This window comes from Humulus lupulus, chromosome 3, assembly GCF_963169125.1.
Source record: "Humulus lupulus chromosome 3, drHumLupu1.1, whole genome shotgun sequence".
NCBI lineage: Eukaryota > Viridiplantae > Streptophyta > Magnoliopsida > Rosales > Cannabaceae > Humulus > Humulus lupulus.
In genome coordinates, this window is record NC_084795.1 from 16,900,464 (window position 1) to 16,972,552 (window position 72,089).

The 72,089-nt window shown below is 37.1% G+C and overlaps 2 protein-coding genes across 2 annotated transcripts; both read left to right on the forward strand.

Moving 5' to 3' along the window:
- Positions 1 to 21,791: 21,791 nt before the first annotated feature.
- On the forward strand, positions 21,792 to 24,428 carry LOC133820959 (glycosyl hydrolase 5 family protein-like). Its single transcript, XM_062253514.1, has 4 exons — positions 21,792 to 22,249; positions 22,345 to 22,595; positions 23,109 to 23,629; positions 23,783 to 24,428. The coding sequence occupies exons 1-4, from the start codon at positions 21,827 to 21,829 to the stop codon at positions 24,229 to 24,231; spliced, it is 1,644 nt and encodes a 547-aa protein (XP_062109498.1). The 5' UTR covers positions 21,792 to 21,826; the 3' UTR covers positions 24,232 to 24,428.
- An 18,134-nt stretch (positions 24,429 to 42,562) lies between these two features.
- Positions 42,563 to 47,575, forward strand: LOC133822228 (glycosyl hydrolase 5 family protein-like). Its single transcript, XM_062254496.1, has 4 exons — positions 42,563 to 43,240; positions 43,312 to 43,559; positions 45,196 to 45,716; positions 46,876 to 47,575. The coding sequence occupies exons 1-4, from the start codon at positions 42,818 to 42,820 to the stop codon at positions 47,361 to 47,363; spliced, it is 1,680 nt and encodes a 559-aa protein (XP_062110480.1). The 5' UTR covers positions 42,563 to 42,817; the 3' UTR covers positions 47,364 to 47,575.
- The last annotated feature ends 24,514 nt before the right edge of the window (positions 47,576 to 72,089 follow it).

Consider the following 72,089-nt stretch of genomic DNA (forward strand, 5'->3'; position numbering starts at 1 on the left):
TCATAAAAATGAGGATTATTCTTTAGAGGAAATCCAAAAGCATATTTGAATCGAGGATGAATCGATATGTAGAGATAAACTTGTGGAGGAGTATAATGGAGAGACTTCCAAAGCAAATGCGGTGCCACAACCAAAACATCCCCAAAACAAAGGGAAATGCAAGAAGGGTAACGAGACATCCTTGGGTCCAAGAAAGCAAGAAGACTGATTGTTATATCAGATGAGAGCACTGTGAGTGCTTAGTTCTGTCTTGAGGATTTGATAAATGTCCCAGTTGTTTTGATGGATCAGATGAACAGGATATTCAAGGATTATCTGAATTGGATTTGTGAATGTCTTGATCAATGGTATTGTGGTATATTCTCGGTTGGAGATTTGTCAAGGTCAAGGAACACCTCAGAGGGCAGGAGTTTCTTTGGATGGGCATGATATTATATGTGTGATTTGTTGAAGAGTTATGAGTCTTCTTACAGACCAGAACCATTTTGTAGGTTGTTATGACACCTCAGTGTCAGGGAAAAGTGATTGCCCAAGCAACATGTTAGTTGAAGGATGTGACCGGAACTAGAGTAAAGTTACTGGTGGGCTAGGTGGCCAACATTATGTTTGAGTTACTCTTTTAGAGAGGATTAAAGGAAAACAGTTAAGTGAACCCATAGATGGGAAGAATTGAGGGGAATGTCTTAGCTGGATTAGCTAAAGATTATGCAGTGTCAAGTATAAGTTTATTATGGTATAGGGATCGAACTAGGAATCCGATGGACACTGAGATTAAAGGAGGGATTCTGGATGAATCTCATATTACCCCTTATTCACTTCATCCAGGTATCATGAAGATGTAACAGGATTTGAAAGCTTTATATTGGTGACCTGAGATGGAGAGGGACGTAATAGAATATGTGGTAAAGTTCTTAACTTGTTAGTAGGTCAAGACAGAGTATCAGAAACCAGTAGGGCCATTGCAGCCTTTATGTATTTCATAGTGGAAGTAAGGAAACATCGCGATAGGTTTCGTGGTGGGGCTGCCCAAGATAGTGGGTTAGCATGATTTGATTCAAGTCATTATGGACCAATATACAAAGTCATGACTAATATTGTTGATCAATATGCAGATCTCTATGTGAGAGAGATAGTACGCCTTCATGGAATTCGAGGTCTATCTTATCAAATGAGGACTCTGTTTTTACTTCCAAGTCTTGATAAAGATTGCAGAAGGATATAAGTATATAGTTGGAGTTTAATACAGTTCATTATCCTCAGACTGATGGTAAATCAGAGATAGAGTTACCCAGTTATTGGAATGACACTTTATGAGATGTTGTATGGGTGAGATGTTATATTTGGATCCTGTGGTAGATTCTAGGATCATAGAGACTTTCGGAAAGGTTAGAGCTTGGATGCTCGCTTCTCAGAGTAAATGGAAAAGTTATGTTAATATGAAATGCATGAACATGGAGTTCCAAGTGGAAGATTCTATCTTCTTTAGAATATCACCATGGAAAGGGCTGAGGAAATTAGGGCAAGTTGAACCCTAGATTAGTAGGACTATTGGAAATCCTATATAGGATCAGTCAGGTTGCATTTGGATTGGCCTTAGTTTTGACATTGTCGGTCGTATACAGTGTATTTCATATTTCCATGTTGAGGAAACATGTGTTAGATGAGACTCGTGTGTTGAGTTATGTGAATCTAGAATTAGAGGTTAAGTTATCCTATAAAGGGTAGCCAGTTCAGATATGAGATAGAAAGAACAAGGTTATGAGAGACAAAGTTATATCTTGGATTAAGGTATCATAAGAAAACAGTAGGGTCGAGGGAGCGACCTGGAAACTGGAATCAGATATGCGGGATTGATATTCTGGGCTACTCAGATAAAATTTCGAGGATGAAATTTCTGTAAGGAGGGGATAGTTGTAACGACCCAAATTTCCTAATAAGGCTTACGGCCTTGATTAGGGGGCCATGATGGAGAATTTTAAAATTTTATGATTATGTGATATTTATGTGTATCATTATGTGAATAACATATAATATGACTAAATATGCATGTTTAGGTGTATTAAATATGCATGTGGGCCCATTTCTGTTTAATTGGGTAATTGTCATATTTTGGCCATTTTGGGTATATTTGGCATATATGTGGTATGTGTGTGTGTAATGACCCAACTACTCTAGACTTTGGACCATTACTAATTTCTATACTAATCTTACGAAAACATATATTTGAAATAACATATCTTTATTTCAAAACTGTAAGGTAAAGGTTTAAAACTATATAAAATTCATAAGTAGGACATTGCGATCCCATTGTTTGAAACAAAATATAACTTTGACATAATGAAAACTCAATTAAAACTTATTACAACCAATTGCGGAAAAATACATAGAAAACCATAATTAAAGAGACTTCATCCTCGAATCAAACTCTCGGTCTATTGATTCCATCCCGCCTCAATACACATCCCCAAGCTTCCAAGAACCTTTTTCGCCACCAAAGCTATTTTCTTGCACATATACACATAAAGGAATGAGCCTAATGCCCAACAAGAAAAATCTAACACATAAATCATATGCATAATATTCATATCAACATATACTAAAACATATCATAACATATGTCACATATACTATAATGGCCATTATTACTTGGGGTCCCGTAAACTAAACAAGTCATATGCCCATTAGATTTGTGGGGCTTGCTAGCTAAGCAAGTCATATGCCCATAAATTTATTGGGGCTTGTTAGTTATACAGGTCATATGCCCAAGTCTACAAACATACATAATATAACATATAACAAATACATAACACTTAAATCATAAGATAACACATAACATAACATATAAAATCCTATCCTATTTTCCTTACCAAAAGTACCGGGATATGAGAACAGGTTTGAGACTTTGGAACACTCCTAAAAACCATCAATGAAAGGGTGAGTATACTGAAGAAAAAGGAATGTAAAGAATGGACGAACTATACCATCAAGAATATACTTACCAAAAACCTTATGTTGAAGATCTTAGATTTCCTATCCAAAAATAAAGAATAAAGTTAGGGTGCTGAGTAGAAAACTATAAGAACTTAAGAAAAACAATACCAAAAATGAACTAGAGTTTGGAATACCTTGAATGCTTCTATGACCAATCTAAACCTCAAACCGAAATATGATATAAACCTTACTTCCCAAGTGTTTGGTAAGCTTATAATCCCCAACCCAAGTGTTTACACTCTAAAAAATAACCTAGCAGCTTGCAGCCTCTTAACTTAGCTTGATGAATGAATATATGGCTGGGTACTAGGTCCTATTTATAGAGTTCAAGAATGAAAAGATCTTCATTTACTTGAATAAAATAATGGCTTTTTAATTGAGAAATATTTGAATTATCGTTCAGCAGAGGCTGAAGACTCGGTCAGAAAGATGCTGGACTTATCAAGAGGTTAAAGATTAAAATGAGAACGTTTTAAAAAACATTAAAAAATATACCAAAGGAGCCGATATATCGCCCCTTGTAGGCGATATATCGCCTGGGCCAGTATCCCCGAGGCTCGTCGAGGTGATCGTGCGAAGTTACGTGTTTTTCGTATCCCCGTATTGCGATATATCGCCCCCTATAGCTGCGATATATCGGCATACGCTGAATATTTAAACATGAAATTGCACATTTTCAACTTAATTTGAATTGAGTAAACAGCTTTGACTAAGTCCTCTAACGATTTCAAAGCTGTTGACAGACCCTAGGATATTCAAATATTTATCTTAATAAACTTATTCCTCAAAAATACTTAATTTTCATTAAACATACATATGACAAGTGTTACTATCTTATTGGGTCTATCTAAACCTTATAATATAATAAATAGCACCATCAATATTAGTCATATTAATCAAACCTTAGGTTAAAATTAATCTTCTTAAACTATAGGTTAAACTTAGAAAATCTACAAGTGTTACTACGAGTGTCCAATTAAATCCCGGTCTGAACCAAGATCCACAGTCATAAAAATACTACTACTATTACTATTATTACTACTAGCTAACTAGCTAAGTAAAGTTCTTGGACTCTACAGTGTGGCGCTTCATTATTATTTGGTTATGCTTGGGTTACTCAGCACGAGGCGATCCTAGGGGGCAAGCTAGTGGGAAAGTCACAACGGGATCCATACTTGATTCGGAGTGAGTCAAGGAGTATATAACACATTACCTGGATATTGGGTAATGAGAATAAATATTTGATGATAAATTGGGAGTTAGTGAGATCAGGGAGAAATTCTGGGAATTTTGACTATTTTATCCCCGGGGGCGTTTTCGAGACCTCGAGCATTAGGATTTGCTTGAGGTTACTTAAGCTTGAAGTAACCTATCAGAATAATAAAAGAACGTTCAGAACGTTCTCACTCTCCCTCCCGTTCTTTTTTCGATACCTGATCACATTTTCGAAGGAAACTTGAGTTTTAGGACTCGGATTCAAGCAAGGATTGAGACATAGTGATTCCAGGGAAGATTAGAAGCTCATTCGCCGGAGGATTTAGTTGGGAAACGACTTAATTGGAGGTAATCCAAGCTTTATGTTCTAAGTTTTTAAATTTTTTAAGCTTTGATTGGATTTTATGTTTTGATGAGTTTTTGGATGAATTAAAGCTTGGGTTTTATTGGTGTTGGATAATTAGGATGTTTGAGAACTTTGATTTTGGGATTTGGATATGTTTGGGTATGTTTTTGGAAGGTTTTAAGTGGGAAAATTTGAAGGATATGGTTGGTTTCGTGGTCAAGTCGCGACCTTGTTCTTGCAAGTTGCGACTTGGATGAAGCCAGAAGCCAAGAGGAGGAAGCCTGGGGGGCGCACTGTGACCTAAGAAGGGTCAAGTTGTGGCCCGCCCTAGTGCCCAGGCAAGGGGGCTCTTTGACTTGGAGCAAGTTGCGACTCACTAGGCCAAGTTGCGACCGGTTTGGGCATTTTTGCCTAGATTTGGTTTTTAATTGTGGGAACTTAACTTTAAGGGCCTAGGATCGATCCTACTACCTAGTTGAGTAGGATTCGACGTCCCAGAGGCATGGGTTGGGTCTGGAAGTATTTATTTACTCATTTTTTTTATGAGGATTTTATATTACGGTTGTGACTAGGTTATTGCTAGGGCCTTGGAAACAGGATCATGCTTGTGGCTCATTTATTGGTAATTTGTGCCTGGATCAAAGGTAAGAAAACTGCACCCAGTATGTGACATGCATGATTATTAGTGAGGCATGTTAAGTGCTCTATATATGGACATTGATTGCATTGAAAATGCATAACAGCACATGTGATTAGGGCATGACATGAATATTGAATATGGAATTGATCAGAGTTTGAGTCTCTGTAAAAGTGCATGATCATAATTATGCTAGTGATTGTTGAATAGCATGCTGAACGCCCTGTATTTGGATATTTGACATATGATATATGCCTGGTTGCATTGCTTACTTGTGAATGGTACTGACTTATTAGTCAGCAATGACAATGGTGTCAGTATTGATTGTGAAGTTGTGACTTATTAGTCAAGTTTGGCAGTGGTACTGGGCACTGGTAGTATGGTATTGGCTTATGAGTCAAGAACGGTATTAGCGTGTTTAACGCAAGATGAAAAGATTAGATCTAATCGACATAAGCATTATCAACAAAAGCATGAAATGCTTGACTGACCTCAAGTTCGATGAAAATAAAAGTCCTTGTCTAGTCTAAAGGCTAGTTACTTAGAGCCAGAGCCAAAATGCTCAGGTGATCGTAATGTCACATGGCTTAGGGTGCAACGCCCAAGTTTGTGACTCATTAGTCACTTATCTGATTGGACTGCAAGCCCTAGCATGATTACTAGAATCATTATTGATATTCACTTATCTGATTGGGCTGCAAGCCCCATCATGATTACCAGAGTCATTATTGATATTTACTTATCTGATTGGGCTGCAAGCCCTAGCATGATTACCAGAATCATTATTGATATTCACTTAGGATGGACTTGATAGTCATCCATATAAGAGGGCAAGGCCCATAATAATTTATTTGGACATACTTGCATGCATGAATAGGGCTATTATTGCTAGGCATGCTTATTATGATTCAGTGACATGTTATTACCTGTTCATGAGCATATTGAGTTTTCTTGCTGAGCCTCGGCTCACGGGTGCTATGTGGTGTAGGAAAAGGCAAAAGAAAGCTGAACCATCCTTGAGTTGGAGAGCTTAGGTGACGATGTGTACATATTCGGCTGCTTGACTACCACGGTCGAGGGTTTAAAGAGGAACTAGGGTTCAACCCAATTTTTCTGCTTAGGTCGGCTGGTTGTAAATCTTTTATTGTACTTAACCTTTAAAATATATTTTGGGATCCCAATGTGTACGATAAACATTTTAGTGAAACGTTGTATCTTTAACCAAAATTTTTAACCCTAAACCATTAATCACATTTAGTTAAACAATTATGGACAAATGACTCCGTTAGTGAGTTTAGCATTGTTTAAAATGCACAATGTAATGGTCCCTGGGTAGTAGGGCGTTACACTTAGGTTATCTCAAGAAAACCAAAGGGCTAAGCCTTCACTACTCCAAATTTCCTTCAATCTTAGAAGGATATACAGATGCAAGTTGGATATCCAATCTTGGGGACAACTTATCGAAAAATGGTTGGGTATTTACACTTGGTGGGGGTGCAATTTCTTGGGGTTCCAAGAAAAAAACCTGTATATCTCATTCCACTATGGAAGTAGAGTTTATAGCTCAAGCTGATACCGGCAAAGAGGCCGAATGGTTAAGGGATTTATTGATAGAGATACCCCTAATCAAAGAGAATGTATCCACTATATCGATACATTGTGATAGCCAAGCAACATTGGCTAGAGCACACAGCGGAGTGTATAATGGGAAGTCTAGACACATTAGTCTAAGACATGGATATGTAAGAGAATTGATTCAAAGATGAGTCATATCAATATCCTATGTGAGAACAAGTGAAAACTTGACATATCCTTTCACTAAGCCACTAACGAGAGATTTAGTGGCTACATCATCTCGAGGGATGGGACTTAAACTCCCTAAAGAGATTCACGATTGATGGTAACCTATCTTAACACTAGTTATTTAACTAATGTTAGGTAACAACAAGTCAGTCAAGTGAATATTAGTTGTACTTAAAACAAGTCCCATCTGAGATGTTGAGTACTTGTAAGTTACCAAGTTGAGGGTTAAAGCCAAGAGGGTTTTTAATAGAATTCAGTCTTGTGAAGACAAGTATTTTTTGATAACAAAATACTGTAAGAGTTCTACCTATATGGACCTAGGGGTGGTGCCGCCTCTCACGAGAATTGGGAGTATTCTCAAGAACGTCCATGAATGGAAGATGCACATGGCCATTAACGGTGCAAAGTGAGACATAGAGGTCTCAAGTAAACATGGCAAAGGTGTGTGTGTTATCACCGATTTGTTATCATGGAAAGATGGTTCAATGCCTAATGCAACTAAATTTTCAACAAATTTTGTGATAATTACACTATAGTAAAGTTCAAGTTGAAAAACACTTTACTTTATGCTCCAATGCAATGACTCTTATAAGAGAGAGGTATTATTTAATTAAGTAGGAGATATATTATATTTTAAAAATATAATGTTGATTGATTAAATAAGTGTTACAATAGATAACTATTTAGTCTAGTGGGGGAATGTTATATTATTTTATAATATAATGTTTTAGATTAAATAAATGTGACAAAGAGTGTCACATATTGTAACATATAGAGAGTTACAATATTTAGATATGTGTGAATATCTAAATATGTAATATATTTGGTATTACAAATTCACTCACAAATTTGTAACTTCCAAATATTGCCCATTATTGTGTAGATTTGATGTTACACAATATTGAGATAAATTTCTTAAAGCCATATATGAAATGGTTGTTAGAGATAATATTTTAACCCCAATAATGTGTTTTGGGGGTTACAAAATAAATCGGGAGTATATTGGAATCGTTTGGAAAAACAACACATTTTTGTGTGCTGAAATTGGTCAGTGGCCGTGGCCACAAGATGTTGGTGGCCGCGGCCTGGGGAACAGAGGCCAGTGGTCGCGGCCACTGATGTTCCTGGGCACAACCACAGGTGATTTACTGACCAACTATTTTCAGTTTTTTCCAACCTTTTTGAACGGCTCCAAAGACCCAAATAACTCACAAATCTCATTTTTAATTCCATAAACATCCAATTAATCATTGGTAACAGTCATGGTGGTTGGTGGAATTTGAAATTCAAAAGGTGTCTCTAAACTCTATAAATATGAGCCTATTGCTCACTTGTAAGACACAATTTTTTTATCCACTAGAGCACTTGGCTAGAAAACACCTAGATGCTTGATTATTCCAGAAAGCATTTCCAAAATTTGTGAGAGATCCCTTAGTGCTTGAGTTAGGAGAAAATAAGCTTTTGGACAAAGGTTTCAAACATTGTTCAAGTTGGTGATCTCCAACACTCTTCACTTTGGTTGTGTGAGTGAGAGTTTCTTGGTTTTTGTTCTTGTTCTTACCTTTTCTTCTATTGCTTTTCTTATCATTATTCTTGTTCTATTACTTGTATTTTTGTTTAGAGATGTAATCCTTTTATTTCTTTTGTTTCAAACACTTTATTTGTATCATTTTGCTTAGAGTTGTATTTCTTCATTCTCTTCTTCTAATTCATCTATGGTTTATTTGTATTTTTAGTCATAGAGTTGTAACACCATTTAATCAATAATTATATATTTGTAATATTTTTTCAAGAGTTGTAATTTGCTTACCAATTTCATTGAGGAAAGTTACATTTTTCATAACAATTTTCACCTACCATATTTAATACGACACACTTTTGCTGGCACAGTTCACCTAACACGCCGGCAAAAGTCCCATTGGTAACACTTTTTCTTGCGTGTTAGGTGAAACACGTTGGCAAAAGTATTTTCCCAAGCGTATTTTAAAATGGGAAAGGTAGGAATTTTCCTGCTCCACTTTTTCCAGCGCGTTTCAGCAAATGTACCGAGAAAAGTACTTATGACGGTGGAAGTTTGCACCAGCAATTTTTTTCCTTTTTCTCATTTAATTATTATAATTATTTCAATTATCCGCACACAATAATAGAAACATTTTATTGTCTAAACAACAAAATAATAGTTCAAATGCTTAACGTAGTACTAATTTCAGGTGTTATAGCGAAGGAGATTGAAATAGGCATGCACTACCGACAAACTACATAATTATCAGTATTGCTTAACATTTACAATATTTTAACACTTACGGTTTAAACGAACTATTTATAATGTCCATAACTATTAAAACATACTAAATATATCTAAAAATTTATATGCTTAATGTACTTTTCAGGCGTTATATCGAACGCGATCGAAATAGGCACTACCAACGAACTAGGTTAATTAGCAGTACTGCTTAACATTTCAAATATTTTAACACTTAGGGTTTAATCGACTATTTATAATTTTCATAATTAATAATAAAAATATAAAAAAATTGATGAAATTTGATGACATACAACAATATTTATATATCATAAGAGTTTATCTACTTACACATTCAATACAATTACTATTAATTCTTGTTAATGATAATAAAAGATCAGTGGTATGATCGATTATTTCTTTGTTCCTCAAAAAATGAATAATTATTTAACGTTTCAAGAAATTATCAATAATGAAACGTACATATATATATTAACAAAATAACAATACTCAATCATATGATCAGTAACATTAATAATGTTGAGTAAGATCAAGATTGTATATATTCATAAACTTGTGTGTAATACAACAATTTATTAGACCTACGATAGCAATTTTTAAAAATAAATGATAATCGTATGGTTAGATAAACATAATCGACAATGATCACAACAATCTTAGTTCTTAATTACAAAGTTAATTAATATTATTGTTGATCTTAGATCAATCTAACAAGTTTATACTCTTGATTGGACGTTAAATAATTATTAATTAATGAATGATACTATATAAAACTATAATCACTTATAAACATTTTAAAAAATTGTGTATTTCTATTCTTTAATACTTTTACCGGTGCAATTTTATCTTTTCTCGACGCGTTTATGACTATTACCAGCGCAACATCGTAATGCGCTTGCAAAAGTACCACCGTTAAAATAAGGTTCGTATAAAAATCACTTTTGTCGGCGCAACAATGCCTTGTGCGCCGGCAAAAAGTATGCCGTCTAAAGTGCACTAGCTTTTGTCGACGCGTTTCAGAATTGCGTCGACAAAAATTACCTCTACCGACACCAATTCATGCTGGTGAAAGTGATGATTTTTGCCGGCGCAATTGGAATTGCATCGACAAAAGTCTCATTTCTTGTAGTGCTAGTGCAAAAAACTTAGAAAAGTAAGAAAGAAGATCGATGAAGAAAAATTACAATTTTTAATATTTAATTAGTTTTAATTTACTTAGTTTATTCTTTGAATTCACTAAGATTTTACATTTTATTTATTTTAATTTCTTTCTCTATTTTAACGTTAATTAATAATAACATTATTTTATATAATTTAAATTTTGAAAGTTAATATTTAATATTTTAGTCCTATTTAATTTTCTTTATCAAAATAGATTTTAAGTATTATTTTATTCAATTTTGCAAAATACAAGTTTATATATTATTATCATAGTAATATTTTATAACATTTAAATTTATATTAATATAATTATTAAATATCTAGTTTTGTATTATATATTATTATATAATGATATTTTATAACAATTGAATTTAAATTTGAATTTATATTAATATAATTATTATATATGTAGACTTATATTAAATATTATTATAATAGTGATACTTTATAATATTTGAATTTATATTAATATAATTAATAAATATCTATTTTTCATTAGTTTCAAATGGATATTCCGTTAAATATTTAGAATATTTCGTTAAAGTTAAACAAACAAACCGTTAAAACCAAGAATTTCTGTTATCTACACTTTTAAGAGATATAATATATTCCTCTAATTATATAAACCACCTAAAAGATTTTTTTAGAGGTGGTTGGGTGTGTGAGTAGGAATAGGGTTCATTCCTATTGTATCAAAGAAAGATTTTTAGGGCATGTTTTGTACAATATTGTATTGTATAAAATTATATTAGATTGTATTGTATAGTATTAGTTTTATACATTACTATGTTTGGTATGAACTTGTATTAAAATGTTGTATTAAATTATAGGGATATTTGCGGTGAAAATACCCAAATTATTACGTTTGTAGCACTTAAATACCAAAGTTATTTTTTTTTTCCAGCAAAAGTACTTTTCGTCCATATTTTGTTGTAGTTGTTTATTTTGTCACTAACTCCACCACGTGATGTCAAATTTTGCTTATAACCTTGATACTTTTTGTAACGCCTTAACTCCAGGGACCGTTACGGTGTGCCTTGTAAACAGTGCTAAACTCGCTAATCGAGTTATTTGGCCAAATTCGTGTAACTAAGTATGATTAGTAGTTTAGGGATTAAAATTTTGGTTAGGATATAACGTTTCATTAGAACGTTTAATATATACATTGGGATCCCAAAATATAATTTCAGAGTCTACTACAAGAAAATATTTACAACAGGCCGATCTAAGCGGCAAAATAGGGTTAAACCCTAGTTCCTCTTCAAGCCTCGGCCGTGGTGGTCGAGCAGCTGCATATGTACACATCATCACCTAAGCTCTCCAACTCAAGGATGGTCCAGCTTTCTTTTCCCTTTACCTGCACCACATAGCACCTGTGAGCCGAAGCCCAACAAGAAAACTTAATATGCTCATGAACAGTAATAACATGTCATCAAGTCATAAGGCACACGCCTAGCAGATATAGCCCTATTCCAGCAGGCAAACGAGTTCACGTAATGTTGAGTATAACACATCAACCAATGATCATAATAATCATCCAGGACTTTTAGTCCAAACAAATAGGTGACAGTCGCAAAAGTTACTAAGTTGGGTCTAGCTCCCTTTAGCCTTGTGATGATAGGGTCACCGGGGCTTAACAGATAGGTGAACTTCTATTAGTTCAAACAGGATAGGTTCATGGTGACTAGTTACCAACATAACCTTCCTCATGACCTTAGGGTCATAACTTTGGAACATCATTCCCTAGCCATGTGACAATCGGTCACCTGGGCCTTAGGCCCTGACTCTAGTAACTAGTCTTAGACTAGACAAGCGCTTATAAGTTCATCAACCTTAGGGTCGGTCCAACATTAATGCCTTAGAGCCATTCAACGCTGATATCGATTAGATCTAATCTTCATTTGGCTCAACGTTCATGACGCTATGCCATTTCTGACTCTTAGGTCAGTATCCCTGACTAGTCAGTACATATACAAGTAAGCAATGCCACCAAACATATATCACATATCCAATATCCGAATACAAGGCATTCAGCATGCTTACTTAACAAATACTAGCACAACTAGGATCATGCATAAACACAGAGGCTCAAGCTTTGAACAATATCATACTTAGTATACAAAGCATGTCCTAATCACATGTTTCTCATGCATCATATTTAACCACTTGACATGCCTCAACAATAATCATGCATGCCACATTTAATAATCCAACATGCATCAATAATAACCATGCATGTCACACATACATAGGGTGCAATTTTCTTACCTCAGGTTCGGGCAAGAACTAGTGAAAGAACGATCCTTGAGAACGATCAATTCTTTGATCCTTTAGCGGTCACCTAGTCATAACCAAATATGGAATCCCATCAATAGAATAAATCATAAAAAGGTTTACAATATAAAACCTCACACCTGGGATCCATCCCACACTCTCGGGACTCTTAATCTACCCAAACGGGGTAAATGAACCAACCCCGAGCCTTAAAAGTCCTCCCGAGCCTTAAAATAAGCTTGCTGGAAAATACACAAGTGCTGGGGCACTACCTAGTGGCACTGGGGCGCTGCCCCAAAGTCAGAGAACCCCAGAATATGCCCTGCCTAGCGCTGCGGTGCCAGGAATGGCGTTGGGGCGCCATCAGCAAACCAGGAACTTTTCTGGTCTTCTCCCCTGCGATTTCCCTTGAAAAAAAAACCTCCAACCCAATCCCAAACATCATCAAAACATCAAATTCAACCCCCAAACTTCATCTACATCACACCCTCATCAAAACCCAAGCAACCAAACTCAAGAACTTCCATTAATCCCCACCACTAACACCTCAAATTCTCAACTGAAAAACCATAAGGAAAAACAGAGTATAGCCTATATTCAAGGATGAATTCTTACCTCAAGCTTGATTTAGATCCCCTTCAATGATTGAACCAAAGTCCTAAGCCCCCACCTTTAATCTCCCAGCTTGATACCTCAAGTTGCCTCTCCAAAATTGAAAGGAAGAAGGAGGAGAAATGGTGTACGGGAAGGAGAGAAGAAATGGAGATGAGGATGCTCTGTTTTCAACAATTCCACAGCCTTCTAAACTCAAAGGCTGATATAAATCTTAGGGGTGAAAAGACCATTTTGCCCCTAGGTCAAATAAAGGCTTCTAAAGACTCCCAAAGGTAAAGTCGTCTTTTCCCGCCTATCTCGTTAATTATAATTAACACCCTCCAATTCCCGTTATTCTCAAACACCAATAATTCATATCTCGTTACCCTCTAATTCCCGACAACGTTCTAATCACCAAATTACCCTGAGACTCACTCCGAGCCCCGAACTTAATCTCGTTATGACTAGACCGAAAACTTGCATTCCATGATCGTCTCATGCCGAATGGCTCGAACCAATCCACATGTAATGTGGTATTATGTATAATTCACCCACATGCATGAAAATACACAATCACGCCCTCAACGGGCCAAATTACCAAAATGCCCTTATAATTAAAAATGAACCCATATGCATGCATTTACCATCATATAATAATATAATTCACATTAACATGCATATAATCATTCAATATCATAATAAATCACTTATGGCCCTCCCGGTCTCCTAATCAAGGTCCTAACCCTTATTAGGAAAATTCGGGGCATTACAACTATCCCCTCCTTATAGAAATTTCGTCCTCGAAATTTACCTGAACTGCCAGAACATCAAATTCCGCACAACTGATTCTAGTTTCCCCAGGTCGTTACTTCGACCTCACTGTCTCTACAGTGCTACCTTAACCCAAGGTACTCTCTGTTCAACAAAACCTTGTTAATTCTGTTACAGTCGGAACTGGCTATTCCTTACCGGAATACTTAACCTTAACCTTTAGATTCCTATTACTCAACTTATGAGTTCCTTTAACCCATGTCCACTGCATGGAAATACATAACACACTGTATACAACTGACAGTGCCATAGGAAAGGCTGATTCAAAATCAACCTGACCAGTCCTATCCAGAATTTAAACTGTCAAATAATCCAGGATTCAAACTGTTAAATTACTTTAGGGCTCAACTTGCCCCTATCTCCTCACCCCTTTCCATGGTGATACTTTAAAGAAGATACATTCTTCTACCTGGAATTCCATGTTTCTACTTTTCAATTCAGCAAACTTTTCCATTTATTCTGAGAAGTGAGCATCCAAGCTCCACTATTTAATAATCTCAATAGTCCCCTGAACCACCTCAGGATCCAGATATATACTAACTCATTCATCTTATAAGATGTCCTTCCAATAATAATTGGATAACCCTCTCTCTCTGATTTACCATCAGTCTGAGAGTAATAAACTATATTGAATTTCTTCTATATATTCATCGCCTTCCTTATCCCTTCCAAGACCTGGAAGTCACAATAGAGTCTTCATCTAATAAGATAGACCTTGAGTTTCATGAAGGCGCTCTATCCCTTTTACATAGGGATTTGATTACTAATCAGCTGCATTATTCATCCTTGCTAGTAAAAGTAAACTCACTTGGATAAACTGGTTCACAATGACCTAATGCCAACTCACACTGACCCACTAACCTGGGCAATCCAACCGCGAGACTCATCGCGATGCTCTCTTATCCCCATTATGAAATACTCAAAGGCTATAATGACCTTGCTGATTCCTGATACAATGTCTTGACCTGCTATCAAGCTAAAAACTTTACCACACATCCCATTACATCCTTCTCCATCTCAAGCTACCACTATAAAGCTTTCATATCCTGTTACATTCTCATGATGCCTGAATGAAAAGAGTAGAAGAATAACACAAGATTCATCCGGAATCTCCTAATTAATCTCAATGTCCATCGGATTCCATATCTGACCCTTATACCACAATAAATTTATATTTGACACTACACGACTCTTAGCTAATCTAGCTAAGGCTTTCCATTCAATCTTTCCTATATGTAGTTCACTTAGTTGTTTTTTTTCTTCTTTTTGATCTTCCGTGAGATAATAATCTCAAACAATAAACTGGCCATCTGACCCACCAGAAACTCTACTCTAGTTTCGGTCAGATCCTTTAACCAACATATTGCTTAGGCAATTACTTTTCTCTATCACTGAGATGTCATAACAACCCACTAGCTGGTTCTGATCTGTAAGAAGACTCAAAACTCTTTCCCAAGGCACCTGTAATATCCTCACCACCCAAGGACACTCCTGCCCCTAAGGTGTTCCTTAACCTTGGAAAATCTCCGCAGAGAAAACACCACAATACCATCGCCCAAGACGATCACAGATCCCATTCAAATAATCCTTTGAATTCTCTATTCATCTGATTCATAAACACTTGGCATTAAGCGATTTTCCCCAAATCATACTCAGAACTCTCAGTGCTCTTATCTGATACAAACACGATCTTTTTTTTATATATAACTTCCTCTCTGATCTCTAACTGGTCCTAACCAGGTCCAAGATTCACCTTAGAGAATTCCATCTTACTCAATAACTAAACCTTTAATTCTTACAACTCTGTTGAGCCATTCAAAACAGTTCTTACATCTGATTCCATCCCTGGCACTGATCCAATCATCATTCTAATCTCCCTTCATATAAAGGAAACCCTGGCAAACCACCTGAAAACACATCCAGAAACTCACAGACTAATCCAGTCTTTCCTGATCTCACTGGCATAATCTAAGTGGTATCCACCACACTAGCTAAGAGTTCTATGCATCTCTCTGCCATAAAACTCTAGCTCTCAATGCAGATGTCGTCAGCATACCAAATCTATGCATAGTGCCAACTTCCACAAAGCTTCCCACTCTCAAGCTCAAGAGTTACTATACTTTCCTTGCCATTTAACATTGCCTCATAGTCACTTAACCAATCCATACCCTGGATCAAACCAAAGCCAGTCATAACCAGCTTTAACAAAGTCACTAATAAGTCCTTCCACAATAATTCACTTGGTCTCTTAAATTACCAATACAATATCACTTTTCATCATAACATAACCATATGACATGTATATCAATTTTATACCTCTCTATATACAACAAATAAAGGGACAACATGGCACCAAATCAGTCAGCACAAAATAAAGAGCAGAACCAAAAACTGACCTGCCACCCTCGAGGAACTAGTCTCGGTCTCAGACTCTGACTGCCTCAGAATAAACACTCAAGTTGGAATCGAGCTGTCTATCCTCTTTTTCTCAAGCTCTCTTAGCCTTGGGCAATCCTTTTTGAAATGCCCAACCATGCCACATACGAAACATGCCCTTGCTTGGCATTCTCCCAAATGACGCCTCTTGCACCGCGTGCATATTGGACGAGTCTTCCAGCTTTCATTCTTACTTGCTCCAATAGGTGGAGATACCACTATCTGAGCTCCGTGCTCCCTGTCACTCTTCTTCTCATCTTTTATTCTCTCAATAGCAAGAGCCTTCTCTACCACCTGAGCATAGGTGGAAACTTCATGCACTGGGGCAACTCTAATGCCCTGAGCTATTCCAGGATTCAATCCTGGAACAAACTTTTCCTTCCGAGCTATATCTGTGGGTACCATGTCAAAAGAAAACTTGGCCAACCCATCAAATTTATTAACATACTCGGTTATTGTTGCCTTTCCTTGAATGAGATTCAGAAACTCATTCATCTTAGCAGTCTTAGCTGCATCACAATAATACTTCTCATTAAACAGCTGCCTAAATTCTTTCCAATCCATCACAGCTGCGTCTCGTGTCTGGGATACTACCTCCCACTACGTCCGGGCATCATCCCGCAATACATAAGTCGCACAGATCACCCTATCGTGACCTACCAGCCCCATACTATCTAGAATGGAACCGATTATGCCTATCCATTGCTCAGCTCCGAATGGATCTAGGCCTCCCTCGAAGACTGGAGGGTAATATTCCTAGAATCTTCCACAAAGCAATTCCCATCTATTCTCAACCCTAGGCTGAGCCAGAGCTGATGCCACTCCTGGCATAGCAAAAGAAGAGGTGCTCCCCAACAGATCCATTGTTGCTTCAAACACCTAATCTCTTCCTCATGCCTCTGCAACTTTAATTGCAAATTTGTAAGCATCTGCTGAAAATTCATAGGTGCAGATGAAGAACTAACGCCCTGGTTGTAACTCCTAGCCCCTGTATAACCACCACCAGGTCTCATAATCTGCCTTGGATATAAACCTGCTGATTGAATTTGCAGTCAATAACTTGATCCATTAATCATGATGAGCATATCAAGAGCTTTCCCCACGGGATAAATCTTACCACACCACAATCACAACCACTTATAGTGCTAAAAAACATGCCCACGACATTCATACATCAACTATAATCCTTACTCTTCCAATATTCAAACCATGCCTCTAACTCCAGCATGCAAATATTACAGTTAAATAAATTCATGGAGCAGGTAATCATATGATCACAATCATATACATAATCACGGAGCATATAATCATATAGTCAAGAGTTTAGCCTGGCTCTTATCAGAATCTCATGCTCCCTAATACAATGTGCAGGTAAAGCCTTTACATTCTATTTAAGCAGTTAAGCACATAACTACAAAAATTGTTACCATTCCCTGAGTGAACCTATCTTCAGTGATGAGTGTACATGCCCAACTTGTCTTCAGGAACCATAAACCTTGGCTCGCTCTGATACCAAGTTGTAACGCCCTAACTCCAGGGACCGTTACGGTGTGCCTTGTAAACAGTGCTAAACTCGCTAATCGAGGTATTTGGCCAAATTCGTGTAACTAAGTATGATTAGCGGTTTAGGGATTAAAATTTTGGTTAGGATATAACGTTTCATTAGAACGTTTAATATATACATTGGGATCCCAAAATATAATTTCAGAGTCTACTACAAGAAAATATTTACAATAGGCCGATCTAAGCGGCAAAACAGGGTTAAACCCTAGTTCCTCTTCAAACCTCAGCTGTGGTAGTCGAGCAGTTGCATATGTACACATCATCACCTAAGCTCTCCAACTCAAGGATGGTCCAGCTTTCTTTTCCCTTTACCTGCACCACATAGCACCCGTGAGCCGAAGCCCACCAAGAAAACTTAATATGCTCATGAACAGTAATAACATGTCATCAAGTCATAAGGCACATGCCTAGCAGATATAGCCCTATTCCAGCAGGCAAATGAGTTCACGTAATGTTGAGTATAACACATCAACCAATGATCATAATAATCATCCAGGACTTTTAGTTCAAACAAATAGGTGACAGTTGCAAAAGTCACTAAGTTGGGTCTAGCTCCCTTTAGCCTTGTGACGATAGGGTCATCGGGGCTTAACAGATAGGTGAACTTCTATTAGTTCAAATAGGATAGGTGCATGGTGACTAGTCACCAACATAACCTTCCTCATGACCTTAGGGTCATAACTTTGGAACATCATTCCCTAGCCATGTGACAATCGGTCACCTGGGTCTTAGGCCCTGACTATAGTAACTAGTCTTAGACTAGACAAGCGCTTATAAGTTCATGACCTTAGGGTCAGTCCAGCGTTAATGCCTTAGAGCCATTCAACACTGATATTGATTAGATCTAATCGTCATTTGGCTCGGCGTTCATGACACTATGCCATTTCTGACTCTTAGGTCAATATCCCTGACTAGTCAGTACATATACAAGTAAGCAATGCCACCAAACATATATCACATATCCAATATCCGAATACAAGGCATTCAACATGCTTACTTAACAAATACTAGCACAATTAGGATCATGCATAAACACAGAGGCTCAAGCTCTGAACAATATCATACTCAGTATACAAAGCATGTCCTAATCACATGTTTCTCATGCATCACATGCATCATATTTAACCACTTGACATGCCTCAACAATAATCATGCATGCCACATTTCATAATCCAACATGCATCAATAATAACCATGCATGTCACACATACACAGGATGCAGTTTTCTTACCTCAGGTTCGAGCAAGAACTAGTAAAAGAATGACCCTTGAGAATGATCAATCCTTTGATCCTTTAGCAGTCACCTAGTCATAACCAAATATGGAATCCCATCAATAAAATAAATCATAAAAAGGTTTACAATCTAAAACCTCACACCCGGAATCCATCCCACACTCTCGGGACTCTTAATCTACCCAAACAGGGTAAATGAACCAACCCCCGAGCCTTAAAAGTCCTCCCGAGCCCTAAAATAAGCTTGCTGGAAAATACACTAGCGTTGGGGCACTGCCTAATGGTGCTAGGGCGCTGCCCCAAAGTCAGAGAACCCCAGAATCCCCACCAAAACCCAAGCAACCAAACTCAAGAATTTCCATTAATCCCCACCACTAACACCTCACATTCTCAACTGAAAAACCATAAGGAAAAACAGAGTATAGCCTATATTCAAGGATGAATTCTTACCTCAAGCTTGATTTAGATCCCCTTCAATGATTGAACCAAAGTCCTAAGCCCCCACCTTTAATCTCCCAGCTTGATACCTCAAGTTGGCTCTCAAAAATTGAAAGGAAGGAGGATAAATGGTGTACAGGAAGGAGAGAAGAAATGAAGATGAGGATGCTCTGTTTTCAACAATTCCACAGCCTTCTAAACTCAAAGGCTGATATAAATCTTAGGGGTGAAAAGACCATTTTGCCCCTAGGTCAAATAAAGGCTTCTAAAGACTCCTAAGGGTAAAGTCGTCTTTTCCTGCCTATCTCGTTAATTATAATTAACACCCTCCAATTCTCGTTATTCTCAAACACCAATAATTCATATCCCGTTACCCTCTAATTCCCGGCAACGTTCTACTCACCAAATTACCCTGAGACTCACTCCGAGCCCCGAACTTAATCTCGTTATGACTAGACCGAAAACTTGCAATCCATGATCGTCTCATGTCAAATGGCTCGAACCAATCCACATGTAATGTGGTATTATTTATAATTCACTCACATGCATGAAAATACACATTCACGCCCTCAACGGGCCAAATTACCAAAATGCCCTTATAATTAAAAATGAACCCATATGCATGCATTTACCATCATATAATAATATAATTCACATTAACTTGCATATAATCATTTAATATCATAATAAATCAATTATGACCCTTCCGACCTCCTAATCAAGGTCCTAACCCTTATTAGGAAAATTCGGGGCATTACACTTTTGCCGCATATATCTCATAACTTTGGTACTTTTGCCGCACACACACACACACACACACACACACATATATATTAAATTAGGTACTTTCACCACAAATATTCATTTAATTTGGTACTTTCACCAACATGCCACAAACACACTTAACAGTTGGAACTGACGGCTGTAGTAAAACATGGACGGAATGTACTTTCGCCTGCAAAAATATAACTTGGGTACTTAAGTGCTACAAAATTAATAATTTTGGTACTTTTGCCGCAAATGTCCCTAAATTATATTACGTTTGGTAAGCAATTGTGTTATATTGTATTACTTAAAACTAAATAAAATAAATATTTTCAAACGATATCAAATGTGATACTACCTCAACCACGGCCCCGACCCCGACCCTAACCCTGGCCTCTACCCCAGCTTCCTAGCCCCAACCCCGACCCCCGACCCTCGACCTCAATCCCAGTCATGACCCGGACCATACCACAATAAAACCTAATTCCATTTTTTATGTATTGAATAATACATGTGTTCTACTTATTTAATACAATACAACATCTTTATATGGCATGCCAAAGGCAGAAGTGTTTTAATATATTATTTAATATTTTTAATATTAATATATTCATTTATACTCATTTGGTACTCTGTGTTTTTGCAAAGTATCATTTTGGTACCCTCTATTTTCAATAATGCTCATATGGTACCCTGTATTTTAAAATCGTACATATTTGGTACCCTAAACTCAGATTTGATAAATAAAATTTTGTCAATATGATCAAACTGTCATCAGTTATATGTAATTATGTAATTAAATTTAAATTTGTAACTTACATAATTGACAGCAGTTTGATTAAATTGACAAAATTTTATCTATCAAATCTGAGTTTAGGATACCAAATATGTACGATTTTAAAATACAGGATACCATATGAGCATGGTACCAAAATGATACTTTGCAAAAACATAGGGTACCAAATGAGTATTTTCCCTTTTAATTTTGTATCTAAATTATAAAAATTTATATAAATGAATTAATGATTATTTCATTTAATTATGGGATGATAATTCCTAAATAATAATAATAAAATATATATTTAACGTATTATCAATACCATAATTGAAAAAGTACACGTGAATAGTTATTTTTGTTTTCAAAGGTTGAATGGATATATAAACGCAGTTAGATAAAAGAGCCTATAATTACGCTTGAGAAAAATATCTCTCTATATAATGTATATGCCATTGTCAAACAAACTCACCTCTCAGTAGTTAACACAAGTAAAAAAAAATGAAGATGGGAAGCTTCTCTCTCCCTCACCTTCTCTCAGTTTTCACCTTCATCACATTCTTCTTAGTATCCCAAACCGGGCCAGCGACTGGTCTGCCACTGACCACCAATTCGAGATGGATTGTGGACGAGATGAGCGGGAAGAGAGTGAAAATGGCGTGCGTGAATTGGGTTTCTCATCTGGAGGTTGTGCTGGCCGAAGGACTCAACAAGCAGCCTATTGATGCCATTGTAGGCCGAATCTCATCGATGGGGTTCAACTGTGTTCGCCTCACTTGGCCTGTCTACTTGGCCACCAACACCTCACTCGCCTCTCTCACCGTTCGACAGTCCTTCCAAAGGTTTGGTCTTGTAGAAGCCATAGCTGGTATTGAGGCCAATAATCCCTCCATCATCGACCTTCCCCTCATCGAAGCCTACCAGGTACGTATATACTACATATCTATGTATATATATTTATATAGTCTTCATTACATATTAAGGACACTACTCATGTTATATAAACAATAATATTGTAGACAGTGGTAGCTGGGCTTAGAAAAGGGAAGGTGATGGTGATCCTGGACAATCATGTTAGCAATCCCAGTTGGTGTTGCAACAATAAAACCGATGGCAATGGGTTCTTTGGGGAAAAGTACTTCGACCCAGACCTGTGGATTAAGGGGCTTACTCGAATGGCCACACTGTTCAAGAATGATCACAATGTCGTCGGCATGAGCTTGAGGAATGAACTCCGTGGGCCCAGGCAGAATGAAGACGATTGGTACAAGTATGTTTATATATGTATACTTATATATATATATATATATATTACTAGTTCTAGTTCATATTCATAGGCGTTACTTGTGTGTGAAACTTACTTTCTAAAGTGAAAAATCAAGAGAAAAATACAAATTTGTTGTTTGGCAGGGAAGAAATAAGTGGAAAACAGAAGGGGTTATTATTATTATTATTAAAACAAACTAGAGAGAAAAGTGGAACGAACTGTTTATTAGGATAATTTCATTAAATTATTTACTTATATATATATTTTTAAAATTATTATGTTAATTAAAATTTCAAAATAATTTTTTTATCTTTTTTGGGAACATATTTTTCTTTTTCTTGTCTTTTTACATTTTCATTAAATTATTTAAATACCACTAAACTTATATCTTATTATTTTTATTGATAAGATATAACTACTAAATGCAGTTTTCTTTTTATCACAATTATTTCATATTCTTCCCCACCAAACAAACATAATAATAGGTTACTCTTTCATTGGATCACATTATAATAGGTACATGCAAAGAGGAGCCGAGGCAGTTCATGCAGCAAACCCAAATGTCCTTGTGATTATCTCTGGTTTAAATTTCGATACGCACTTGTCGTTCTTACACGATCGACCATTCGCGCTAACATTTTCTGGTAAACTAGTATTTGAAGTTCACTGGTATTCCTTTTCGGACTCGGATGCATGGGCAAGTGAGAACGCAAACAAAGTGTGTGGTGTGTTGGCCGCTAACATGAAGAGACAATCAGGGTTCTTGGTAAAGAGAGGATTTCCATTGTTTTTTAGTGAGTTTGGAGTCGACCAAAGGGGGACCAAAGAGAATGACAACAGGTGCTTGAATTGCGCCTTAGCTGTGGCAGCTGAGCTAGACTTGGATTGGGCTTTGTGGACTTTGGCTGGTAGTTACTACTACAGATCAGGTATTGTTGGGTTAGAAGAGGTTTACGCAGTCTTGAACTGGGATTTTGATGGAGTTCGAAATGAAACTATGTTACACAAGATGACTTCAATTCGATATCCTTTTCAAGGTATGTTATATTTAGTTGAATCTCATATACTAAGGCACATATGGTATATATACTCAGTACCAGTACCACCCCATGTGATAATGTGTGCTTCTTCTTTTTCTTTTGACTTTTAAAATGGTGTACTTTGAATATGGTCCAAAACAATACTTGCAGGACCAGGTTTATCAACAGGTCAACCACACAAAGTCATTTTCCACCCTGCAACTGGTCAATGTGTTGTAAGAAAATCCCAATCGGGTCCATTGGCGTTGGGTCCTTGCTCTAGCTCTGATGCATGGCACTTTTCACGTGATAAGAAGGTATTGAGGATCAGAGGAACACCCTTCTGCTTACGAGCAGGAGAAGCAGGGAAACCAGCCCAACTTAGCAAAGATTGTGCCGACTTCGACTCCAAATGGAAGCCCATTTCGGAATCTAACCTGCAACTCTCTACTACCACTGGCAAAAACGACACCGTTTGCCTAGACGTTGATTCTGCGAATGAGATTGTCATAAACCCTTGCTATTGCGTGAGTAAAGATAGTTCGTGCGACCCGTCAAGGCAATGGTTCAAGCTTGTTCACAGCACAAGACAACCAAACTTAGAATTTTTTTCCAATTAAGTTGAACTCCAACTATTTATTGACTTTCCGATTGAGGTTTGATGAGGAGTCTGAATGGAAGGCTTTTGTCCAGAACGTTACAGAATAAGCATGCATGGTTATGAATTTATGTTCCAAACCAGTTTTAGAATTGTTTAGTTTTGTCTATATTTAATAAGTATGACAAATAATTTATTTAGTTTACTTTCAATTGTTTAGCACAATCGTTTCATCATCTTTCTTAAATGAAATATATAAATATATATATATATATATGTATGCATTTGTGACTGATCTTACCATATCATACCCGTTCATAATAGAAAATACAGATAGTAAAAGAGTCTCATTAGCCACCTTAAGTAACCAAACATTAGGTGATATCTTATAATTATAATTGGTTAGCAATAATCCAATAAAACTTATTAAATTTAAATAACCTCGTACTCAATTACATGATATGATATGATATTGGGCATGACTAGTGCCCCTAGCAATTCTCATAGTAAGAAATTAGTTCACATGCAAAAGTTAAATGACATGCATGAGTCCAAAGATAGGTGTGACATGCCACGAAAAATATGAGCCTTGCTCAACATGAAATTGTGGGTAAAAATCATGAACTAAAAACTATAGTGATTTTTAAAAAAAAATTTCCAGTAACAAAATTTGAATTTTTATTAGTAGGTATTTAAATTCTAATAATTAATAAATATAAATATTTTTAATATACATTTTATTGAAAAACATATAAAAATTATGAAAACTATAATTTAAATAAAAAAGTGCATTTTACTTAATGATTATTCTCTTAACTAACAGAGAGGATGAATAAGTTTAAATGTTAAAGTTGACCGGTTAAAGGACACGTGGCACCATATGATTGATCTACATTGTTATTATTATTATTTTAAATAATTTTTCAAAAAAAATATCATTTTATATTTTTCATTTTTAAAAAAAAAATCAAATTTGTTGCTTTGAATCAATTTAAGATTTAGTAAAAAAAGTTTAATCTTAAATTATTGTTTGGATTTCAAACAAAATTACTTAATCTTTAATTATGTTACACCCAGATTTCGAGCTATGTTAAATATGACCTTGAAATTTGGATTAGCAAACAAGTGGACTCATAAGGTTGGAAATATGCTCCAGGATTAAATATCGAGCCTGCAGGACATAGACGACCTCGAATATGGTGACCTCGGAGTGTTCATGATCTCGAAAAGGTAGCTCCGGAGACGCATCCATCTTCAGGGATGACCCCGAATCAGAGGTCCCGAGCTCGACGCACATACGATCTCAAAAGATGACGGGAAACCTGGGAAGTTAAAGCCTTGGAGATACCTGATAACCACCTTGAATATATATAAGTGATGTCTATACGAAATGTAATCCTCATTTATTATTGTAAATCCCCTAGAATCGTGGGATATTATTTCGTCAGTTATACGTCCCCTGGTCTTCAAGGGACGTTTCCTTTTATATCTGATTATAGGCATTTAAAGCCATTAATTTTATTCACAAAAAGAGTAACTACCCAAAATATGTGGGATAGTATTCTGCAGCCTTCTCTATAAATAGAGGGGTCATGCACCATTGTAATGGACCGAAATTTTGAACCTTGAGAGAAAATTCTGGAGAATTCATTCCTGAAGAATTTCCAGAGATAATCTTGAGTTTAATAACAGAGACTCGTGGACTAGGCAGATTTAACTGCTGAACCACGTAAAAATCGTGTGTTTGTATTGTCTTATTTCAATTGGCCATTATCAGTTATTGTTTATGTGTTCTTCTTTCACTGTTTGACGAAAAACGGCGTCAACAGTTTGGTGCTTTCATTGAGAGCCTTAAGCATTCATCCCTGAGAAAATCATGGCCACAAACAATCAAAACACCCCTGAGGAAAATTACCCAAGACGTCCTGGAAAACAACCAATGGAGAACCCGGATGTTGAAGAGAGAAGTGGGTCCTCTGATTCCCGGGGACCACCTCCTCCACCAAGAGATGAGGATATGTACTACAATCCTGAGCGGTACGTTCCTATTGTGGAACTTGAAAACCGACAACTGAAGCAGCTGTTGGCAGAAGCCAACAAACGGAATGAGGAGTTGACAAGGATAGCCGCAGAGGCGCAGGTGGCTCAGCCCCCGCCTCCGCGCGAAAACCAAGTCCCTCCTCCAAGGGACGTGCATGTTCCTCCCCGGAGGCCCCGCGGGCGTCCGCGAAAGGATGCTGCCACAAGGAGGCCGAATCAACCTCCGGCATCAGCAGAGCCATCCGCTCCACCTAGGCCCCAGAGGAGTACTCGAGCTCGGGCCCCGGCTAACCCGCCTGTAGAAGTGCCTGCAGGAGCTAAGAATAACCGAACCCCTGCAGAGGCTCGGACTCAGGTACCTGGGAGCGCACCGAATGCGGTTGGCCCATCTCGGGCAAATTCTGGACCCTCCAGGCCGCGACAAGGGTGGCAGCCACCGTCGCCTATACGGTTCCCTCCGTCACCCATAAGATATCCTTCGCCCCCACACAGAAACACTTAACCTGTTCGAGATCAGGATCAAGGGCGTGCGGGGGAAAGACAAGGAAACAGAGAGACTTTCCTGGAGCGGAGAGGCGCTCCATCTGAGAGAAGTCAGACGTCTCGGTCTCTCACTGCGGAGACGAGGCGACGTGGAAAGAATCCATCGCGAAATAACCGAGCAATGAGTTTCACCAGTGATGAGTCCGGAGAGACCAGGTCCGTCAGTAAACACGACCGAGGTCGTAAGAATACTGGAAGTCGCAAGAATCGTCCCGACCTGCGAAATCATCTGAATCAGAGTCGGGGGAATGGAGATCAAACAAATCCAGACCTGAGGGATCGCTTAAATAAACGTAGAGATCCCTTGCGGAGACGCGAGCCTGGAATCACTATCAATGACAGTCAATTCCAGACAGCACCTCCTACTGACCTAGTCCAAGAAAGAATTGATCAGCTCGAAAGAGCCTTTAGGCTTTTAAAGAATGAACGAGGAAATGGTCGATATGAGGACTCTGATGAGGAGCTCGAGCCGTTTGCTCCCCATATTTCTGACACTCAATTTCCTCAAGGGTTTTGGATTCCTCACGTCCCCACGTTTGAAGGAAAGACCGACCCGTGTAGTCACCTGAGCACGTTCAACACTATCATGAGAGCCAGTAACGTGGGTTACGAGCTTAGGTGCATGTTGTTTCCAACATCATTGGCAGGACCTGCCAAAAGTTGGTTCGAAAAGTATAAGAGACACTCAATAACCTCATGGGAGCAGTTGTCTAAAGACTTTAAGAAGCAGTTCAGAGCAATGGTAGGGGTCAGACTAGAAGCATCCACCTTAACTAACGTCCGGCAGCAACCGGGCGAAACATTGAAGAGTTACTTAACAAGATTTAATCTGGAAGTAGCCCGAGCTCGGGATGTGGATGACAGTGGACACCTAATGGCTATCCGAGCTGGCATATTACCGGGAAGTGCCCTTTGGGACGACATGCAAGGGAAACCGGTAAGGTCAATAACCGAGTTTAACAGACGAGCGCAAAGGTTTGTCAATGTAGAGGAAGCGAGGTCGACGCTCAAAGCGACCTCCCAGTCCGAAACTACAATGATAAACATCAACTTTGCCTCAACCTCGGTGGACCCAGCGGCACCAAAGCCTGCCTAGGAGAACCCATCCAAGAGGAAAAAGAATGAAGGAAGTAACCCCGAAGCTGAGGGAGGAAAGAAAAAGAAAGGGGAGAGGTATTTCTCCGTGTATAAGGTATACACCGAGCTCAATGAGTCTCGGGAGAACATATATCTGGCTAATGAAAACCAGGTCCCCTTTAGGCGTCCGGACCCGATGAGAAATCAAAAATCCAAGAGGGATTCCAGTAAATATTGTCGGTTCCACAAAGACACCGGACATACAACCGATGAATGTCGACAACTGAAGGACGAGATCGAAGGGTTGATCTCGAGAGGTTACTTCCGGCATTATGTCAAAAACCAGAATACTGGTTAGGCGGCCGCGGGCCAGAGAGTAGCCGCACCTCCGACCACACAAAACAATAACTCCCGATCTTGGGAAGAAGATAGGCCCCCGCCGATAGATGGAGAGGATGTAATAACCATCTCGGGAGGGCCTCATCTCGCAGGAGGGGGCAGGAATGCCCAAAAGAGGTATGTTAACGAGTTGAAGACAGGGGACAAGTCTCCTTATGAACCCGAACCCAGGGCACCAAAAAGCCAGAGGATTGAAACGCAACCAATAACCTTCACCGAGGAAGACGCTTCCCATGTTCAATTCCCTCATCATGATCCGCTGGTTATTACTCTTCAGTTGGCCAATAAAAGGGTCCACCGAGTTCTCATAGATAATGGGAGCTCAGTCAACATCCTCTATAAAGCAACCCTCGAGAAGATGGGACTCTCCCTTCGCGACCTGAAAGCATGTGCAACTACTTTGTACAGCTTTTCAGGAGAAGGAACTGCCTGTATGGGATCCATTGAGCTCCCCATAACCTTGGGAGACTATCCAGTCTCGGTGACCAAGATAATGGAGTTCGTAGTAGTAGACTTACCATCTGCCTACAATGTGCTGCTCGGGAGACCCGCCCTAGTCGGGCTGGGGGCAGTTTCATCAGTAAGGTATCTGGCCCTTAAGTTCCCGACCCCTAGCGGAGTCGGGACGTTGAAAGGAGACCAATTGGCAGGGAGGGAATGCTATAGCATCTCCATGAGAGGAAAGAAACAAACGAACGCTCAAGCACTCGTCATCATACAAAACAAAGACGGAACAGTCTTAGAGGTTGACGAAGAGATCGATCCGAGGATTGAGGAGAAGGTTGACCTCGAACCTTTAGAGGAGCTCGAAGAGGTTCAGCTCGAGGAAGCTGATTCCTCGAAGAAGGTGAAGGTCGGAAAACACCTCCAAGACGAGGCCAAATAGCAATTAATCTGTTTTTTGAAGAAAAACCAGGATGTCTTCGCATGGTCGCACTCAGACATGGTGGGGATAAGCCCGAATGTAGCAAGCCACGCACTAAACATAGACAAAAGCTTTCCCCCGAAGCAACAAAAGCGAAGACAACTGGATGAAGACAGAAAGAAGGCGTTAAAAGAGGAGGTTGACAGGTTAAAGGCAAACCAATTCATTAGGGACGCCTTTTACCCTGATTGGGTAGCCAATCCGGTGTTGGTCCCAAATCCCAATGGGACGTGTAGAACCTGTATTGACTACTCAGATCTCAACAAAGCTTGCCCAAAAGACTGTTTTCCGTTACCAAGGATTGACCAGCTCGTAGATGCCACGGCGGGGCATGGCCTGATGTCGTTCATGGATGCCTATTCTGGATATAACCAGATTCCCATGCATGCCCCCGACCAAGAACACACGAGCTTCATCACGGATAAAGGGCTATATTGCTATAATGTCATGCCATTCGGGCTCAAGAATGATGGAGCCACATACCAACGACTCGTAAACATGATGTTTTCAGAGCAAATAGGGAACAACATGGAGGTTTATGTTGATGACATGCTTGTAAAGTCTCAACTCAACAAGAACCACGTTGATGACCTCGAAGAGTGCTTCGGCGTGCTCAGGAAGTATAACATGAAGCTAAATCCTCAGAAGTGCACTTTTGGGGTATCTTCAGGAAAATTTATGGGCTTTATTGTGAACTCTCGAGGAATCGAGGCTAACCCCGACAAGATCAAGGCCCTAATTGACATGCCCTCACCTTGAAGGCACAAAGATGTCCAATGTCTAACTGGCAGGATGGCAGCCCTAAGCAGATTCATCTCGAAATCTACAGATCGTGGTCTTCCATTTTTCAACTTACTGAGAGGAGGTAAGAAATTTGAATGGACAGAGGAATGCGAGCTGGCCTTTCAAGAACTCAAAAAGCACCTTGCGGAACTACCCATCCTGTCAAAACCGGAAACGAGAGAAATACTGTACCTATACCTTTCAACTACCGAACACGCGATAAGTGCGGTGCTCGTCCGAGAAGAAGAGAGGATGCAAAAACCCGTTTATTACATCAGTAAAAGATTACTGGGGGCAGAGTCAAGGTACCCATTGATGGAGAAACTCGCGCTCAGTCTAATTCATTCATCCCGTAAGCTCCGCCCCTACTTTCAGGCACATCCCATCCATGTACTGACTGATCAACCACTTAGGCAAGTCCTGTCTAAACCAGAAGCATCAGGTCGGCTTCTTAAATGGGCTATTGAGCTCGGACAGTTCGAGATCACCTACCACCCGAGAACGACCATTAAGGCACAGGCATTGGCGGACTTTATAGTGGAATGTACTGGTATAGCCGACGACAAGGTAATAACCACGGCCCACGAGCTGTGGAAACTTTACGTCGACGGCTCGTCAAATGAAAATGGAGCGGGGGCAGGGGTCATTTTAGTTACCCCCGCGGGAAGCAGATTTCATTCTGCCCTAAGATTTGACTTCAAAGCGTCGAATAATGAGGCCGAATACGAGGCTTTACTCGCAGGACTTCGTATAGCTAAGGAGCTCAAAGCTAAAGCTATACATTGCTACAGTGACTCCCAGCTAGTGGTTAATCAAATCTTGGGTTAATACCAGGCTCGCGCCACGAGAATAGCAGCTTATTTGGAGAAGGCAAAATCAGCGTTAGAGTGTTTCGAATTCTATGCAATCGAACAGGTTCCCCGTGAGCAGTTATCAAACGCAGATGCCTTAGCTCGACTCGCTACGTCCTCCGAAAATGAAGAGCTGAATGTCGTACCCATAGAACACCTATCAGCACCTAGCATTAACGAGCCAGAAGAGGAAGATGTGTGTATGATCGAAACAAAGCCGACCTGGATGACCCCGATAGTTGATTATCTCGAAAATGGAATTCTTCCAAAAGATCGGAACCAAGCTCGAAAGTTGATGTATCAACTTCCCCGTTACACAATCTTGGATGGAAGGTTGTACCGAAGGGGATATTCCATGCCGTTACTCAGGTGCGTAACCCCTCCCGAAGCTAAGAAAGTCATTGAAGAAATTCATGAAGGGTTATGCGGAGATCACACTGGGGGGCACAGCCTGTCCAAGAAGATCATACGCCAGGGATATTTTTGGCCAACCATTAAAGCGGATTCTTTCGAGTATGTGAAGAAATGCGACAAATGCCAGAGATTCGCCATGATACCTCGAGCCCCACCATCTGAGCTGGCCATGTTGACATCCCCATGGCCTTTCGCGATATGGGGCATCGACCTCATAGGCTCTCTCCCGACTGGCAAAGGCGGAGTGAAATATGCTGTAGTCGCCGTGGATTACTTCACAAAATGGACGGAGGCTGAACCGTTGGCAACTATAACCTCAAAGAAGATCCTTGATTTCGTTGTAAAGAGCATCGTGTGCCTATACGGAGTGCCAAGGAAGATCGTATCCGACAACGGAACCCAGTTCGATTGCGACCTATTCACCAATTTTTGTGAAAAGAACGGTATAATAAAGAGTTTTTCATCAGTGGCTCACCCTCAAGCGAATGGTCAGGTCGAAGCTGTGAACAAAACTCTCAAGAGTTCACTAAAGAAAAAGTTGGAGGAAGCAAAGGGACGGTGGCCCGAAGAATTGCCCCAAGTCCTTTGGGGATACAGGACAACGGCTCGAACCTCGATAGGACATACCCCGTTCTCTCTAGCATACGGCTGCGAGGCAATGTTGCCCATAGAAGTCGAAATCCCAACGATCCGAACTCAGATTTACGACCAAAGTTCAAACCATACTCAGCTCGAGGAAACCTTAGACTTGATTGAAGAAAAAAGAGAAGAGGCCCAGCTGAGAAACGCTACCTACCAGCACCGAACTACCAAATATTTCAACAAGAGGGTTCGAGATCGAAAATTCGGAATGGGAGATCTGGTGTTAAGACGCGTATTCTTGGCAACTCGAGATCCGGCAGCAGGAGTGCTCGGGCCGAACTGGGAAGAACCATACCAGATAGAGTCAGTCATCCGACCTGGTGTGTACAAACTTGCGAGATTGGACGGGAGCCTAGTACCGCGAGCATGGAATGGCGAACACCTTAGATCTTACTATCAGTAGTGTAGGAAAAGTGTTGCCTATAACCATGAGTTTCTATTTGTATTAGCTTATTTGTTTTTGAATGTCATCAAATAAAAGATCCATTTCGTTCAAATATGTTATTTCTTTTTATTTTTGCAATCTCTCTTAATTTAATAACCTATGGTCACACTCATAGGATATTAAGGGGGCATCATTGGTACATATACCATCAGCTTAAAAAATAAAATAACATATACAAAAAAAAATATAAAGTATTTGGATGTAACCAAATACGCGAGCCTAGATAGTTCGGACATAACCGAATTATCAAAAACATATAAAGTATTTGGATGTAACCAAATACGCGAGCCTAGATAGTTCGGACATAACTGAATTATAAAAAACATATAAAGTATTTGGATGTAACCAAATACGCGAGCCTAGAAAGTTCGGACATAACCGAATTATCAAAAACATATAATGTATTTGGATGTAACCAAATATGCGAGCCTAGATAGTTTGAACATAACCGAATTATCAAAAACATATAAAGTATTTGGATGTAACCAAATACGCGAGCTTAGATAGTTCGGACATAACCGAATTATCAAAAATATATAAAGTACTTGGATATAACCAAATACGCGAGCTGAGATAGTTCGGACATAACCGAATTATCAAAAACCGAAAACGTTTGGAGTTAACCAGATGTGCAAACTTAACAGGTTTGGAACAAACCAGCCAAAAAAAAAAAACTAATTGATGGTAAGTAGGAACCTAAACCTATTTCGAAATCGAAGCTGGAATATCTTAAAGAAAATAGTTTCGAACTCTTAACCTTGGAGCAAAAACTGAGGATGAGAAAAAGTGATTAAGCAAAAAAGATATAACCAAATCATCCACATTACATACCATATAAGTACTTTTGGGTTCATGGTTGAAGTAATATCCGACTTTGAAGAATAACGAGGTCGGAAGCGGATAATTTGAACAAACTGTGCATGAATGCATTGAGCTTCGAACCTAAATCCACAATATGTTTGTATGACTAAATAAACATAACTGATTCATCAATATAAAATGTGTCAAATATTTCGAGCCAAGAAATGTAAAGCATATATAAGTAATATTTAAAGAAATTATATCAGCCCCGAGGGCATAAATTAAAATAATTACAGAAATAAGGGGACGCAGCCCCAATAAATGGTTTCCCCGAGATCAGAGTCAAGGAAGAAGAGTCTCCTTGGCCTTCTCAGCATCTGCAGCACCGGATTCCTCAGGACGAATGGCATGGCTATCCTCCTGGGCTCCCTCCGAAACGGCGTCCCGAGCAGCCTATTCCTTCTCGAGTTGATCAGCCTTCTCCTTCTCGAGCTGCTCAGCCTCTTCCTTCTCGAGCCGAGCATTCCACCTTTCAAGAAGCGATGCCTCGTGAGGACCTAAGAAGCTGGTGTCCAGATCTTCATTGTAGGCCCACATTCGGTACATAGCAGAGTCAACCACTTGATCCTTCTTCTCTTTGTACTCAGTAAGGAAGCAAGCTTTTTCATCCTCCATGATGTCGAAGGTAGCAACCTTTTCCTCTTCAAGCTTCTTGTTGGTCTCCTGAAGCTGGGTGATCTCCTTCTTATGCTCCTCGAGCTCAGCTTTCAGCTTCCCGAGCTCGGTGGCCATGTCCTCACGTTCCTTGGCTTCTGCCTCAAGCTTCGCATTCGCTGCCTTCAGATCATCGCATGCTTTGAGCTGGAGATCCTTCACCTCCTGAGCATGAGACTTGCTCGAGTGGATCTCATTGTTCAGCTTATAGTTGAGCTGGGCAGTAAAGGCAAGAGCCTGAAAAAGGAAGAGACCACCATTAGCTCCAGGTCAATGTGATTATAAGTAGAAAAGGAAGGACTATAGGAGGATACTCACCGCGGCAGTATGCTTGATACTCTTCTCGTAGAGAACAGTGCAGTCTCGGGTGTCATTTAAGCACTGCCATTGGGGAGCTTCGAGACTGCCATAGCTCTGGCCGATCCGGGACATAACATCCGAGACCAGCGTAGATCCATGGGACCCAGCGACATTATCGACCACGTATGCATCCATGTGGGTGGAAATTGATAGCTTCTGAGCTCGAGAAGCAGAAGGCCTTCTAGTAGGCGGACCTAAGGATGACTGACCTACCACAGGAGGTTGGGACTCAGCCATAATGAAGGGACCAACCAGCAAAGTTGGCGCCACAGCAGAGGCGACGACCTGCGAGGACGGCGCCATTGTGGAAGTGTCGGCCTGGGAAGTCGCCGCAGCGATGGAGCTCGAAACTGGCGGAGCAAGGGGAGGTGTTTTCTTGGACCTCTTGGGGCCCTTGCCCGGCTGGTCAGTCTTAAACGACCCCGCTCTGGGACGCTTGCTCCTCTTGGCGCCAGCACCATCGATGATGTTGTCGAGGTCGGAGTCCATCTTGCCTGCATAAGTGACAACACAGAGTGAGTCAGTAAAAGAGAAGCATACAAGTTGTTTCAGTATCACTGACATATAAAGTGATGATAGAAGAAACCTAACTGGAACTCTCCCCTGAACTCGAGCTTGGGGACCATGAAATTCCCCTGTCTTCAGAGGAGGCGGGGGGAGTGCCTTCCCTATATGTAGGTGATAACCTCGAAAGGTCCCTATAATCGTTGGTCCTGTACTGAACAACTATCCCGTTCCACACCTCGTCCGTGGTATACATGGTGTCGTATTTCCCGAGCCCACTATCAAACCTATGGACACAGTCATCTACCCAACTCCATATGTAGAAGTGGTATCTATCCTGTGGGCGTGAGACTAACCTATTGGGCCTGTGTTTTAGTAAGGTGGGGGACCACATTCTCGAGGTAGGGAGGACTTTACCTTCATCTGAATCCGAGCTCGAGGCTTCATCATTAACCTCATTCCCAGACGGCGAACTCCTCTGGCGAACTGGAAGTGGTGGCCTCGTTTCTCTCCTCGGAGGGAGGGAGGGCACCTGTGGGCAGGGGCACCTGCTCCCAGTGTTCATATTTTATATTGGACCAGTCAAAGGTGGACTGGCCCTCCTCCAAAAGTCCGCACTTTCGGAGCTTATCCTCGTGTAAAAGGTATAGGAGAGACCTCCTGCCACGGGGGAGTTGGAGCAGGGTCTCTCTATGCTCCTTCATTGTATCGTCAGGAGTGGGACGCTGAAAATTGGCTGAAAGATAACATATTTCTACTAAGTATGGATCTAAGAGCTAAAATCTCGAGCACAGAAATAAAGATAACAAGAATACTTACGAATTCGCCTGAACGAGTAGTGTCGAGACGGGGACAGACCGTCTCTCCAGAAGAAGGCCCTCTTGAAATCAGGCGGATGATTGGGAAGATCTCCAAAGACCTTCTTCTCCTTGGGATAGCTCGAGAGGTAATAAAAGCCATCCCCTCCCCGAGCTCGGGAGGGGTTACTTTTCAGGCAAAAGAGATACAAGATCTCTTGAGGCAAAGGTCCTTTCCACCCCATCTCGTGGTATAAGGACCTCAGGGCAGACAGTACCCTGTAAGAGTTGGTGTTGAGTTGGAACGGGGCCAACCCAAAAAAATCCGTGAAGTCCTTGAAAAAATAATTCAAGGGCAACAGAGCTCCTGCCCTCATGTGTTCCTGGCTCCAGGCCACGTATTTCACACTGGCGTCGCGGCCCCCAGGGGCGAAGCAGCTTCGTTCATGGTCGACCGGAGGTCAACACTTCAAGGAGCCTCACAGGCTAAGGCCGTGGAAAGCCAGGATGTCAGTTATCTGACTAGTTGTGGTAACCGAGCTCCAGTAGTGCTCGGCCTCAAACATTTCTCTCCTCGGCTGCGAGGAAGAAGGTTCCCCCATTAGTGAAAATTTGAGCTCTTCTGGATGGTACGCGACAGTAACCTTTAATGCAGGATCGAGAGGAATCGACCTAGGTCCTGAATAGGATTCCGGATAGAGGGCCTCCTGAAGAACTCTCCTCTTCCCCTCTATGACCTCGTCTATCTGGCGGCGGTAGTGAGCTCGAATGTCCTCTTGCTCGCGCGCAAGCTCGTATTCTCTTATCCGACGTTGATTCCGGGCGAACAACGATTCTGGGCTCGGAGATTTTGGCTCGTAAGGGATTGCCAGCAATGACCCCCACCGTCTTTCCAGATTCTGTGACATCTAGCGAGAAAGAAAAAATGGTGAGGGCCATGCATGCAAGAGTTCCGAGCTCGAACTTACGAGCTCGGGGTTAAGGAGCAAAACAAGCTATATATTAAGACCCTTATTAAAGAGTTAGGACGTGCGTCCCACGGGAAAGGAAGGAGAGTGGAAATTTTTTTGGAAATCCCGAAAATCAAGGGAAAAGAGAGTGGCGGTTTCTCAGGAAAGGCAGCCTTGGGTTTCGTGCATTTGTCAAGGCCCATGTTTTTTACCCGAAAACTTAGTGTACAAGAAACGTCACCTAAAAAATTTCAAAACCCAGAAAATAGGAACCTCACTCAAATATGAAAACTGGGTATAAGCCAGTGATGTAAATCCAGTATGGAAGTCTAAAAAGCATAAGAGCCTATCGGATCAAAACCTCCTATCATGTTATGCTAAGGATGTAAACTAGTATATACACATACACAACAAGAACAGCATGAATAAAAACTGACAAAATGGAAAACAAAGATTGCATACTTACACAATAATGGCGATTGCAGAGAGATTGTCGATTGAAGAAGAGGTTGCAAATAAGAACTCACGGACTCGAACAAGACCAGGGTTTCTTTGTTTCTTTGGCCGAGAAAACATGCACAGAATAGAAACTTTATAAAGAGGTCTCTGGTTTCGTTTTTCTTCTTTTCTTGCTTTTGGTGAACGAAGGTAAAAATGAAGACGAAGAATGGGGTCTCGTATATATAGATGGAAAAAGGGGGATTAATCCGGGGCGTTGAATGAAATCCTTGCTAGATTGAACGGATGGGAATCAATGACAAGATGGCACCGAAAAGGTGGCAGACGGATGATCGTGGGCATGTTTCCAAGGTACTCAAGTACCAAAAATGAGCAATACCCAGCTGACGTGTGTCCATTTTCAAAAGTGTGACGGTACAGTTATCAAAGAAAGTAGTTCAAAAGTTTCCTTCTCTTAGGATTCGAACAAATACTTTTGAGGGGGCAAGATGTTACACCTAGATTTCGAGCTATGTTAAATATGACCTCGAAATTTGGATTCGCAAACAAGTGGACTCATAAGGTTGGAAATATGCTCCAGGATTAAATATCGAGCCTGCAGGACATAGAAGACCTCGAATATGGTGACCTCGGAGTGTTCATGATCTCAAAAAGGTAGCTCCGGAGACGCATCCAACTTCAGGGATGACCCCGGATCAGAGGTCCCAAGCTCGACGCACATACAATCTCGAAAGATGACGGGAAACCTGGGAAGTTAAAGCCTTGGAGATACCTGATAACCACCTTGAATATATATAAGTGATGTCTATACGAAATGTAATCCTCATTTATTATTGTAAATCCCCTAGAATCGTGGGATATTATTTCGTCAGTTATACGTCCCCTGGTCTTCAAGGGACGTTTCCTTTTATATCTGATTATAGGCATTTAAAGCCATTAATTTTATTCACAAAAAGAGTAACTACCCAAAATATGTGGGATAGTATTCTGCAGCCTTCTCTATAAATAGAGGGGTCATGCGCCATTGTAATGGACCGAAATTTTGAACCTTGAGAGAAAATTATGGAGAATTCATTCCTTAAGAATTTCCAGAGATAATCTCGAGTTTAATGACAGAGACTCGTGGACTAGGCAGATTTAACTGCTGAACCACGTAAAAATCGTGTGTTTGTATTGTCTTATTTCAATTGGTCATTATCAATTATTGTTTATGTGCTCTTCTTTCACTGTTTGACGAAAAACGGCGTCAACAAATTAAAAAAAAAGTAGAAAAAAATGATAAATAGGAAGATTTTAATAATAATAATAATAAATAAATAAATTTGAGGATTAACAATGAAAAAATAAATTAAAAAAAATGTATTTTTGATACTTAATCTTAAATTGAAAAAAATATTAATTTTTTTTTTTGAAAAAAATGTAAATTTTATTTTTTGTTAAATTGAAAAATAAATTGAAAATTATTTTAAGAATAATAACAATGTGGACCAATCATGTGGTGACACGTGTTCTTTGATCGGTCAACTTTAACATTTAACGCTGTGTATATCTAATTGCAAGTAAATTTCACGTTTGGGTACTTTTTCCACCAAAAAATCAATTTGGGTATTTAAGTGTTAGTAGGTTGTAAATTTAGGTATTTTAGCCGCAAATATCCATTCTTTTTATTATAGGAATATTTACACATCAGCTTCTTTTTCAAGCTTTATTTACAAAATTCACCTAAATTTTTTTATTTATAAATATATATATATATACTAGATACAATTAACTTGCAAAGCAAGTTTACTTAGTTTTATTTATAAAATTTATTAATTATTTTTATTAAATTTATATTAATGTTATATAAATTTTAAATAAATACCTTATTTTAATTACATAATTTATTTATTTTTGTTTAAGTTTATGTTTGTTCTAATTTTTTAATTTGGGAGTGATAACAAGATATTATATATTATATGTTTAATGTAATATTAAATATTATATGTGAATTTTAAATTTAAGTTTTTTGTTAGTTTTTTTTAAAGTAATTTGTTGCTAATTGACAGCAGATTATATTATATGTTTAATATGATATTATTCTATTAAGTGAGTTTAAGTTTAATTAAATTTTATTTAAGTTATAAAACGTATAATTTTATTATTTTGAAATAATTATTATTGTAAAATATCTCAAAAATATCTTATTTTAATTTATTTATTATTTTAAAATAATTATCATTGTAAAATATCTTAAAAATGTCATATTTTAATTTGTTTAATTATTTATTATTTTTAAATAATTATCATTGTAAAATATCTCAAAATATCTTATTTTAATTTTTCTAATTATTTATTTTATTTTATTTTATTTAAGTTTAAGTGTTTACAAACTACCATTAACCATAAGAATATTATGTTAAATATAAGAATATTCCGTTAAAATTAATATTAAAAAAATAAAAAACCGTTAAAACAAAAAAATTTCTTTATCTACACACTTATTATAAAAGAGATATTTATATATATATATATATATATATCTTGTCACACCATCATAATATTCTTATCAGCACGGATAAAGAGGCAACATCCTCACTGGTTGGATTTTCTCATTAATTTGGATTTAAAAAAATAATGGATAAGGTTATCTTATGATGATGTCTTATTATCATGTTAAAGATACTGGTTAGTTGTAAAAACATGACTTTTTATTTAAGATATAATCTTAATATTAACTAAAAAGACGTATATTAAGATAACAAATTTTAGTAACCAAATATATATGAAATAATGTAGTCTACAAATAAGCTTATATGAAAAAGTAATCGATTAATATATTAAGTAACAAAATAATTATTTTGAAAACCTAGAAAAATGAAAAATAATCTTGGCTTTCGTGAACTTTTCCATTTCAAGTATATTATAATTTAAATTCTATCTTTTGATGAGGTGTGGCAAGATATTTTTATAAATAAAATGTTTGAAGTTATTTTTTGTAATTATTTTATGTTAAATGTATATAAATAAAAAAATTATTTTTTATAAGAAATAATTAATTGGGCTTGAATTTGAGCACCAATTGAGAAAAAGGCCTGACCTAAATAGGGCACGACACGAACTGAATGAGGATTACTTGATAATTAGGGAAAAGTTGAGAACTACCCACTTTTAGAAGTAGTTAACTAAAATTATATACTAAATATATTTAGTTGAACTTTACCCATTATTATCATGAGATTTCCTAATTTACCCTTATTTGAGCACATGATTCTAAGTGTTTTTGTAATGTGTATTATATGTGTCATATTATAGTTAAATTAGAAATGCATTCTAATTGTAATGTGTTTAAAGATAAAAAAAAAACATGTAATTAAAGGGGTATAATGGGCACATTAATTAAAAATTTGGATACTAAAATAAGAATTAAAAATAATAGGTAAAAATGAAAGGACATCATTTAAAATGGGTACAATGTGTAATTTTTCCTGATAACTACCCAGTTTTAAGATTAGTAAATTAAAATTAGCCATTAAATAAATTTAGTTAAATTTTACTCATTATTATAATGACATTTCTTATAGTACTATTGCTTATACATATATAACATAAGTATGACTAAATGTTATAATTGGTAGATTCAAATAAATATTGGGTATAAAATGATTTTTTTTTAAAAGTGGCTAAAAATTAAATGACATCTCTAAAACTGAACATTTAGTGTAATTTTCTCAACTCTACTTGAATGAGTAGTTTTGGGCTCACCTTCCTCAAATGTAGGCCGCCATGTCCATGTCCTGCACACATTTTTACAGGAGTTGGCCAAGCATGGTTCGAATTTGCTTAGAGGCATGAAATGTGGATTCCTAGGCCGACCCAACCCATATTTTACAGCTCTATATACAATGGTGATTTCACATCAATAAGACACATTGCACATGGTACATGACTTTTTTTTTTGTCGTACTTTGATTAAAATGGAAGTTCCAATTTTTTACAATTCATATGACTTCTTGTTTTTCTCTTTAATATATGGCATTATTAATCAGTTTGTTGTATTATTTTTAATGACATTTTTTTTTGTATTTTTTTAATTTAATATTATTATTTTTTAATTCATTTTTATTAGTTTGTACTTAAAAATATAGTCCGTGATTAATTTTATTTTTCATTCCCTCGTTTTTATTATCTCCCTCTATTTCTTACTTCATTTTTTTTCGTCCGTCTTCATCTGATTGTTCTAAATCTTTATCTATTATTTTCATTGGATAAATAACATAATTGGTTAATATGCAATTCCAACAAAAAAAATAGAATGTTGCAATAGATTTATCTGTCAAATCTTGGATCTGAATTTTTTTCTTCCAAAATATGTAAGATCCTATCAAAATTACTTTATTACAACGATCAAAGTAGTAATTAGTTACAACTTTTCTTCGTTCAAGAGTAGTAGCTGGTTACGATTTTGAAACCAAAAGAAAAAAGTTTTCCCAAACTTGTAACATGTTACCAGTTTTAAACTTGTAACCTGTTACCAGTTTTAAACTTGTAACCTGTTACTAGTTTTAAACTTGAAAAAGTTGTAACCAGTTATAATTTATCTTATTACTGGTTACCTGAATAAAATTTTGAAAAAAAGGACAATTTCATATTCAAATTCTCAACTCATAAATCAATTGTTGGTCTCAATTTTTTTAATAGAATTGATCGACTAATATTGATATTGAGTAGCATAAAATCAATCGAAATTGTGAATGAAAGTTTACAATATGTGGGAATGTGGAAAATTTTGAAACTTAATTGCCAACAAATAAGAGTATAAATCCTGTAAATTTTTTGGTAGAAAAAGATAGTGATCAAGGTAGAATGACATATGAAATTATATTTTTTATATGATTACAAAAAAATTTGTGACTAAAAATATATTTAAAAGTATTAGCAATAAAAATAATAACTTATTGTGACTAAATATATTTTTGCTCAAGGACAAATTGTTACTCTATAATACTTTCAGTCACAAATAATCATTTGTTAGGATTAAAAACAATATTTAGTCGTACAAAATTTATGTTACCACAAAAAAATCATCAATGATAATGTTTTTGGCGGTGTTTATATATAAATTAAAATAGATACTGTAATTATATCATTAATAAAGGGATTCTGAATGAGGATTTCCAATTATTCCACCTCTTTTTTTCTTCCCATAATCCTTCTTGCCATACTAGAGGATTTGCCTCTTTTACTATTTATCTCTTTCCTCTTTTTTCCATCACCTACTTTTCTCTCTTAAAAACTTCGACTTAATCATCTTGACATTTATAGAATTCACGTCCACATGAGTAAGGACTTTTTGGAAAGGCATTTATAGAGGAGAAAAAACTGCATATTTATAATTAAATAAGTAGAGAGAGAGAGAGAGAGAGAGAGAGAGAGAGAGAGAGAGATGGCTTGGAGATTGAGGTGAGAGAGAAAAGTAATAAAAGTGACTGCAAAATTCAGAATGAAAAAAAAGGCTGAAAATGACTTGCATTGGTAATAAATAATGATACAGGTAGGATATAATCATCCCTTGCTCGCGTATTAGTTACGTTTTATCAATACCACAAATAAATATATATATATATATTTAGCTTTAAAACATGGAAATAAATACCAGCAAATAGCTATTTAACATTTACTTTTTGAAAAACAAGTCGAAAGGAGAAGCAAATCTCCAATTCTTTAATATTTTTACTTGAGTGAAATTGATATTGAAGCCTATTATTAATTATACAAAAACAAATGCCGAATATGATTGTGTAACGCATCATGAAAATATCACTATAATATTTACATATGGTATTAATGCATGGACAACAAGTACTCTACTACCAGCGTTGAATTTCCATACAATATATCTCTTGTCTGTAGTCAATAAAAAAAATGAAGATGGGACGGTCCTTTCTGCTTCACTTTCTCTCTGTTTTAACCTTCACTACATTCTTCTTAGTATCCCAAACCGGGCCGGCGACTGGTCTGCCGCTGGCCACCAATTCGAGATGGATTGTGAATGAGATCAGCGGGAAGAGAGTGAAACTAGCCTGCGTGAATTGGGTTTCTCATCTTGAGGTGGTGCTGGCCGAAGGGCTCAACAAGCAGCCCATCGATGCCATCGTTGGCCGAATCTCGTCGATGGGGTTTAACTGTGTTCGCCTCACTTGGCCAGTCTACTTGGCCACCAACAACTCACTCGCCTCTCTCACGGTTCGACAGTCCTTCCAAAGGTTCGGTCTTGCAGAAGCCATAGCTGGTATTGAGGCCAATAATCCCTCCATCATCGATATTCCCCTCATCAAAGCCTACCAGGTACGTAATATACATATTTATATACTATATCCCATTAGGTTAGTGTTGACTATATATATGTAATATTATAGGCAGTGGTAGCTGGGCTTGGAAAAGGGAAGGTGATGGTGATCCTGGACAATCATGTTAGCAATCCCAGCTGGTGTTGCCACAATACTGACGGCAATGGGTTCTTCGGCGATAAATACTTCGACCCAGAGCAGTGGATTGAGGGGCTTACTCGAATGGCGACGTTGTTCAAGGGTCACCGCAATGTCGTCGGCATGAGCTTGAGGAACGAGCTCCGTGGGCCCAGGCAGAATGAAGACGATTGGTACAAGTAAGTATACAAAAAGAATAAAATGTTCTACATATAGTGACAAATCAATGGTACACATGGCTATGTGTAGATGTTTATTGCTAGTTCATAGAATCATAGTCGCATGTGTGAATATACTTTATATAGTGTAAAATCAAGAGAATAATACATTATGTACATTATCTATACACAACTGAAAAATAAAATTAAAAAAAAAAAAGAAAATTGAACGGTTACAATGAAATATCCCAAACAAACTTATATATTAAAAGAGAAAAGTGAAAAATAAGATCTTTTAGAGTAAGGCTCTCTCAAATTGAATTATTTTGTTAACATTTTTTTTTTGTTTAATTTATTGTGTTAATTATTTTTTTTTCTTGCCTCTGCAATTTTTTTATATTATATTTATACATAATTAAAAACACACACAGAGAAAAGAATGTGCATATATCTTTAAAAGTCTTATATCCTATCATCTGTAATGTGAGAAGATATCTTTATAAAATTTTAAATATGATCGCCCCTTAATTCTAAGTCAAAATAATATACATAAAAAAATGCGAATTCTTTAGTCCTTCGGAGAACTCAATCCTTCAATGTGAGGTCTAGTTTTTTACCAAGTGTCAAAATTTTATAGGAGTTTGTCTCTTTTTCACATGTTCCTTTGACTTGCCATCACTGATTGTGTGAACCAGTTGGAAAGTTGTTGGTGATGTGGGTATAAAAAGTATGGGCAAAAAAGTAATTCTCTCTCTAAATATATGTACAGTTGAGAACTTGATCGTAAACTTAATATAAACTTGAGAGATATTTATGATTTTGGTAACGTAAACATTATACTTCCGCTAAGTGATTTATATGTTATGTTGTGTAAGACGCAACAATAACAACGTAAGTAAAACTGATATATATTTTGCAGTTGTTTTATAAGATTTTTTTAAGTTTTTTCCCTGGAGAGGTTTCATTTATTCAATATTGGGATGAATGAATCACTAACTCAATTAGGTATGGGAAAATGTTATTTAGATGACTGATTAATTAGGAGACTCAGTATTTGTTTGATTGATATATATTTGACACAAACATATAATACCTTGCAACTAGTGTTTACATAAATTAAGTGTTAAAATATTCTTAATATAATATCATAAGTTTAATGGGAAGGTCTTAAACAACACCTGACGCTCCTTCCAACTCATGGCGAACAACACCAGTTCTTCAATTATCAACCTCTATGTGCCCATCCTCTACTCTCAACAAAAAAACTATGACCCAAAATTTATAAGATTTATTGTTCGATTTAAGAGGGAATGAACCTTTTGAAATAAGTCCTTCAAACAATGAAGAAGAAGAAAAAAACAAAAATAAGATGTAAAGGGTGGTCGGTTGCTAAGGGGTAATTAGGGGCATATTGGTATTTTGACACCCAATACACTCACCAAATAAGTTTAACCGTCCACTTTGGAAATAACTAGATCCAATGGCTTAAAACCAACGTAAGACTAAGTCCTTCGAAATCAACCGAGGATGGAAGAATTCTCCTAAAAAAAAGCACTTATTTTCTTCTTCCCATACTTTGCTGTCTTTCTTTTTATTTTGTTTTTTGATTCTCAACTACTAAACACAGTGTTAACCTTTTATTTGATCATTTTTACAGGTACATGCAAAGAGGAGCCGAGGCAGTTCACTCGGCAAACCCAAATGTTCTTGTGATTATCTCTGGTTTACATTTCGATACGCACTTGTCATACCTACGAAATCGAGCATTCAGGCTCACATTTTCTGGGAAGCTAGTATTTGAAGTTCATTGGTATTCGTTTATAGATGGCAAGGCATGGGAAAGTGAGAATGCAAATAAAGTGTGTGGTTGGGTGGGTGATAACATGAAGACACAATCTGGGTTCTTGGTAAAGAAAGGATTCCCTTTGTTTTTAAGTGAGTTTGGAGTGGATGAAAGGGGGACCAATGAGAATGACAACAGGTACTTGAACTGTGCCTTAGCTGTAGCAGCTGAACTGGACTTGGATTGGGCTTTGTGGACTTTGGCTGGTAGTTACTACTTCAGAGAAGGTGTTGTTGGATTAGATGAGGTTTATGCAGTCTTAAACAAGGATTTCAATGGACTCCGAAATGCAACTGTCTTACACAAGATCACTTCACTCCGACACTCATTTCAAGGTATGTATTCATAATTAATGAATGTCATACTATTTTATTTTTCATAATATAGAAGCTGAATAACTAATTAATTTAAGATTGTTCCTATTTGACATGTGTACATGAGGTGATGTCTTTGATTAAGCATATCCGATAATACTTATTAAATTCAAATAAGTGGGACTTGTATGGAAAAAAATCATCTGTCTCCTCCATGTCCCACCAATTATTTAAAGACACCTCATTTATTTATTTAATATATATTTAAATTATTTATAACTTTCTCTTTTCTCAACTATGGAGACAGAGAATTGGGGCATCAGATTTTTTTTCATATTGTATTGCTATGTCACTTTTTTGTCGTGTAGACAACAATGATGCTCTTTAGCAATTTTTTTAATTTAAATTAAAAAAAATAACCCAACTACTAAAGTTTACCAATAATAATATGCCAATGTCATAGAATATAGTAGAACAATACTTTTTTTTTCTTCTTTTGAATAGGTATATGTGTTGCTTAGCACAACCATGTGATATAATGTTGTAGATTTTATTTGCAATTGTTGTGCTGAGCATCTGGCGTGGCCCAAAATTTTGGAAGCCTTTAGGCAAAATTTTAAAATGAGTTCTTTTCCAAGGAAAAAAAATTCAAAGGTTTTACCTTAATATAGATCATTCAAAAGATGACAAAAAAATCTTTACACCCATTTAATAAATGCAAATATTTTAAATTCAAGTGCTTGTTGTAGAAATATATATACAAGTAAAAATGAGGCTAGATCATTAAATAAACTACAAGTAAACAAAATATATTGAAACTTTAAAAATGTATAAACAAATCAAAATTCTAAACAGATCAATAGGATCTCTAGATAAACTTGAACCAAAAATACAAATGTTGTCATTTGAGTTTGTTTATTATGCATGATTGATGCTCTGTCTATGTTATGAGGCTCACTCACCTCTAGGTGAGGCTACCTCTAGGTTAATAGACACCAATAAATTGAACACCACACAAATAATAAAAATAATTTCTACATGATAATTTAATAATGATGTGGGATCTAGTTGTATTATTGTGTAGTGCTAACCAATTAATATACGTATCATAGTATATCAATGCACTTTATAATTTAGACTTTAGAATGGTTGAAAACAATGCTAAATATGAAATTTGCAGGGCCAGGCTTATCAACAAGTCGATCACACAAAGTCATTTTCCACCCAGCAACTGGTGATTGTGTTGTAAGAAAATCCCAATCGGGTCCATTGGCATTAGGTCCTTGCTCTAGTTCTGATGCTTGGCATTATTCACATTATGAGAATACACTGACGATCAGAGGAACACCCTTCTGCTTACGAGCACAAGAAGTGGGGAAACCAGCCCAACTTAGCAAAGATTGTACTGCCGTTGACTCCAAATGGAAGCCCATATCGGATTCTAACTTGCAACTCTCCACTACGACTGGCAAAAACGACACCGTTTGCCTAGACGTTGACAGTAGTGCGAATGAGGTTGTCGTAAATGCTTGTTATTGCGTGAGTGAAGATAGTTGGTGTGACCCGTCTAGGCAATGGTTCAAACTTGTTTACAGCACAAGAAAACCAAAGGCAGGATCTTTTTCTAAGATGATGATAACTCCAACAAATGATGGACTTGCCGATTGAGGAATCTGATAATGGAAGTCTTTGCTCACAATGTTATCTTTAGAGAATAATTTATATATGGTTTTGATTTATTCTAGCTCAAAACCAGTATTATTAAGATTGTTTACTTCGTCTATATAGATATGTGAAAAACCATCTATATTATGACAATCGTTACGTTATTTTATATCATCTTAAATCAGATGAATCATAAAATAATATATTATATGCAATTGTTGTATATTGATCATACCATATATCATACCCCCTTACTTAAAAATACTTAGATTGTAATCTATATAAGGGTTTGCTCTCTTATTCTTCCTATATATATTCTTATTTCATAATAATTGTAGTTATAATTATTTAGTTCTCAAATATTTAAGAATTATATAAGAATCTTAATTTAAAATATATATATATATTTATATAAAAATTCTTTGGTAGGGGGCATTTTTTTTTTTTAACACAATGAGAAATTGTAACTAAATTCATAGCACGCGTATGTCTGATTTGATTTTATATGCGTGTAAAATTGACGGTTTGAATCTTGATTTTGACATCCTAAATCATTTTATTTTTTAAAAAAAAAATTAGTAAGATATCTACTATAACTATCATATACACCATTATATATAAAAAAATGAACAAGACCTGAACCAAAAATTCATTCTTCCGTTGCACTATCTCTCTACTACCAATTCCATTTTGAGTATTGAGGTTAGAGTATGACTATTTGCATCTTTTTTTTTCTTCCCTTTCATTGCTCATTTTATTTAATTAATTATTATTAAATATATTGTTTTTTTTTGTTAATTATTATAAAAAAAAAATATTGGTTCGTCTTAACAAATGTTTGTGGAATTGAAACATGTAGTAATTAACTATTACTTTTTTTAAAAATATATATAATAATTTATACCTTAAATTACTTTGTCTCATTTAAAATAAAAAGACAGTATATTAATTATTATATGTGAATCTGAAGTTCCTCATGAACTTCAATTTTAAATAATTACAAATAAAATATAAATTTTTTTAATTTGATACTCTTTATCTTAAGTTTGGTCAATAATAAACTCAAAATGGATATGCATTTTCATCGCTAGTCTCTTAGCAAACTGAATTCGTGGGAGAAGAATGTGAAAAAGTACTGTTGAGCTAATGCATTCTCTTACCAATTTACAATATAGAAATTTCCATTTGTATAATTATTTAAAATTGGGGGTCCAAAGTAGACAAAAATACCTAAAGTTGCATAAAGCAAAAAGAAAAGTTTGATAGCAATGACATGAATGACGATTGACGACTATGCACTCTATAACCACGAGACGGTCGATACACTTTTGTGTAATAGATTCTATATATTGTGATAATAAATTATTGTAGACATTTGGACCACTACTAATTGTGACAATTTTTTGGGCTATAGGGATGACAACTAACGTCGCTATGTAGATCTTATCTCTTATAATGTATGTACATATATATGGAGTGTTTTCCTATTGTGAGAATCATAATTTTTATTGGTTATTCATTCTCATATAGGTACTTGTACTAATTAATTATTAAGTATTTGTACTAATGTTACATACAAAAGTACGCTTATGTTACATATAGGAATAGATGATATGCATTAATTAGATAATATTATCGGCTCAACTATCCAGTTGGATGGGCGAAAAAGTAAGTCACTTTAGAGGAAATTGAAAATAAATCTAAAACTGTGGTTAATGAAACATAAATTTGCACGATGGACTCCAAAAATTCTTAAAAATTTATTTCTTATATAAGGGTATAATATATTAAACGCTAAAATTTCAATCCACCGAGAGATGAAGAAAAAAGTCATTAAAATCCTATTGATTTTCCGTTTCTTTGGATTAATATTGTTTTTTTTTTTATTTTATTTCTTAAATTTTATTCAGTTTGAAACTTTGTTATTTGTAAGATTTTTAAAAGACGTCCATCCAATCTTTGTGTTTGGTTTGAGATTTAATAGATCTTTTGTTGGGGTGGTGGGTTCATGTCAGTCCCTCTTGGGGTTTCACACTTCTTATTATTTCACTTGTTCCATTTGTAACCAACCTAGTTTACGTTTTTTTTTGTCATCTAGGTTGTGTGAAGTATGTCCTTAATGAAATAGTATTTCTCCTTACACTCTCACCAGTCAAAATTTGCACAAATAATCTATTTATTTAATCAAGTTTACTCTCTCACAAATTTATTTAAATTTAAACTTCCATACATAAATAATAACATACAAAAACAACAATTTGAGACATATATATTTAATAACCGTACAAAAAAAAAACTCCCAAATGCAAAGAACATAAGCCCCAAGAGGAAAAGTCAAATAAGACCCAGTTTTGCATCAGTAACTAACTTACCGGGATTTTAGACAAAACCAGATATAAAAGCAAAAATCTTAAAGATTAGCAAAAAAATAAAAGTGATAAACTCCATTATTAACAACAACACTAAACTAAATCAAAAATCATAAACAAACAACATATAACAAAATTTCAAGTGAACATTTCTACCTCTATGAATACTTGTAAACATATTAATAAGAGTATTGTTATAGGTTATCAATTATGCCAATAAAATATGTAGAACTCAATTATAAATTGCACTGATTACCATATATTGTATCAAGTGGTTTTTCACACATTAGAGCCCCACATACCAATGTTCTATATAAAAACATGAGATATTTTAATAACAGTTGAGAAAATACATACAGCACGAAAAATAAGAATGAAAAAACATATGCTATAATTAATTAATTAATTAAACTTTGAGAAAGTACAAATGTTCCCTGTCTCAATTAATAACTAGTCATTAATTCTTTCGCTATCAATATCTAATGACCCCAATAATAATATATGTCTATCGCAATCACAAAGTGGACAATTATTAATATATAATACGTGCAAAGAGTATGAAAATCCATTTAATTTTGCTTTCACTATTTTTAAATTGGAGTTCACGTGATATTTAGCCTCTTATAGAACATGCAACTTAATTCGGCTGCAATACGTCATTGTTACTTATGGTTCAAGAACAAAGTTATACAATAATACTAACATGAGAAAAAGCTGAAAACGACTAGACAATGGTAATAATATAATTGAATACTTACTAATTATAATATGTGAGCTTGGAACTCCAAATTTCACAACCACCTCTCTTTATGAATATATAAATATAAGTATATATATGTATATATAAGCATCCTTATTATATATATATAATATAGTAATAATAACAATAATAAGATCTTATTAATCTCTTCCAAAATTTTTTTTCCTTCACAAATACTCCTTCCGATATTATTATATTATTTATTAGCTAGGTTGATACACCATCCGATCGGTCATCCTCAATTCCTACAATGAATAAAAAATAAAACATAAGCGAATATATATATATAAATATATATATATAAATATATATATACATACATAAATATTATATGTGAATATTTATTTATAAATAATCATATTGGTTTTAGGGGTTAAATTTGTATTCAATAATTATAATTAATTTGGTAATTTAAAAAAAATATTTGATAAATTTTACAATTCAACATCTTAAAAACGTAATTATAAAAATCTTATATATCTCTTCAATATAAAAAATGTGTTGACAACGAAATTTTTTAATTTTAACAATTTGTTTTGTTAATTTTAATAGAATATTTTACATTTAAAACTAATTAAAAATATATATTTATTAATTATATTAATATAAATCTAAATATTATAAAATATCATTATTATAATAACATATAATATAACACATTATATATAATAATTATATTAATATAAATCTAAATTCAAATATTATAAAATATTATTATTTTAATAATATATAATATAAAATTAAATATTTAATCATTATATTAATATAAATTTATATATTATTATGACAATAATATGTAATCCTAATTTTTTACTAATTATATTAATATAAATTCAAATATTATTAAATATTGTTATTATAATAATATTTAATACAAAACTAGATATTTAATACGTATATTAATATATATTTAAATATTATAAAATATCATTATAATAATATATAATATATAATCTTAATTTCTATTTAAAAAATTATCATTTATGTTTACAAAAATTATCATATTTTATTTATATTTAAAAAATTATAAACAATATTTTGGTTTAATTTTTCATTTAATGTGTTATATATAATATTTTTTATTTATTTAAAATTTATATGAAAATAATACAAATTTAATAAAATATTAATAAATTCTATAAATAAAACTAAGCAAATGTTCATTAATTATTTTTATTAAATTTGTATCGTTGTTATATATATTTTAAATAAATAAATAATATTATATAAAAGAATAACATAAATATATTAAAAAAAATTAAGTTAAAATATTGTTCACGGTTTTTTAAAATATATATAATTTTTATATATAAATGATAAATTTTTTAATAAAAATTAAGTTTATACATTATATATTACTGTTATACTAATATTTTATAATATTTAAGTTTATATTAGTATAACTATTAAATTTGTAGTTTTATATTAAATATTATTATAATAATGATATTTTATAATATTTTAATTTATATTAATATAATTAATAAATAATTTTTTTTAATTAATTTTAAAAGTATATTTTATTAAATATTTAAAATATTAGGTTAAATTAATAAAAAAAACTGTTAATAACATATATTTATATATTTTTGTTTTCGACGCACTCTTTATATAGAAGCGACATATAAATGTTTGATTTTTTATTTGAAACTAGATACCGCACTATAATAATAATGATTCAGAGAGTAATTAATTGTGTTGTTAATGTGTCTGAGGAGACAACACCATCACCTTAAGTTAAATTCCCACCAATGTCCTCATCAAGCCTCTGTAATATTACAGAATAATAATGTAGGTTTGTAAGTGTAGGCAAGTTGATCGTTCGAGTCTTTCACTCCTGAGTCGTACATACGTGTCTTATGCGTACCTGTTTAATTAATACCTTGTTTGGTCTATTTATTTATACTATATATGGACAATGATTTTAATTTTATTCGCCATTGCGTGGCATAATGTCGGTGGTTTCGTGAATTTTTTTTTGGCTGGTTGATCATTTTGCTTTATATTTGCTGATGTGTTAATTTTTTTTAACAATAATTACTATGTTGTTATATTCGACCTCTCTTCTTCAAAATTAGATTTAGGCGATTTTTTAATCATTTTACTAAATGTATAGTCCAAAAAGAAATTTATTAAAATACATAATTCAAATATCTAATAGGACAAAACACATAATTTAAAAAATATAAACTCTCATTTAAATAAAGAAATGCATTTAGCTTATTGGTTGACTCATTAATTGTTGAAGAAGTGGTGGAGTGTTCAAATCGTCATCTTTGATTTTTTTTATTAACAATAAAATGGTTTTTTTTTTCAATTGCAGTATTTATTTTTTACACTTTGTAACACTTAGGTCCAAAAAATTAATTGTGTATCAATTAGGTCTCAAACATTTTCAAGTTGTATCATTTCGTTTCCTAAATGCTTTTTTCATTTTTTTCTTTATATGTAAAAAAAATACAAATAAATGGTCAATCATTATTAAAATATTTGAACTTTTAATTTATAATAATATAACAAACACGACATGAGAAAAAAAATTCATGGAATTTTTAAAAATATTTAATATTTAATATTTTTATAAATTAAATTAATGTTTCATTCAAAAAAATATTCTACACTGTTTGTTTTATAATTAATATTAATAAATATGTTATCTTGACAATCTTGATATTATCAATTTTTATTATGTTTATGCTTGTTTATTTCATACATTTTTTTTATAAATTTAATAGTATATATAAAGTTATTTATGTGTATATATATATGATTAGTTATAAGTTACTATAGAAATTTTTTATAAAATAAATTAAATATGTACATAATAAATATTAATAATTTCGTGATAATGCAATCATTAAAATTAAAAAATATAGATAAGAATTTTTTTAATAAAAAATTAATTTAACTTGTAAAACTAATATGTATATTTTAAAATTTCATGAAAATATTTATTTAAATGTTATGTTGGTACACGGGCTTAACAAGACACGACACAAATTTTCTAGAGTAAAGGACCCACATTCACATCTTTATGTGTATCTATGCTACAAGACTAAAATAAGATAGCCCATAATATTTTAAGAAGCTTGAAAATATGGAAAAACATGCATGTATAGTTGTATGCCTATCATTTTTTAATAGGCGCATATAATTGCATTAACTTTTTCCTCTCCTCATCACCCCTTTTTTAATTAAGCCCCATAAAATTTAAAAATTATAAAAAAAATCACACCCTTCTTAAATTTTTAATAAGTAAAAAATTATTCATTAAAAATATATGTTTTTTTTTTCTTTTCCAACCCCTCTACATTATTATTTAGTTCTTATAAAATCGTATTTAATATGATTTCTAAAATAAAAGAATACTTAATCACATCCAATAAACAATTTTAACAATAATTAAAATTAAATAAAAAAACATACTACAACATCTTTTTGAAGAGTTCATATGTATGATATAATATGTTATAAAATACAAAATATTAATAATAACAATTGAAAAAATATTACCTTAGAATTAACTTTTTTAATAGAATCACAATCTTTCACACCCACTTCCATATATATTTTCTTCTTCCAATAGCTATATTGTTTATAATTTTAGTTTCTTAAATTGATGAACTAATAATATTTTCAATACCTAATGTGTTGGGTGTATACGGAAATTGGGTTTATGTTTTAAAATTTTACATATAATTAATTATAAAGGGGTGAAATGAGACAAAAAAAAAAAAGTGTGCCAATAGAAGTATCATTTGTCAATACATTATATTGGGTTATTAGTAAAAATTTGATTTATGGGGTTATACTTTTATTTTATTTTATATATATATATATATATATTTTTCAATAATTTTTTTATAAATTGGAGTCTTTGGGCTAGGGAGACCTAGGCAGAGGCTTATCTCACCTTAGCTCAGGATCGACATTACATGTATACTTAATATTTTAAACTAATGTTATAAGACACCCATTACATTACATGAGTTGACATATTATGTGTTCTTGAATTTAAAACCAAGTTCTATTACCAAATATTTTATAATAGTTGCACTTATATAATAAATCTATATTTTATGGTAATAATAATATAAAAAATCTTTGCTAATAATTGGAGCAATTTGGTACCAAATAATTTTTTTTTTCACAACATAAATACCAAAATTTTACTAATAGTAGCACATAAATACTAATTTAATTTTTGTATAGTAATAGTACCGTTATTAATAAGTGTAACATTAACAAGGATATGATATTATTACTACATTAAAAAAAAAATTTGGTACTTAAGTGCACTTATTAACAAATATTTTATATTAATGCCATAAAAAAATTAGTTTAGTATTTAAGTGCAACTATTAATACAAATTTAGTATTAATGCAAAAAAAAAAAAATTAGTACTTAAGTGAAACTATATTATGAAATATTTTATATTTTTGTCGCAAATATCTCATTTTAATTTACTAAGTGATGTTAAACACTATCAATTACACATAAAGTATCACATCACATCACATAATATTTAACATAAAAGCCATATATATAACCACACTCATATTTTATTAATGGGACATCCAACTATTTCTAAAGTAACATGCCATTATTCGAGAGAGGATTGCTTTTCATACCAATTTTTTAAGACATTTTTTTTATATGACAATATATATTATAGTTATGACAGACATTCTATTAATTTTTTAAAATTCTAAATAATTTACAATGTCGAAAACAATATTCAAAGAGTTTGTTTTACACGAGAATAAAAATGAACAAACATGTGTACAACTCATTGTTTAAACCTTGTTTTTGATATCGTAAATTATTCATAATTTTTCGAAAAATTTGTGGGATGTCGGCTATAACTATAATGTATATCATCATATAAAAAATAGATTATAATTTCTCAAAGTGCCGAAAAATTCGACCCTACCAGTTTAGTCAAAAGTAGCGACAACACCAAATAACTATATATATAAATCTTCTATTAAAAAATGTATAGATAACATAATTTTTTGGTTTTAACAGTTTCTTTTGTTAATTTTAACGGAATATTCAAAATATTTAACGGAATATACTTTTAAAACTAATTAAAAATAAATATTTATTAATTATATTAATATAAATTCAAATATTATAATAATATATAATACAATACTAAATATTTAATAATTATATCAATATAAATTCAAATGTTATAATAATTAGAGGCTAAATTCCTTACTCTTTTACAAGTGTAGCATTTAATTACCTTGTCTTTTTTGTTTTTGCCAGTAAATGTCCCTAACGTCATACAATAGTGCACATTTTCCTCAAACCGTTATCTGTCCGTTAAAATAAGGATTAAACATAATTGTAAGCGTCTATTGCCCGCAAAAAAAAAATCGAGGACTTAAATGCTTCTATTTGAAAGAACGAGAACTTTAGCCGTCAATTTCCCAATATTTTTTTTCAAGAAGATCAAATACTCTATAATTAACATGATATTTTGTACATCGATTTTCTAGCCTCGTTTCGGTCTGTTGGGAGGCTCCCGGTTTCGAGGTAGTTGATTATGGGCGTCATCCAAGTTGGTTGTGAGTCTATCATATCGACCTCGACTTCGTCAGACTCTATTATACTTGGTTCTGGTTTAAATTCCACTAGTAACATATTAAGTGTGTCAGCTTCTCTTGTTGTTACGAGTCGAGCCAGAGTGTTTGCATTCAAGTTCTGTTCTCGTGGAACTTGCTCAATCGCGTAGAACTCAAATTGTGACGCCCCGCATCACTATGGCTGCTTTCTGGAATGACGACTGGCCCTACAAACCAACACGAGTCTTTCTAGCGTGCTTTGTCCTCACTCGCACGCTTCCTGGGAAAACTTCCCAGGAGGTTACCCATCCCTAGATTACCCCAGGTCAAGCACGCTTAACTTTGGAGTTCTCAAGTGATGGGCTACCAAAAAGAAGATGCATCTTGTTGATATAGGTAGTACCCATTAATCCATTTAAGCCATCTTCAACTGTGTAGTCCCATACCTACACAGTCTTAGAATCATCACACTTGACCTTCCCCAGGCGGTGTGGGATTGCACAGCTTACCCGGTCTTTCCCCTTACAGATCACGGGATTATGACTGTCACACGAATTGTCCAAATGATGTCTTGACTTTTCTAAGCATGTTGTCATTTTAGTGCCCCGAGCTTGGTATTCTCCTAGGACTTGGTTGAAAACCAATTGAGAGTCACTATAAAAGTGAATGACTTTTGCCTTTAGCTCGGAAGCTACTCGGAGCCCTGCTAATAGTGTCTCATACTCAGCCTCATTATTGGAGGCCTTGAAGCCAAACCATAAAGTTGAATGAAACCTATTTCCTGATGGGGTTATTAGGATGATGCATGCCCCTGATCCATTCTCGTTAGAGGATCCATCGACATATAGTCTCCACATCTCGCAGGCTGGGGTTACGACTTCTTCGTTGGTTATTCCAGTACACTTAACTATGAAGTCAACTAAGGCCTGTCCCTTTATTGTCGTTATTGGGTGATACATTATCTAGAATTGCCAATGCTTGACTGTCCATTTCAATAGTCTTCCAGATGCTTCAAGTTTCGATAATATTTGTCTCAACGACTAATCAGTCAGCACATGTATGGGGTGTGCTTGGAAGTAAGGTCGAAGTTTCCAGGACGCATGTATTAAGCACAATGCGAGCTTTTCCATCAGTGGATATCTCAATTCTGCCCCCAGTAATCTTTTGCTGGCATAATAAACAAGTTTTTGTACTTTTTTATCCTCCCGAACTAGTGTTGAAATGATTGCATGCTCGGTTGTAGCGAGGTATAATTAAAATATTTCCCCCGTAACTGGTTTGGATAAGATCGGTGGCTTAGCAAGATGCTTTTTGAGAGCCTGAAAAACAAGCTCACACTCGTCTGACCATTTGAACGTTTTGCTCCCACTTAGAAGATTAAAGAATGGTAAACATTTGTCAGTATATTTTGAGATGAACCTACTAAAAGCTATCGTTCGTCCAGTTAGACTCTGGACAAATTTATGCTTTCGAGGTGAAGACATGTCAATTAAGGCCTTTATCTTATCCGGGTTTGCCTCAATGCTTCGAGCGTTTACTATAATTCCAAGAAACTTTCCCAAAAATATTTTGAATGAGCACTTTTGTGGGTTGAGTCTCATGTTGTACTTTCGAAGTATAGCGAAGCACTCAGCGAGGTCGTCAACATGGTTACTATTGTTCTTGGACTTGACCAGCATGTCGTCCGCATACACTTCCATGTTGTTTCCTATCTGTTCGACAAAAATTCTATTTACCAGTCTCTGATATGTAGCCCCAACATTTTTGAGCTAGAAGGGCATCACGTTGTAACAATACAACCCTTTATCGTCCATGAAACTTGTATGCTTCTAGTTGGGTGCATGCATGGCTATCTGGTTATATCCAAAATATGCGTCCATGAATGACATGATGTCATTACCCGAGGTTGCATCCACGAGCTGATCAATTCGAGGCAAAGGAAAATAGTCCTTTGAATATGCTTTGTTGAAGTCCGAATAATCAATGCAAGTTCGCCACTTGCCATTGGGTTTCGGGACCAATACTGGTTGGAAATCCAGTCTGGATAGAAAGCGTCTCGGATAAACCGATTTACTTTTATTCTTTCGACCTCCTCTTTCAAGGATTTCTTCCTCTCGTCGTCAAGTAGTCTTCTCCTCTTCTGTTTTGGAGGGAATTTTTTTATCGATATTTAATGTATGGCTTATAACATTGGGATTGATCCCAATCATATATGAGAGCAACCATGCAAATACATCCTGATTTCCCTCAAGAAGCGAATTAACTGATATCTCGCGTCCTTTGGGAGGTTCTTCCCAATCCTTACCACCTTGGTGGCGTTCTTTTCATCGAGCTGAATATCTTCAAGCTCTTCGATTGGACCGATTTTGGCCTTGTATTCTTCTACCCTTGGGTCGATCTCTTCTTCAACCTCGTATATCACTTTGTCCATTTTGTCAATGATTACTAGGGTCTGCGCACTAGCTTGGAATTTTCCTCTCATCGAGATGCTATAGCATTCTCGGGATGCTAATTGATCCCCCTTCAGTGTTCCAATAGCGATGGGAATTGGAAATTTTACAGCCAAATGCCTAACATATGTGACTACCCTTAGCCTAATCAGAGCTGGTCTCCCAAGCAGTACATTATAGGCCAACGGGGTGTCAACTACGATGAACTCCAGCATCTTGGTTATCGAGATCGGATAGTCTCCCAAGGTCACTGGGAGCTCGATGCCCCAGGTTCTAGTGATTCTCTCTCCAGAGAATCCATATAACATTGTTGCACAGGCTTTAAGGTCTTGAATGTACAAACCCATTTTTTCCAAGGTTGTTTTATAGAGGATTTTGACCGAACTCTCGTTATCAATCAAGACTCGATGCACCCTCTTATTGGCGACCTGGAAGGTTATGACTAGAGGGACATTATGAGGAAATTGGACGTGCGAAGCGTCCTTTTCGGTGAAGGTGATAGGTTGGGATTCAATTCTCTATTGTTTCGGAGCTCGCGATTTGGGCATATAGGGAGATCCATCCCCTGCTTTGAGCTCTTTGACATACCTCTTTTTTGCGTTCCTGTCCGATACTGCAATGTGTGGCCCTCCCACGATGGTTATTACATCTTCTCCATTGATTGGGGGAGGTCAATTAACCACCCTCGCAGTTAGGGCCGCAACTTGCAGGACAGGCTGAGTCGGAACTGCCTTTTGACCAGGAGAAGCCTGGACTTGGTTTCAGTTTTGGACATACTGTCCGAGGTAGCCTCTCGAGATCAATCTTTCGATCTCATCTTTTAATTTTCTGCATTTATCAGTGGTATGACCCATGTGTCTGTGAAATCTGTAGAACTTGTTTGAATCCCTCTTGGTTCTCAGGTGTCGCATTGTGTTGGGTCGTCTGAAAGGGACCTAGTTCTCGTTTGCGACAAATATCTTTTCTCGAGTATCCATGAGCTTGGTATATATTGTGTAAATGGAGAAATACTTATCTCCTTTCTTTTTCTTACCCCCTTCAACCTCGAGGTTGTTCCCTTTATTCCTCTTTCTCTTAGAAGTGTTATGTAACACCCTGGATAGCCAAGATCGCTACACTGTGTACTTATAAAGGTTCAGGACTTGCTAATCAAGTCATTAATTTAAAAACGTGTCACTAAACATGTATGAGCTAGGGCTAAAAAGGTTTTGGTCTCAAAAGTTACACTTTATATAATTAAACAGTTTTATACATGGGATCCCAAAAAGAAATAGAGTTTAGAAGTTGGTTTACAGAATCTCCAAAATACAGACAACCATTAGTCGTACTAAGGCAAAATAGACATTTCTGGTTCTCACGTCCCTGCCTAATCCCCAACCGTGGCGGCTGAGCAGCTGGTCATGTACATTCAGCTTGCAGAGCTCTCCAAGTCAGGGCTGTTCAAGCTTGCCCTTGCCTTTACCTGCACCACGTAGCACCCGTGAGCCAAGGCCATGCAAGAAAACATAATATGCAGAACAAACAATAATAACAGATAATCAACTCTTTAAGCATGTTCAACCTCTTAATACTCCACATTAACCACTTAGCACTTATACATAACCAATAATGCAACTAATCACAACTAACAATTAGGTCACATAATAGTTAGGGCCGAAAACTTAGGTCGCACCCTCTGTTTACCCCACTGACTCCGGCCCGCTTAAACAGAGCTCAGTGCATAATAAGTTGTCCTCGGCTACCAGTGGCCAAGTCGCGCCTTGTGCGCAAGTGTAACCCTTGGCACTCTTAGGTCGTTGGTTCGCTGTTTACATGACATAATACCATCCTTTCAAGCATACATATTAGGGAGCCCTTAGTCCCATTACAAATACACAACCGGGTGCAATTTTCTTACCATTAATTCCTATGCTCACTGATTACGAGCGACGTTCCTCGAGCACGATCCGTTTCCTGAGCCCTAGCCTTAACACCTAGTCACAACCAAGATATTGGATTCCATTAATATTTAAATAAAGGTTTCCGAGACATCGAATTCCACCAAGCACGGTGGTGAAATCGATCCCGAGCACCCTAGGCTAGATCCCTGCGCCTAAAATCCCCAAATGATCAAGAATGCACCTAAGGGCTGTGGCCCTTGAACCCTAGCTGTGGCCCGCCCCTAAAACAGAGCCCAAGGCCCTCAGCAAGCAGACACGCGCGGCGGCCCTGTCCAAGGGCGCCACGACACTCTCCCTTGGCCGAGCCTCCGTGGCTCTCTTGCTTCGTAGGGTCGCAGCGCTCTAGAACAGAGCCGCGGACCTCCCCTTCGTGCCCAGAAAATCCACCTTTATAGCATCCTAACCCCATCCAAAACCATTCCAAAGCACCCTAACTCAAGACCCATTACTCCCCAAAAAACAACATAATCCAACATAAATTCAGCCTAAAAACCTACAAAAACTCCATTTTGATTCTCTGACACCCAGCAACTCAAAACACCAAAATCAGTCATGCAAAACTAAAATTTAAACCTCTAGATTACGAGTTGAAGCTTACCTCTTTTGCTGAACCACTTCTTTGACAATCTCTGAGCTAAAACCCAAGCACTTATCTTCAATTCAGCCCTTAAACATCAAAATCATAATCACCTTAATATTCAACCAAAAACTTAGAGTTCTAACACCCAGAAACACAATTCAACTCTTACCTTAATCTTGATTGAGTGTCCCTTAGTCTGAACTGAGCTAAGCCTTCATGAATTCAGCTCAAACACAGAGTTTTCCCCAGCTGATTCCCTTAGGTTTCCTGTAGTTTCTTAGGAGAGAAAAGAGAAGAGAAGAGGAGAGAGAGCATGGGTCGGTTTATGTTTTATTCCCTTGTTTTTTTAACTTAATCTAATCCTGGCCAGTTAAGTCAATCCCGAGGCTCGGGGTACTGGAAACGTCCCCGAGGGCAAAACAAGAATTTTCCCCAACATTCCCGCCTAAGCTTTCTATCCTCAAATATATCTCCATATATTTATTTTCATAACCCGATAGTCTAAATAATTACCCGATACCTAAAATACCACTAACTTATCCAAAGTCATATATAAAGCCCCGTTGTGACTTTTCTCGCTATCTAGCTCCCTAGGATCGCCTCAAGTCACTCACTGCAAATCTACCCACATAATAATGTGGTTCTCACAGATATAACATTTAACCACATTTACATTCATATAATCATGCATTAAATCAATAAATTCACTCATAAGTCAATTATGCATTCCCGGCACACTAATCAGGGCCCTTAAGCCATATTAGTGATTTTGGGTCGTTACAACTATCCCCTCCTACTAAGAATTTCGTCCTCGAAATTTACCTGAATAGCTCAGGATACTGATCCCGCATCACTGTCTCTAACTCCCAGGTCGCTTCCTCGACCTTTCTATTTCTCCACAATACCTTAACTAACAGAATTGTCTTATTCCGTAAAACTTTGTCCTTCCGGTCCAAAATCTGAACTAGTCGCTCTTCATAGGACAAATCTTTCTATAACTCCAAATCCTCATACCTCAATACACGCGTTAGATCTGAGACATACTTTCGTAGCATAGAGACATGGAAAACATCATGAACTCCCGACAATGACGGTGGCAAGGCTAACCTATAAGCCACCTGTCCAATCCTTTCTAAAATCTCGAAAGGTCCAACAAAACGAGGGCTCAGCTTGCCCTTTACTCCAAATCTCCTTACTCCTCTCAACGGTGAGACTCGCAGAAACACATGGTCCCCAACCTGGAACTCCACATTTCTATGCTTAGGATCAGCGTAGGTTTTCTGTCTACTCTGCGAAGCAAGCATTCTGGCTCGAATATTCTCAATAGCCTCATTAGCCTTCTGAACCATTTTTGGCCCTAAGTACCTCCTCTCACCCATCTCATCCCAGTGAATGGGTGATCTACATTTCATCTCATATAACATTTCATAAGGAGCCACTCCAATCGTGGATTGATAACTGTTGTTATACGAGAATTCAATCAATGGTAGATACTTACTCTAAGACCCCTCGAAATCAATCACACATGCCCTAAGCATGTCCTCTAACACCTGAATCGTCCTCTTAGATTGTCCATCATTCTGACGATGAAAAGTTGTGCTAAACTTCAGCTGGGTCCCCATAGCTCTCTGCAGAGCTCCCCAAAACTTAGAGGTAAAGATAGGGTCTCAATAAAATACAATAGACTTTGGAACCCCATGGAGACGAACTATCTCCCTCACATACAACTCTGCATACTGTTCCACTGAGTACGTCGACTTCGCTGGCAGAAAATGAGCTGACTTGGTGTATCTGCCCACTATTACCCACACTGAGTCACAAAGTCCCACTGTCCTGGGTAGTCCTCCCACAAAATCCATCGTGATGTCCTCCCACTTCCACTCCGGGATACCCAAAGGCTGAAGCAATCCCGCTGGTCGCTGATGCTCAGCCTTTACCTGCTGACATGTCAAACATCTAAACACATACTCTACCACATCCTTCTTCATCCTGGGCCACCAATATAATGTCCGTAGATCTTGATACACTTTCGTGGTACCCGGATGAAGCGAGTATGGCGTAGTGTGAGACTCATCCAGTATCTCTCGTCTGATCCCCTCATCTGCTGGAACACAAATCTGCCCCTGATATCGAAGCATACAAGTCTCAGAGACGAAATAATCATTAGCTGTCCCCGCTAAAACATGCTGCTTAACTTCCTGCAACTGCGCATCCACCAATTATCCCTCCTTAATCCTCTCTAGCAGGGTTGACTGCAAGGTAATATTAGCTAACTGGCCCACCACCAATTCTATCCTTGCTCTGGTCATCTCATCTGCTAACTCTCTCGAGATTTGGGTGGAACTATACAACTGTCTTGGGCCCCTCCGGCTCAATGCATCCGCTGCCACGTTGGTTTTCCCTGGGCGGTAGAGGATATCGCAGTCATAATCCTTAACCAACTCTAACCAACGCCTTTGTCCCATGTTTAGATCCTTCTAAGTGAAGAAGTACTTCAAACTCTTATGGTCCGTGTATATCTCACACTTCTCTCCATACAAGTAATGCCGCCAAACCTTCAGTGCGAATACCACTGCCGCCAGCTCCAAATCATGAGTAGGATACCGCTGCTCATACTCCTTCAGCTGCCACGATGCATAGGCTATAACTTTCTCATTCTGCATCAGCACGTAGCCTAAACCCATCCTCGATGCATCACAGCAAACCACGAAATTTCCTTCCTCCGAAGGAAGACTCAGCACAGGTGCAGAAATAAGCCGTCGCTTCAACTCTTGGAAACTGTTCTCACACCTCTCTGACCAAGAAAATCTCTGATTCTTCCTTGTCAACTCTGTCATCGGTGAAGTGATCTTTGAAAATCCCTCCACAAACCGCTTGTAATAACCTGCCAACCCAAGGAAACTCCGCACCTCCGAGGCGTTCCTTGGCCTCGGCCAATCTCTCACTGCTTCCACCTTGGACGGATCCACTTTAATCCCTTCTGCACCAACTATATGCCCAAGGAAAGTCACCTCTGGCAACCAAAACTCACACTTCTTAAACTTGGCGTACAACTGATGCTCCCTTAACCTCTATAAAACCTGTCGAAGATGTTGCTCATGCTCTGCCTCTAAACTGGAGTATACTAGAATGTCGTCGATGAAGACAATAACAAACTGATCTAAGAAGTCCTTGAACACCCTATTCATCAAATCCATAAAAGCTGCTGGGGCATTGGTCAAACCGAAAGACATGACCAAGAACTCATAGTGCCCATATCGCGTCTGGAAGGCCGTCTTCGGTATATCTTCATCTTTGATCCTCAACTAGTGATAACCAGATCGTAGATCAATCTTTGAGAACACCGTCTTTCCCTGCAGCTGATTGAACAAGTCATCAATCCTTGGCAAAGGGTACTTATTCTTTATAGTCAGCTTATTCAATTCTCGGTAGTCTATACACATCCTCAACATCCCGTCCTTCTTCTTAACAAACAACATTAGAGCGCCCTATGGTGAGTAACTAGGTCTGATGAAACCCAGATCTAGAAGTTCCTGCAGCTGTATCCTTAATTCCTTCAACTTAGCTGGTGCCATCCTATATGGTGCCCGTGATACTGGTTCTATCCCCGGTGCTAACTCAATCTCAAATTGAATCTCCCTGCGTGGTGGCAACCCTGGTAGATCCTCAGGGAATACTTCAAAAAACTCACACACCAATCTGGTCTATCCCAACCCTGCCGGCATAACCCTAGTAGTATCCACTACACTGGCCAGAAAACCTATGCATCCTCCCTGCAACAAGTCTCTAGCTCTCAATGCTGAAATCATGGGTACGCAGGGTCCACATACCGCACCCACAAAGACAAAAGGATCCTCGCCCTCAGGCTCAAAAGTCACCATCTTCTTCCTGCAGTCAATAGTAGCCCCATATCTGACCAACCAGTCCATCCCCAGAATCATGTCAAAATCCTCCATGTCTAACTCAATCAAGTCCACCAAAAGTTCCCTACTATCAACCATCACTGGGAGGGCCCTAATCCATCTCCTAGAGATTACCAGTTCCCCTGTAGGCAACAAAGTCCCAAACCCCGCGGTCTGATATTCACTAGGTCTACACAATCTATCAATCACTCAACAAAGGAATGTGTGGCACCAGAATCAATCAATACATTAAAAGGAGAGCCAACGCTAGAAAGCTGACCTGTCACTACCGAGGGACTAGCCTCGGCCTCTGCCTGCGTCAAAGTGAATACTCGAGCTGGAGTCAAGCTATCCACTTTCCCTGCTTCACCTTTCTTCATTGTTGGGCAGTCTTTCCTGAGATGCCCCACTGTTCTACACACAAAACAAGCTTTGGCCTGACATTCACCCAAGTGACGCCTTCTACACCTCGGGCACTTTGGATAGGTCCGCCACGACTCGCCGCCACCCTGACCACCCCGACCCCTCCTATCAGGACCAGCAGCGGTCGAAGTGCCAGGAGTCTTTCTCTTGAAGTCACTGGGGCCTCCGCCCCTACCTGTCCCCGAATAAGGAGGCACCACTCTACGACCCTCGCGCCTCACCGCACTTTCCCTCCAAATCTTATTCTCTGCTTCCTCAACGGTAAGAGCCTTCTCAACGGCCTGGGCATAAGTTGTTCCTCCAGGTACCGTTGTAATCCTGACATCCCGGGCTATCATAGCATTAAGCCCCCGATGAATCTATCTTGCCTAGCAGCATTAGTAGGCACAAGATCTGGTGCAAATTTCGCAAGCCTGTCAAATTTTAGGGCATACTTAGTAACAGTCATATTGCCCTGCACCAAACCCACAAACTCATTAACTTTTGCTGCCCTGACAGCAACATTATAGTATTTCTGGCTAAACAAGTCTCTGAAGCCTTCCCAACTCAGAGTAGTGACATCCCTGGTCTGTGAAGCCACTTCCCACCAGATGCGGGCATCCTCTCTCAACATATACGTGGCACATGCCACTCTATCATGCCCCTCTATCCTCATAAAATCCAGGATAGTAGTAATCATAGTCAGCCATTGCTTAGCCTTCAGTGGATCAGGTCCCCCTCCAAAGATTGGAGGTTGCTGCTTCCTGAACCGTTCATATAAGTGCTCCCACCTGTTCCCAACCTCCCTAGACTATACAACTGCTACCACTGCAGGTGGTACAATAGGGGCAACGCTCCCTGATGGAGCATGCTATTGCAGTAGGCGAATCTATTCATCCTGGCTCTGTAATCGAGTCTGCATATCTGCCATGAGTTGCTGCCAGTTCTTAGGGGCTGGCGGAGGAATTGGGCCCTGGTCATCACCCCTGGTCTTGGACCTAGTGCCGGCTAGTCGCATAGATTTTCTTGGACGCATAGCTATCCAAGTCAATCTGCAATCAACGACTCGGCAGTCAGACCATGACGACAGGGTAAAAACTTCTCCAAAACCCATCAAAGGAACATAACCAATCACAAACATTCAAAATATAAGAATCCATCCACATGCACCAGCTGCTAATAAGCATGCCCCAACATTACCACACCACAGCTAAGATAAGAGCATTCACCAATACACAATATACAGTTAATCATTCAAATATTCATTTACATGCACTGCGCTGCTGATAAGCATGCCTTAATATTTTCACACAATAGTCAAGGGCTAGGCCCTATCAGTATCTCGTGCTTCCTATTAATCCAATAAACAACAACATTCCTAACTCATTTCAGGCATATAAGCATATAAGCATCTATACACATTACCAAACCCTGAATCGAGCTTGTCTCTAGCAGCGAATGTACATGTCCAGTCGGTCTTTAGGAACCCTTAAACCTAGGACGCTCTGATACCAAGTTGTAACGCCCTGGATAGCCAAGACCGCTACACTGTGTACTTATAAAGGTGCAGGACTTGCTAATCAAGTCATTAATTTAAAAATGTGTCACTAAACATGTATGAGCTAGGGTTAAAAAGGTTTTGGTCTCAAAAGTTACACTTTATATAATTAAACAGTTTTATACATGGGATCCAAAAAAGAAATAGAGTTTAAAAGTTGGTTTACAGAATCTCCAAAATACAGACAACCATTAGCTGTACTAAGGCAAAATAGACATTTCTGGTTCTCACGTCCCTGCCTAATCCCCAACCATGGCGGCTGAGCAGCTGGTCATGTACATTCAGCTTGTAGAGCTCTCCATGTCAGGACTGTTCAAGCTTGCCCTTGCCTTTACCTGCACCACGTAGCACCCGTGAGCCAAGGCCATGCAAGAAAACATAATATGCAGAACAAACAATAATAACAGATAATCAAGTCTTTAAGCATGTTTAACCACTTAATACTCCACATTAACCACTTAGCACTTATACATAACCAATAATGCAACTAATCACAACTAACAATTAGGTCACATAATAGTTAGGGCCGAAAACTTAGGCCGTACCCTCTGTTTACCCCACTGACTCCATCTTGCTTAAACCGAGCTCAGTGCATAATAAGCTATCCTCGGCTACTAGTTGCCAAGCCTCGCTCTGTGCGCAAGTGTAACCCTTGGCACTCTTAGGCTGTTGGTTCACTGTTTACATGGCATAATACCATCCTTTCAAGCATACATATTAGGTAGCCCTTAGTCCCATTACAAATACACAACCGGGTGCAGTTTTCTTACCTTTAATTCCTACGCTCACTGATTACGAGCGACATTTCTCGAGCACGATCCGTTTCCTGAGCCCTAGCCTTAAAACCTAGTCACAACCAAGATATTGGATTCCATTAATATTCAAATAAAGGTTTCTGGGTACAATACTGGCTTCCGGGACATCAAATTCCACCAAGCACGGTGGTGAAATCGATCCCGAGCACCCTAGGCTAGATTCCTGTGCTTAAAATCCCCAAATGATCGAGAATGCACCTAAGGGCTGCGACCCTTGAACCCTAGCCATGACCCGCCCCTAAAACAGAGCCCAAGACCCTCAGCAAATAGACACGCGCCGCGGCCTTGCCCAAGGGCGCTGCGACACTCTCCCCTAGCCGAGCCTCCCTGACTCTCTTGCTTCGTAGGGCCGCAGCGCTCTAGAACAAAGCCGCGGCCCTCCCCTTCCTGCCCAGAAAATCCACCTTTTCTAGCATCCTAACCCCATCCAAAACCATTCCAAAGCACCCTAACTCAAAACCCATTACTTCCAAAACTTTTATCATCACTTTAACAACATAATCCAACAGAAATTCAGCCTAAAAACCTACCAAAACTCCATTTTGATTCTCTGAAACCCAGCAACTCAAAACACCAAAACCAGTCATGCAAAACTCAAATTTAAACCTCTAGATTACGAGTTGAATCTTACTTCTTTTACTGAACCACTTCCTTGACAATCTCTGAGCTAAAACCCAAGCACTTATCTTCAATTTAGCCCTTAAACATCAAAATCATAATCACCTTAATATTCTACAAAAAACTTAGAGTTCTAATACCTAGAAATACAATTCAACTCTTACCTTAATCTTGATTGAGTGTCCCTTAGTCTGAACTGAGCTAAGCCTTCATGAATTTAGCTCAAACACAGAGTTTTCCCCAGCTGATTCCCTTAGGTTTCCTGTAGTTTCTTAGGAGAGAAAAGAGAAGAGAAGAGGAGAGAGAGCATGGGTCGGTTTATGTTTTATTCCCTTGTTTTTTTTTAACTTAATCTAATCTTGGCCAGTTAAGTCAATCCCGAGGCTCGGGGTACCGGAAATGTCCCCGAGGGCAAAACGGTAATTTTCCCCAACATTCTCGCCTAAGCTTTCTATCCTCAAATATATCTCCATATATTTATTTCCATAACCCGATAGTCTAAATAATTACCCGATACCTAAAATACCCCTGACTTATCCAAAGTCATATATTAAGCCCCGTTGTGACTTTTTCCCACTATCTAGCTCCCTAGGATCGCCTCAAGTCGCTCACTGCAAATCTACCCACATAATAATGTGGTTCTCACAAATATAACATTTAACCAATTTACATTCATATAATCATGCATTAAATCAATAAATTCACTCATAAGTCAATTATGCCTTCTCGGCACACTAATCAGGGCCCTTAAGCCATATTAGTGATTTTGAGTCGTTACATGTTATCTCCTGAAGGTTGCGCCGTGGAGGGTGTAGCCGAGGTAGTGGTTGAGTTAACGTTTGTCGTTGTAGTTATTGAGTATGGGGGAGTCAATTTAAGTGCTAACCTTCCCTCTTCTACATTGACAAACCTCTGGGTCCGAGTGGTGAATTCAACTATTGTCCTTACAGGCTTCCTCTGCATGTCGTCCCAAAGAGGACTTCCTGGCAGTTCTCCAGCTTGTGCTACCATAAGATGACCACTATCATCAACATTACGAGATCGAGCCACCTCTATATTGAACCTCGCTAGGTAGCTCTTTAATGATTCACCTGGTTGTTGTCGAACATTTGTTAGGTGTGACGAATTTTCTACACGCAAGTATACACATTCGTTTAAAAAGTAATATAGTGTAAGAAAGGTCGAACCCACAATGACTGTTACAAAGTACCAATCATTAATCCTAATATTCTATTTGGTTAATGATAATTGGATTATAAGAAGTAAAACTATTAAAATAAGAACGTAATTGTAGGAATAAAAGATAGCAAAAGAAATAAAATTCAATAATTAAATGAACTAGTAAAATTAACTTCATCTACCATCCAATTTATATTTCAGTAATACAAATTATACTATTCAATTTTGTCTCGTGATAGCAGGTCAACAAAAATAACTTATATTTGTATGAGGATATACAAGTCTCAACCTCATGCCAAATTTTCTACATCTCTGTGATAAATGAACATAAAACAGACATTAAGTAAGACAATCCTAAAGCTACACAGACCAAATAGGTACTCTCATCCTATAATGAAATCTATGTCTATTGAATTACAGCATAATCAATTCTCACTTCTCAGATTTCGAATCAAAATCATATAAATCATGTAATAGATGGTCAATCAATCACAAACATTAAGCATAAATTTGTATAGATCACAAGAAAGAATAAAAATCATAAAACTTGCATTAATTCAAAATAAAGTCTCGGGATAATCCATTAACACCCTAGAAAAAGAGTTTAGTTCATGAAAAAAATCATAATAACCATGGAAGAATTAAAAAGCATCTAAATTACAGAAATTTAAAGTAGAAAAGAAGAAAAATTATGATAAGTTCTTTGATTCCACTTGCAATCCTCCACAATGTGCTTCTATCTATCTCCTAGGGTTAATCTCGTGCTTAAAAATGTCATTAAGAAGGCTTGTATAGTCCCTAATTAATTCTGTGTGAAAAGACAAAATTGCCCTTTAAAAATACCCTAAATTTTGCCTCCATACGAATTGGCGTTGTAGCTCCATATGATAGCACCGCGACTTTGGTGTGCTTCGCATTCCAGATTTCATCTCTGGAGTATGTAGCGTCGCAACTCTATCTGGTAGAGCCACAACTCTAATTCCCATTTTAATAGAGCCTCAGCTCTGTCTCCGTGGCGCCTCAGCACTAATTCTGGCTGAATCTTTTTTCTTCTTCTCTGTACTCTTAGGTATGCGGCTCTACACCATAGAACTGCGGTTCTAATTCCAGATTTTCACAAAATCATCAATTTGACTCCCGGTTTCGCCCAATTTCCATTTCTTAGCTCGTTTAACACCGTTTCTTCAAGAATTAAGCGCTTTTCCTCCAATTTCAAGCTATTTCTTTAATAAGCACACTTAATCTTGAAAACACAATAAACACCTGCATAATATCACTTAAAACCAAATAAATGACTAAAATTTCATCTTGAAACACACCATAAAAACATACCAAAACTAATCCTAACATTAGGGCGGAAGCCTCGGGCTTGATACTATTTAAAGCTTGGAACTGATTTTTGAATCCCCTAGACAACTAATCCTAAGACGAGATCAAGTGTCTTCGAAACTTATCAAACCAATTCTTTGCTAGTTCGGTGAGTATGGTGGGGATAAATCTAAGCTCATATCCAACGTTGCTGGCTCGCATCACAATATTGAACGTACTTAGGTGGCTGCCGGGGTCGGTAGTCCCATCATAGGGCGCTACGTGTGGTATCTTGAAACCATTGGAAATGGTGTATTCGATATATGAGGGGCGAAAGGCTCGAGGTCCTCATCGGAATCGTAAGTCTTTTCTTTATTTCTTCCTTCTTGAAGGAGCTTGAATGCTTCCTCAAGTTGGTTGATTCTCTCTTGAACCAAATCTACCAGAGGGGGAGCTTGTACTACTGGTAACTATTTATTGTTCGTAGGAACTCTAGCTCCTTGTCGCAACATAGGGTTGTATTGATTTCCATATACTAGTTGTAAGGGCTCCCTTCGGGCATTTAAGTGTGCTCACAGGTCCGGGTTCGGCTGATTAAATTGCCCTGGGTTCTGGTTCAAATGTTCTTGAAGATCATGATAATCATTCGGGTAGTTCTCATACTATTTAGGCTCGGTGTTATAAACAGTCACTGACCTGCTGTAATCTTGACTTCCGTCAAGGAAGCTAACGTTTTCCTTTGGCTGCTGCTGTTGTGGGGTTTGATTGCAAGGTGGGTTATTTACGCGTGTCCTTATCCTGGTTGTTTGTGACCTTGACATATAACTCCCTGATGGCTGGGGTTGTCTATGTTCCTGATCTTCCCTCTGTGAGGCCTCACATTCATCCTTATGCTTAGTTCGATGTCGCTAGCTCCTGTCCCAACTTTCACTTCTAGCACTTCGTGAAGACCTCTTAGGTGCCCTCTCCCCAGCTCATTTTCCGCTGGGAGCTTGCTGAGGTACACCCCGTGCTTGAGAGAGATGCCTAATTGGCGAGGGAGGATGCTTGATTGGTGAGGGTGGTGGCCTCCCATTGTTCTACATGGCAGGCTTAGGGTTATTTATAGGTTCTGGATTATCATTCAGAGCTATCTGAGGATCTCGGTTATTCCCAAGATCTGCGTGAACGTCCCTGGTTGGGTTGTTCATGACAGGGTTCCGAATGACCCCCTAGGCCTGTTTTTTCCAGTACTTCACCTAGGCCTTGGTTGAGCCTGTTAGGCCCTTTGTTCG

Excerpts from the sequence above, each read along its gene's own strand:
- LOC133820959 (XM_062253514.1), top strand. The coding sequence starts at position 21,827 with ATGAAGATGGGAAGCTTCTCTCTCCCTCACCTTCTCTCAGTTTTCACC. Across the intron at positions 22,250-22,344 it reads CCCTCATCGAAGCCTACCAG|ACAGTGGTAGCTGGGCTTAG; the intron begins GTACGTATATAC and ends ATAATATTGTAG. Across the intron at positions 23,630-23,782 it reads AATTCGATATCCTTTTCAAG|GACCAGGTTTATCAACAGGT; the intron begins GTATGTTATATT and ends CAATACTTGCAG.
- LOC133822228 (XM_062254496.1), top strand. The coding sequence starts at position 42,818 with ATGAAGATGGGACGGTCCTTTCTGCTTCACTTTCTCTCTGTTTTAACC. Across the intron at positions 43,241-43,311 it reads CCCTCATCAAAGCCTACCAG|GCAGTGGTAGCTGGGCTTGG; the intron begins GTACGTAATATA and ends GTAATATTATAG. Across the intron at positions 43,560-45,195 it reads AATGAAGACGATTGGTACAA|GTACATGCAAAGAGGAGCCG; the intron begins GTAAGTATACAA and ends TCATTTTTACAG.